The sequence below is a fragment of the Miscanthus floridulus genome, chromosome 5, assembly GCF_019320115.1.
Source record: "Miscanthus floridulus cultivar M001 chromosome 5, ASM1932011v1, whole genome shotgun sequence".
Taxonomy (NCBI): domain Eukaryota; kingdom Viridiplantae; phylum Streptophyta; class Magnoliopsida; order Poales; family Poaceae; genus Miscanthus; species Miscanthus floridulus.
This window is the reverse complement of record NC_089584.1, coordinates 127,286,901-127,358,684: the sequence shown is the minus strand read 5'-3', so window position 1 is coordinate 127,358,684 and position 71,784 is coordinate 127,286,901. Positions and strand designations below refer to the sequence as shown.

Here is a 71,784-nt window from a genome sequence, read left to right as displayed (position 1 = left end):
CAATCATGGAAACCACCGCGAGAAACATCGTGGAAAATCATTGGGGATTGAGGGGGTGGGCGTAGGGCGTTGGGGGGAGATCTAATTCACAGCGACGACAGGAGCTAAGAGGCGGGAGAAGATCGGGAAAGGGAGAGAATGAGGGCGTGTGGAGAGCAGTTACCTCGCCGAGTTCTTGGAGCGCGAGAAGTCCGACCAGCTGGGGGAGACGAATGCGGAAGGGAGGAGAGGGGAATCAAGGAGTGGTTGTGTACTTGTGTCGCGTGGTTAGCACACCACGAACGGTTCGGGCGTCGCGCGCGGCCGGCACACCGCCCTGCGTCTCTGCGCCACGCGACGTGACGGCGACGCGTCTATGCCGCCGTGACGCCGTCACACCTACCTCGAGTCCACGACTATTCCACGACAGCGTCTCGCAGCCGGGCCGGGCTGTCATCGTCAGCAAAACAGGCCACCTGGGCCTGCCTACCCAAGTACCCAGCACCAACTCGGATCCGGGCTTGCTTTTCGCGCGGCGTGGAGAAGCCGAGGGGAATAACCGGGAGCGAATCGTGCACCTTACGACAAACACCACACAATTCGACCATTATCCGCTATTTTTTATCTCCGACTACAACTAAAAAAAAATAAAGTGGGATATTTTTTTTTTACGATATTTGTTTTGTTTCATCCATCTGTCCACGCCTACGATTCCACAACATCTCCCGCATGCCATTCTCCTTGATTAAATATTACCTGTCATGTGATAGAGGAATCACGGCAAAATATGAAGTAAAAAATTATTGTGCTATTCATACACACATTACATGTTTGCATGCACCAGCATACATGGCAACGAGCAAAAGAAAGAGAATTAACATATAATTCAAATTGGCCAACCTCTTTTGGTGCGACTTTTTTTTTGGGGTCGCTCCCCCCTTCCGGCCGTGCGATACCCTGCGCGATAGAAAAAAGAAAGGGGTCATCCCTACAATCCTCGTCTGCTTTGAAGAAAACAAATCGATCACCTGAGGCCAAATATATAAAAGGAAACAATAATCATGCATGGAAGGAAACAATAATCATCAATGAAAACAATAATCATGTTTGGTAAAAGAATTGTTGGGGCAATACAAAGGGCACAATCCAAATTATTCCATGGATTAACTAAACTTCAGTTAAATTTTTAGCAGATGCAGAGATAGTAAAATGAGAGTTTCTGTCTAATATTTTAGGGCTCTCTGCTGTCACTTAGAAAAAAATTATGTTGTTTCATAGGACAAAAATATATTCTATGATAAAAAAACTATGCATGTGCATGTTCAATACTTAGGTGTACTACATGATAGAGTTAACATGTCAGTTACAACAATTCATATGGCATTGTCCATAATTTGGAGGGTATTAAATTTAGGCTGGGTGCATAGTATACCACCTAGCTTTATTCTTACAACTTTTACCTCTTTATGTGTTAGTCTTTGCCAATGGTATAATTTATTCGCAAAGCTCAAGCAAGATAATTAGCAAAGATCAATCAAGACGACTTAATGAGGTTGGTCCTTAATTTTAGTGTTTCCAGCATGCAGACTTGAAATTAAAAAAGTGGCTGCTCCTTGAGAACATCAGTTGTACTGAATAAAAGATGTGCATGTTATACATGATGAGACCAGTGAACCTTCTGCAATTTTCTAAACGAATATTTCCTATAGCAACACAGAATTCGATATATGCCACATTTAGTTATTACTATTAGTTCACGAATTGAGTTAATTCAAACAAAACCTTAACTGACGTACATTATATGTACGAATGCAGTCAGTTCTCTCCTTTTATATTCAACTAGGTAGCGTGCCCGTGCGTTGCTACGTGACAACTGATTTTTTATACTAAAAACACACGGATCGCACGATAAGATAACAATACTATTAAATTAAATACCGACGTTAAAATGACATTTAATTTAAAAAACAAAGTTCGTGAAATTAACACAGTCACGAAGAGCGCGGCGTCGCAGGCTCACAAACTCTACTGTATAGACTTTTTCATGATATGACTAAGATAATATTTTATATCGGTAGAAAGAATTCTCCGATATCTATTTCTTTCATTGTAATCTATTTATTTGGACAATGTTTGAGATGAGGGCATGGTTACAGTTTTTAGTAGCTTTACGATATTGTCCGAATAAACATATATGTTTGAGGTGAGGGCACGGTTACAAATATTATCCAGATAAATGGATTACAATAAAAGAAATAGATATCGGAGATTTCTTTCTGCTAATATAAACATTATCTTAGCCGCATCACGGAAAGGTCTATAAAGTAGAGTTTGTGAGCCTACGACGCCGCGCACTCTGTGACTGTGTTAAATTCATAAACTTTGTTTTTTGAATTAAATGTGTCGGTGCAGAAAGTGACCAACTAGTGAATATTTGTAGTTTTATCGTACGTTGTGATCGGAGGTGGCCTAGCACTCAATGACACATGATTTATACTAGTTCAGACAACATGCTCTACGTCCAGTTTGGGTCGGTCAGTGACTTTATTCCTGAGCCCAGGTGCTCGAAGTTTGCAGTGGGGTTACAAACGAGGAGAAAGAATGGGTGTACAGGAGGTCCGGTCGGCTCCGGTCGGAAGGGCCAAGAGCGACAGGAGCTACGCTATGAGCTAAGTGTTCAAACGTGTGCTTGGAGTCCAAACCTGGTGGTTCTGTGGTCGTGAGCTAGTGAACTTGATCGGTGCTTGTTCTCTTCAAGAAGGGCTCTCCCTTTGTTGGCTTTATAGGTGAGAGGGTGATGGTACGTATGCTACCGAGCCTTGTTGCCCACGCCTACCGAGCCTTGTTACCCACGCCGGTGGGTACAAGATAATAGTAGGCGCCGACAACACTGTTGATGTCACTGTTGGATGTCAGATACATACGAGAGGTCGTGCTGCCTTTTTCAGGGATGGTGGTCGTCGATACCTGTAAATACTGTTTGATGCCTAGAAGCATGTGAGGAGTCTCGCTATGTTCACCTGGTACGGTAAATCCTGGCGCTCATACCGCTATCGATGCCTAGAGGCACGTGGAAAGCCTTACTGTATGGGAGTTTTAGCGGCCCCTATAATACTGTAGAGGAAGATGTCGACGCCTACAATATTATTTGTGTTAGGGTGGCTGCAGAGTACTATTCCACGCAGGGTATGGTCCCTGGTACAGTGATTTTGACTTATGAGCCTTGCCTTGCTTTTCTCCGCACGTCTTCTGGTTCCTACTGAGCAGGCGTCCCCGGTCGGATGGCTCCAGTCGACTCTGAGTGCGCCGGTCCAAGAAGAGCAGTGAGCAGGGTTCCTACGATCCCCGGTCGGAGACGCGGGGTCAAAGTCAGAAGTAGTGTTTTGGGCCAGGCCTTCCGATTGGAGAGGTCATCTGGTGGTGGCTGGAGTCGAAGCGAATGCTCCGGTCGAAGAGGTAGGCCAAAGCAACCGACGAGAGGGCGCTGCTCCTCTTTGGCCAGACCTTTCGGTCAGTGACTGGGCCGCCCTTCTGGCCTGTCGTTTTAGACTCTTAGGACGGCCCATGAGTTACGTGTTGTTTGCTCGACCGAGCCTTGGCGTGGAAGCCAATCCCCGAGGGACCTCGGGTTTATGAACCTGACAGGAGCCCTCTGAGCCCCCGGGTGATTCGGGCAGAATCGTCCGGGGGATTTTTGTCTTGCTGGCGGATGCGCACGAGCGCACCCGCGGGTGTAGCCTCCGAGCCCCTGGGCGGTTCAGGCAGAACTATCTAGGGGTTTTCCTGTGTTATCAGTGGGGGAGTTTTTATTTTGAGACGGAGTTTTGTCGCCTAAGGCGTCGTTGTGCAGCCGAGGCAGTTTTTAGTTGTTTTTTGAGAGATTGGGTGAGAGGGAGCGTGTGGATCTTGACATCGGTGCGCGCCGTGGATCGAGCGAGGGAGTCAGTCAAGGGTTTTGGATGAGACAGAGCTTCTATGATCCTAGCATCGGTGCGCACCGTGGGATCAGGTGAGGCATTTAGTTTTGGACGAGACAGAGCTCACTGATCTTGGCATCGATGCGCGCTGTGGGTTCGAGCGAGGGAGTCAGTCTTGGATGAGACAGAGCTTACTGATGCTGGCGTTGATGCACGCCGTGGGATCGAGCGAGGGAGTCAGTCTTGGATGAGACAGAGCTCACTGATGCTGGTGTCGATGCGTGCCGTGGGATCGAGCGAGTCAGAGTCGTATTTTGGACGAGACAGAGCTCACTGATCCTAGCGTCGATGCGCGTTGTGGGATCGAGCGAGGGAGTCAGTCTTAGATGAGACAGAGCTCACTGATGGTGGCGTCGATGCGCGCCGTGAGATCAAGCGAGTCGAAGTCGTGTTTTGGACAAGATAGAGCTCACTGATCCTGGCGTCGATGCACGCCGTGGGACCGAGCGAGGGAGTCAGTCTTGGACGAGACAGAGCTCACTGATGCTGGCGTCGATGCATGCCATGGGATCGAGTGAGTCGAGTTGTGTTTTGGACGAGACAGAGCTCACTGATCCTGGCATTGATGCGCGCTGTGGGATCGAGAGAGGGAGTCATTCTTAGATGAGACAGAGCTCACTGATGCTGGCGTCGATGCGCGCCGTGGGATCGAGCGAGTCGGAGTCATGTTTTGAACGAGACAGAGCTCACTGATCCTAGCGTCGATGCGCGCCGTGAGATCGAGCGAGTCGGAGTCGTGGGGCGAGATCGGGGTCGTAGACCCGGATGTTTGGAGCGCAGTCGAAAGCGTAGCCGGATGGGGCAAGATCAGGGTCACAAACCTAGGTTTTTTGGAGCGCAGTCGGAACGGGTGAGTTCGGGGTCATAGTCCCAGACTTTTTGTCTTGAGCCCCCGAGCCCTGTTGGGCCTTAGTAGGGGTCAGTGTGAGTTGTGTGCGTTACCCCATCCTCGGTTCCTCACAACTAGAGGGGCTGAGTTTTGTCGCTTGTCCCGATCGCTCGGGCTCGAGTGACGTGCTCGGTGAGTTCGCTAACGGGTGTGATCGAGTGGAATCCGGATCCATCGTTCATGACGGGGTCGGCATAGCCCTCTTGTGACATTCCACTACTCCTTTACCTGCAACCCGGTAGATGCCTGGGTCATTTCGGAGACCGACCCGGGTGGCCTAACGGCCTCCCCTCGATGGAGATTCTATGGGTTTGGCGAGAGGTTCAGGATCGAACGAGAAGGTTGAGATGACCCGGTTTGCCTAACCGGGTGAGGGCCGCATGGGGCTCATCTACGTTTTTCTCCCCTGGCTCTGTTGGTTGCTCATGTCGAATGAGGCAACCGCCGCTTCGTGACGCAACACAGAACATTGTGATGTATTTCGCTGCACGTGCGATGCTTAGTTCCCGAGCCCCTGGGCGGTTCAGGGCTCGAATCGTTCGGGAGGTTCGGGCGTATGGAATGAATGCGCGTATGGATGCATGAAATGATTGTAAGAAAATAGAGGGGGTTGGTAGTGCTCACCTTGATGGCTTTGAGTGATGGGATTCAGAGAATTTCAGTCAGAAATGTCTAACCAGGACCTATGCTCGTCAATCGTGGGTGAGTCCTTGTATGAATAGTTTTTGTATTAATGAACATATGCTTACCTTGATGACCTGAGTGATGGGGTTCAGAGAGCTTCAGTCAGAAATGTCCGACCGGGACCCGTGCTCGTCATTCGTGATGGAGTCGGCATGGCCTACATGGGGCACCCCTTCGCTTCCTTACCTATCTCTTGGTGTCTATCCTAAGTGATTCGATCGACTTAGGGGGCCCGGTGATCTCCCCCGGTGGAGATCTTGTTTGGGTTTCTCGAGGCCTGGCCTAGGGAAGCGGGGTGCCGCCCGCGTGCGGTGGCGCTTTGGTTTTCATGCCCGGCGTGCGGTAGTGGTTGGTCGTGCAGTAGTGGTGGGCCCGGTCCAGACCATGTCCCGTTTGATCAAGAGCCATTCCGTCGGGCAGGGCACGTCTCATCGGTCAGGGTGCGTCTTATCTGCATTAAGTGGGAAAGAAAGAGAGAGAGTTCCTTGCTCTGCCATTTTGTCTTCTCTTGATCGGCGCGCCCTTCCCTAACTGTTGTTCCCTTTTCCTTAAGTAGGAGAGGGGAAAGGGTTTTCGACCCGTTCTTTTGCCTATTCCTCATCTGTCGCCGTCTTTCCTCTTCCTTCTTGTCGTGAGCATTCTTGAGAGTCACGGTGGTTTCTAGGAAAGAAAAGGGAGAGAGCGAGGGAGAAGAAGAACTCACCGATCCTTCTGCGATCCCAGAGTGAAATGTCAGACTAGAAGTCGTCCACCGTGAGGGAGTTGGTGTTGACGGCCTTTGTTGCGAAGGGATTTCTACCACCGAAGGAGGTGGCGCACTGGAGGGTTCCCGGGCGGGAGGAGTCCCCGCAACCTTGGCCCGACGAGTTGGTTTCCTTCCTCGCCTTCCATGAGCGCGGGCTAGGATACCCTGCGCACTGTTTCCTATGTGGCCTCCTCAACGAGTGGGGTCTGGAGCTGCAGCATCTTAATTCGATGGGGGTGCTACACATCACTGGTTTCGTCACCGTTTGTGAGGCTTTTCCTTGGGATGGAGCCGCACACGGATTTCTTCTAGCGGCTCTTCTCCTTGAGAGCCATGACGGTGGGGGACCCGGCCGAGGTCGCGCCGGTGGGGGTTTCACCCTGCAGAGAAAACTGGGCGTGGGAGACTCGTATCCTACGTACCTCCCCTGTGACTCTAACCGGGGGTGGCATGGGGAGTCGTTCTACATCAGGAATCCGGCGGCGGCGCCGTTCCCGGTGTTCACCGGTGGGAGGCCGAAGAAGCAGGATAGTTGGATGTGGGGTTGTGCCAAAAAGGAGAAGCATAAGGTGGGGGTCATCGAGGAGCTCTGGAAGCTCGTAAAGCATGGCCTTAATGGGGTGCGGGTGTTCCGCACCCTATACCATCGTCGGTTCGCACCGTTGGCGGAGAGGACACGGTCGATGTGGCTGTACAGCGGCCCGTCAGACTCGGACCGCGTGTCGCTGGAGGATCTACCGAACGATGAGGTCTAGAGTCGCCTTGGCCGGGTGCTGCAGTTGAAGCCCAGAGAGAAGGTCGAAGGGAGGCCCGCGCCTTTCAACTCCTCGATCGTGTCCACCCTAGTATGCTTCCTTCTTTTTAGCCCTCATGTCTTCCTCTGCTTTTCCTATGTGTATTTTTCTTTTTTGATTGGGAGTCACACGTTCCGCAGGGGCTTGGAAATTACAAGTCCTGGCCGCACCTTCCCAAGGGTCCGGAGGGCGTGGCCAAGCAGGCCGCTCAGAGAGGAGGAGGAGGACACTAGGAAGAAGAAGAAGGCCGAGGCGCCCACCGGAGGCACAAGAAGGAGAAGGAGGTTGCCTGACGCGTGAAGGCCGGGGAGAGGAAGAGCGATGTCGAGGCCGAGCTCGAGTCGGAGGAGCCCACGGATGTGGACGACATGGTTTTCTCCGAGGAGGAGGGAAGTCGGGAGGTCGTTGTGACCTCGATGGAGCGTCGCGACCCTGCGGCGACGTCCACCGGTGATGAGCAGGAGGCCACGTGGTGCACGGCGAGCGTAGACACTGTCGATGAACGGGCGGTAAAGCAGACGCGGTCGCCGCTCCCTTTGGTGGCATCGTTGGTCCCGTCGCCACCTGTGGCGGACGTGGCCGAGCAAGCCAGTCGGTCCGTGGAGCGGACTGGCACTTGTGCGTCACCGAGACCGATGACAGCGCATGACTCACAGCCAGCAGATGGCAGCGCGGTCGAGCAAGCCGGGCGGCCCGAGGAGCATACTAGCGCCCGCGCGTCGCGCGACTCGCGGCCGGAGGATGCCCCACCCCCTGCTTCGGTCAGGGAGTCCCGAGCTGAGGGCCAGGGTGACTCGCAGGTTAGGAAGGAGCCGGTTGGGACGACTCCGCCCTCGGCCGAAGTGAGGGGGACCGGGTCATAGCCCAGGAGCAGCCCGTGCCCTACGGGCCCGTCGACACCGAGTCTTGCCTTCAGAGTCATACCGCTCACCACCCAGTATGTTCTCTTTTGTTTCTTTCTAATCTTTTGTCCTTGAGTTTTTCTCTAGAGTGTGTTTTACCTGCGCCCTTTGTCAGTGGCCGAGGGATGACCGGTTTGAGCATCGCCCCAACTCCCATGCGGGAGGCATGGAGGCCCACCCTGCAGCGTGCTACGACGAGCGGCGAGGGGAGCAGGATGGCAGCGGTGAGCCCTTCCCTTTCGGGGACGGTTGCTGCCATAGTGACGACGGCGGCATCAACATTGGTGGTGATTCCGGTGCCGACGGCGGGGGCTACGTTGGAAGTAACCCTCGTGGCCCCTCCTCCCCGATCACAGCGGAAGAGGAGAGGGGGACCAAGCTCCCTGCCTCGCCGGGCGGAGGGCCACATGGCTCACCCGCGTGTTCAGAGCCGAAGGCGCTGGGGGAGAGCGTGGTCGGGTCGAAGTCTGAACGTCCGACGGTGGTCCATGCAACTGAGGTGGTGGATATCCCGTTCGATGACGAGGCGGATGATACGGCGGAGCCGCCGGTGTCGTCGTGGGAGCTGGAGGTGGTCCGGTCGGAGGCTGGGCCCTCCGGTGGCCTATTGGAGGGTGACCTGGAGTGGCCCTGCCCTGAGGACCCAGCGAAGGCACGGTTCGTCCTTCGGGATTCCTAGGAGTGTTAGCTTTGGGACATCCTCGGGGAGTAGGGGCACGCCGCGGTGTCTGAACTCGCTAATCTGTCTGTGAAGCTTAGAGATGCCCAGGAGCAGGTTAAGTTCACTCAGCAATTGATTGAGGTTGACCTGCAGCTAGCTGCGGAGGTGAGTTTCGTGGACTTGTCTTTGACCTCTGAATCTTTTATTGGTTACCTTAGCATGTTTGTTTTTCATAGAGACTGAAGGGGACGTCGTCCCGCAAGTCCCGCTTTCTTTGAAAGGAGCACGCCCGGATGGCCGAGCTCGAGCGTCAGCTAGCGTCCGCCCATCGCGAGTCCTAGGACCGGGCGGCTGAGGCGACCATGGCACGGGCGGAGGGGCAACGTGCAGCCGAGCGGGCGACTACCGCCGAGCAAGGGCTCAAGGAGGTGAAGGCCGGTCAGGCAGAGATCGAGGCGGGGTTGCGGACATCCTTGGCGAACACCGAAGCGGTGTTGCGAGAGTCCTTGGCGGCCCTTGAGCCGGAGTGGGCCGCTTTGGTGTCGGCGCAGAACGCCCTGGATTCGGCACGGAAGGCCCTGGAGGTGGAGCGGAAGGCCTGGTCGGAGGCGGACCAGGAGGTGCTTGCGCTCTGAGGCCGGGTGATGGGGACGGAGGACGTGAGTGCCCGACTGCGTGAGCAGGCGGCCCAGTAGGCAGGAGATCTCTCCATCCTTGAGAACTTCCGTGTCGGTACGTGCTTTTTCTGTTCTTCGTTGTTGGTTTTTCCCTTCAGCCTGTTTCTGAGCTTGTCACTCTTCTCTCAGAGCTGGGTGGAAAGGTGAAGACACTAGAGCGGGACCTGGAGACGATCAAGGCGACCCTCAGCCGGAATGCGGAGGAACTGGCCAAGTCCCGTGAAGAGCGACGTGCTCTCGAGGGGGATCTTGACCAGATCCACAACGTTGCCCAGCTGGTCATCTTGGACGTCTTTGGGTCGGCACCCAGTACTAGCGCGCCCACGGTCCAGCTGGCGGAGGTCCCGGATGCGGTTCCGGACCTTATCAGGAGCGGGCTGTTCTACGGGGCGTCGGGGGTGCTGACTTCGGTGGTGACGCACCATCCGAACCTAGACTTCGCTGCCATCTGCAGCGGGTATGTTGAAGGCTTGAGCATGGAGGACATCCAGTCGATCGGAGAGGGCTTGCTGCCGCACGCAAGGTCAGTGGCGGAGCAAGTCTCTGCCCAGTGGGTGATGGACGTCCGCCGTGAAGACATGGCCAGAAGCATGCGCGGAGAAGACGCTGCCCAGTCTGCAGACGGCGTGGAGCCTGGGGCGGAGGTGAACGTCGCTCCGGCTCCGACCGAGCCGAATGTCGTGCCGCCGGGGAGTGAGCAGCCCGCGCCCCCCATCGGTCGCTCCGACAGCAGATGCCGCCGGGCCGATCCAATAGCTTGCAAAATATAAGTAGCTTAGTGAAGGTAGAAGTTTAAGTTTGTGGGGGAGCCCCCGTGTAAATATTACTGTGTGGTTTAATGACTACCATCGGTTTTGTTTTTCTGTGATGGAATTGCTTCGTTCGGGGGAGCCTGTTCCCTTTCGTTCCTTAGTTTTCTCTTAGCATAATTTTGTTTTTTATTCTTTATTTCTCATACATGCCCGTTCCTTAGTCAGCCCTCAAGCTTAGGACTTGACTTCAAGTATTCAAATAATGAGTTTGTTGGCATTGTTGTTGTTGCCACAATAATGAAGGCCTCCATCAACGGATGACTTTGTGTTGGAGGGGTCAGGGAAGGGGAATCCGATGGTGCTAGACCTATGATCTTACTCTGCCTTAACAAGGTGGAGTCGTGCTGGCATGGGTGCCCCGCCATGGGTTCTTATCGCGGCTCATGGATGACGCATCGTGGGCTGGTTTATGGCGCAATAACGACGGTCATCAGCGACAGCGGATGACCCTGGCGCATCGCTGGTGTAGCGATAGCATATCTATATCTGGACAATGTTGAATTGTTGAAGTGCACCTGGGGGACTGGAAATGGTTATGACGATGGTGGGGACCCGGGAACACTACGGTGTTGGAAACCAAAGGAGACAGTGAACACACACTTGATGAATAGATAGAACTATAGAAGAATGTTTTATTTCACGAATGGATCTATCTAAATGTCTGCAGCCCCCCACACCCAAAAAAAATAGAAATTTTTGCTTACCATGTAGTCAAACAATCCTGAATTTGACTATACTTATGAAAGATAACATTAAAATAAGAACATATGTATCTTCAAATAAGTTTATTATGACAATAGATTTTGTAATTAATCTAATTATATTTATTATGCATAAAAAGTATTAGTATTTTTTATATATTTAGTTAAACTTTAAACTGTTTGACTTACCATGTAGCAGAATTTCCATTCTTTTTGGGACAAAGTAATAGAGGTAGTCCTTCCTCCCTCCGTCTAAAAATAAGAGTTATTATGGGATGTGTGTTGGTCAACTTTTTTTTAGTTTGACTAGGTTTATAGAAAATATTAGCAATATTTATATCTCTAATAAATAAGTTTATTATGAAAATAAATTCAACGATTCATCTAAGGATTAAGTCCACTTTTAACCTCTCAACTATTATGTTGGTCTAATTTTAATCCTCAACTATAAAACCGTCTAGTACCGATACCAACGGTCCAGAATTTGCACTGCTTGGTTGGTGTGTGCGTCCGTCGTGTCGCTTAATCTGCTCTCGCGGTGCTCCTTAACCGGGTGTTTAGCCAAATTTGGTGGATGCCGGAGAGCTCCGGAAAATACACTGCTAAGTCCGCCTACAATATCCAACTCAGTGGCAGGATCGCTTCTAATTTGACATTATGGTGCATTTGGAAGCAAAGAAACGCCACAGTTTTTACGAGTTCCATATGTTCGCAGATGCAAGTGGTTGCCGTGACCAGAGATGATTGCTCCTTGTGGGCTAGTGCTGAACAGTGGGTCCTGAGACCCCTAGCAGTTGCAAATAATTTAGTGAATAATTAGCTTTTGTATTCATTACCCCTGCAGCCGTCTGCTGCAAGAGGCGCGCTCCTCGTGCATTAAGTTGTGAACTATCTCTCTTATTAATATAAGAGTAAAATGTATTGGAGGTCCATTAACTTTCGTTGGGGTGTCATCTAGGTCGAACAACTTTAAAACTGTATTTTTGGGTCCATTAACTTTCGTTTCGTGTCATCTAGCTCCATCAACTTTAAAACTGGTCCATAAACTTTTAAAATGGTTCACTTCAGGTCCACGCATGCATGCATGCACGTCGGCTTCTGCCTCCTGTCTTTGCGCGCGTACAACAGTGAACCATTTTAAATAAATGTGCGCGGATCACGATCACGCGCGCGTGGCGCCGGCCGACGACGCCCACCACCACCCGGAGCTCTTCTCAGCGACATTCCCGTCTTCTTTCACGGGCAGTGCGCCGTCCAAACTGCCATTCGTGTCGTCGAAGCTCCTCTGGTTCTTGGCCGTGCCGTCGTCGCCGCCAACGGTCTCCTTCGACTCTGTCGGTGTCTCCTTGGTGCTGTTGTTAGCCTGGCCGCCGGCGTTGTTATCGTCAGTGGTGGATGCCTCCTCCTGGACAGTGTTGTCAGCCTGAACGCCGGTGCTCTTGTCGTCAGTGGACGCCTCCTCTTCGCTCTTGTCAACCTGGCCGCCGGTTTCGTTCGTGCTCTTGTCGGTGTTCTTCTCGTCTTGATCCCGTCCGCTTGTGGTGGTGGTGGTGTTGTTGCTGCCATCGATGGCCGTCTGCTCATTCATTCCAACCACGCCGACCAACTGCTGCAACAACAGCTTTAGGCCGATCGATGCATGCGTGCTTGCACACTTGCTCATCGGCGACCTCTCCTTCGTAATGCAGTAGAACCCAAAAAAGATTCGCTATGTACAGCTAGCTAAGGGATGTAGCAGCTATACATGAGAATGAGACCGCGACCGGGCGGCTCCTGGTCACGGCTCGGCTCGGGATTTGGCGGTCGTCACGGACGGGGTCGGTCTTGGTGTCGCCGGAGTCGGACTGCGCCACCGTCTTCGAGTTGGAGAGGGAGAAGACGAGCTCCTTCATGTCGGAGTTGGACGAGCGAAAATGCGCCAGGATCTTGCTGAACTTGGGCTTCTTTCTTGTGATGGCGATGGACACGTCGTTGGGGAAGAGGTCCCTCAGCACGAAGGCGTGGAACACCGTGGTCACCAGCAGCCCGGCGACGGTGACGGTGGAGATGCCCGCGAGCCTGATGGAGAGCGCCCGGGTCAGCACGTTGGTCACCTCCGTCGCGTACGTGATGGTCGCCACGGACGCGCCGGTGGTCATCGGGAACGTGTACGCCCACCACGCCAGCGAGAAGCGGAAACCCCGGAAGAAGTTGATGCGCACCGCCTGCGATGCGAGGGATATCATCATCATCATCATCGAACGCAAATGTGCTAGCTACGTGGTGGATGCGTCACGACGAACCGGAGTACGACGTACCAGTGACATGTAGAGGTGGGCGCCCAGCAGCGCCCACGAAGTTGCCGACGATGGACAGGTGGTTGGACGGGTTGGCCACCTTGGACAGCCGGCGCTGCCCGCCGGACATCCACTGCCCGTAGATCTTGAGCTCCAGGCAGAATATGGGCGCCATCACCGCGTACCACACGCCGTGGTGCATCTCCGCCACCAGCCGCGGCGCGCCCAGCACCAGGAACAGGCACGCGATCCACGGCGCGAAGAAGTTGGCGCGGACCGGGTGGTAGAACTCGCGCCGCACTCGCGTACCACAGCACGTGGTTCACCACGGGGCTCACGTGCAGGAACGCCGTCGGCGGCGCCGACGCCAGCGTCTTCCACAGGATGGCCTGGCTGCTCACGCCCAGGCACATACCGAACGCACTGATGGGGAACCGCAGCAGGAATGGCCACTTCTCGTCTTTCGGCAGCACCGGTACCTCCGTGGCCTGTAACACACGAAAGCTTGTGTTACTTGTTTATCAAAATGAACGGGAAAAAAAGCGCTTGCTGATTAGTGCTTACCCTGAGCACGCGTGTCGAGCTCGGGTCCTTCCAAGGCGTCGAAATAGCGGTCGGCGGCGGGGACCTGGTCGGTCTCCTCCTCGGAGATCTTCGAGTCCGGGGATATGCCGTCGACGGGCTCCTGCGAGCGGCCGCGCAGGTTGGACAGCTGGCGCTCGAGGCGGCCGGAGAAGGTCTTGAACGGGTCGAACCGCTTGTCGCGCGTGCTGCTGCCGTCGCCCCGCCGTGCCTCGTCGACGACGTTCTTGGACGACGGCGGGTGCAGGTTCAGGATGGGCTGCGAGTGGAACCGCGTCTGCTTGATCAGCCGCGGCGAGTGCACGGCCTCCGGCACCTGCTGCTCCTCCACCGCCACCGTTTGGTGGTGGGCGTCGTCGGCCGGCGCCACGCGCGCGTGATCGTGATCCGCGCACATTTATTTAAAATAGTTCACTGCTGTACGCGCGCAAAGACCGGAGGCCGAAGCCGACGTGCATGCATGCATGCGTGGACCTACAGTAAACTATTTTAAAAGTTCGTGGACCAACAATGCAGTTTCAAAGTTGATGGATCTAGATGACACGAAACGAAAGTTAATGGACCCAAAAATACAGTTTTAAAGTTGATGGACCTACATGACACCCGAACGAAAGTTAATGGACCTACAGTGCATTTTACTCTTAATATAATGCCGGGTAAGACCGTTGCAGGGGACGCGTTCCTCGCGCATTAAGTTGTGAACTCTCTCTTATTAATATAATGCCGGGTAACCGTATCTTTCAAAAAAAAAAAGAATGCCATTGGGAAAGAACAGAAAAATTTGCTCAAAATCAGAAATGCAGACTACCATGCTAGCACCCATACCAAAAAACCAACTAATAAGGTAAGGGTAGACTACCAAAGTGTAGGACAGATCTATTGGCAATTCACTAACAAATTGAATAAACTATGTGAACCAAGGCAAACTGATCTTGCCAATTTTGATCTGGCAACACAGCAACCTATGGGAACACTGAGTGCTTTGCCAAATCGAAATTGGCCAAATGAATGAATAGTGGATTGCCAAACCGAAGATCCGACAATTATTATGTATCCAAATAGTCTGCCTCTGCATGCTTACTAATAATATTAACTTATGGATGCATTGTGAATGGACCTTGACGTTTCAGATAATATTCGCTAAAGTAAGGAGAAAAGACTTTTTAATCACGTACACAAGAATGACCCTGACTTACAGCAGATAAGATGTAGTTACATGGCTGAGAGCATAAAAGGACTTCAATATTGTGAGGAGCATGTAAAGTGTATCCCTTTCCCGCAATCAAACTTAGACATGAGGAAACACGTACCTGCATTAGTGCAGAAACAAAAGGAACCATGTTGCCTTATCTGCATAACAAATTTTAGTTAACTAACATCAATATCTAGTTCACCTTGGTCAACCCAAAAGCACAACTTGTAGAAAAGTAAGGTAAGAACTGGTAACCTCAATTCGTTGCAAACTATGAATGGATTACCTTTAGCCCTAAAATTTTGACTGCAGGTCAATTTGTACAGAGGAACCTAGCTTCTTTTAAGTCTATACCTTGTACAACAAAAAGAAATTGACAACTTCAAGCAGCAGGCGAACACCACTGATGCAGCCCAACGAAAACCTTTTTCAAGATTCACATGTAGCCGTACAGGATAGGAACAAAAAAATTATCAGATGTGGGGTAACAATCATATTAATGTGCAGTAATTTGGATTCGATAAAAGTTTAGGCATACATAAAGTGATGTCGCCTAACTGTGGGCAGCATGGTAAGCTGTAAAATAGAAATAAGAAGAGAACCTGTTAATTTGAAGGAATCACAAATATGAATGTTTTTATGTTAAACACGTACAGCATTTAGCATTAGGTCATGTCTATGAACTGTACAATAGATGGAGAGGAACTTTTTATCTAGATTCATAGGTTAAACCAATATGCCTGTGCATAGTCATTGTTGGGACCATAGTGAAGCATTGAAACGGTCCAATTGGAATAGACTGCTTTCTCAAAAAGATGGAAGCTGATTGCTTGATGATCCAATTTTTCATTCACAGCAGCATCATGTAAGCAAGTGTTTTTATTGCAGATTTAGTTAATTCGGAGGAACAACAAAACGAGCTAATAATCTAAGCATGTAGAAAAAATCTCCAAGCAGGGTTTGTACCATGACATGCAGTAATGACAATAGCTTAATCTATATTGGCCTTGCCGTTGTAAAGGAACAACCAATCTTCAAATGAACTACAACCAATCCATCGGTAGTTGTGAGTTTTAAACATTTGGTACTAAACGATATGCATTATTGCTAGCTAAAAAGATATGCTGATTATATATGAATTCTAATAGTATTTGCAGGTAGGGAAAATATACCAGACCAAAGCGTGGCAAGCCAACAGGTAGTTCCTTCGACTTTATCCGCAATGCCAATCCTACAAAAAGATTTGTTACGAACTCACTCCAATACTATGAATCTTGACTCTCTGAGGAAAACTCTGTGCACTGTAAAACTGTACAAACGGCAAAGCTCTATTCTCAATATTGAACAGGTATGAAATCAAACCTGAACCCACCACAATAAATACAAATCACAGATGAAACCATGAACTAACCAATTTGAGACAATACGATAGGAATGAACCTGAAAATATGTGCTGAACATTTTTTACCTGTGCCGCCCAGGCACTTGATGAACCTGAAAATATGAACACGACGACATTGACCTTCATTAACATAACGAACTGCTGTGTACGAAAAGAACTATAGAAATAATGTTTGTGGTCCAATAATAAAAAGCTATGTTATGGAGACAATCATAGATAAGAGTCCCAACTTTTTTAAGCAAATGCAGTGGACTAAATAGCTGATCGATTGGAGTTGAATCTTGTTTTGTGTATAGGACCAGTAATTATTGAAATTGCCTGGGCTTGAAATTGCTTCTCATTCTCATAGTGTGAAATATACTTAGACTCAGATATTTTAGAATTGTAGATGGTACCATATATTCAAAGAACCACTACATATACATATACCTTGTTTGAGCAGAGTAGCTAAAATGTAAAGAAGAGCTTATAGTCTGAGCTAGATGAAGCGTACACTTAAAACAAAGGAAGGAAAATACATCTCTTCAAGGAGCCTAACTGAAATCTAAAAGAAATATGAGCCTAGCTAAAATCTGAAAGAAATATGTAGAAATAATAAAATTGTGTAACACATAACCAGAAATAACATTGTGAATAAGGAAAAGGAAACAAATAGCAACAGAAGGAGGAGGGATGTAAGAAAGATACCTACACATAAAGGATTCATATTGTGCCTACACGGCACATCACAATTTATCTATATGTGAGCTGCATTCACAATAATAAATAGGCACAATAAGTTAAATTGTTAAATAAACAAACAGACCTCTCAAATAGTGGAGGAATCACGAATCCACCCTAAATAAAATAGGTTGAAATGGTAATCGAATCAAATCCAACCTACATAAAACAGGTAATCAACCTAAACAAATCAGGTACCAAAAAATGGCTGCTAGGGATTCACCGAACAACACAGCACACCGCACCCATCCAATCGAAGATCCCATAGCCGAAAACAACATTTAGGGTGACGTGGATGTGTGTTTCTGCGAGGATCTGTACGGTAAAAAGAGACAATGTATCTTCACCTAGCTCGCGTCGCAGGCCTCCCATGTAGCAAGTGTCAAAATATTCGCAGAGTTAACTTCAGCCACATAGCACTGTGTAAATATTCGCACGCTTAGTCCGGAAGGATAGGTTACTTCACTTCAGCGAACATTTTGACAGATAGAATTAGAAGCCACATTGTGTACACGGAAAAATGGGGAAAGCTAGCAAACACGAAGGCCGATGGAGTGCTTTGTTTGTAGAGTAAACCATCTCATTTTCGAAGAGTGTGGATCACCTATTTTCAAACCTAAATAGTTACATACAATACAACAAAGAATAAGTCCTAGCTTTTTTGTTTAGAAATCAACCTTATAGAGACATATTGTTTTGTTTTCCTTGGTAGCATTTGAAATTGTAAAGGTTAATTATTAGCGTCAACTAAACTATGAACGTTAAAGAATTCCCTTAGCTCTTCTCTTACCCAAGACACATCGTGTAGCAAACTATAAACGTTAAATAATAATGTATCAACGTCAACTAATAATGTATCAGTCAAATAACTCCCTTATCTCTTCTCTTAGCAATGAGACTTCGTACAACAAATCACAAAGATATATATATGTAAAAATATGAAACCAAACTAAGGAACAATGAGAGCATGAATTATTCACTTCTTATATATTATATCAAGAGCATCATCTTTGAAGACCTAATTTGGTAACGAAAATTTAGCTGAATATCCCAAATCGACGTGGCCATGTATGGCTCATGGGGCACTTCCCAAATCGAAATTGTTGGTTAAAAATCACAAAAGACGACATCTACAGCCATATCACTGAACAAAGTCAGGGAAGGAGAAGGTGAGGAAGAAGGACAGAGAATTTAGGGTTTGGCCCATCCTTACCTAGGGTTTCGTCGAGCATAGAAGCACATCTGCCAAGGCAATAGGAGGCATCGAGGAGGCCGCACAGAGGATGGGGAAGAGGGAGGGGGTGTCGGGCCCCACCCTCGCCCTGCGCTCGCCACCGTCGCCCTGCGCCCGCCGCCGTCGCCGTCGTTGTCTCGCCCACCGCCGGCTCGCTAGGGAAGAGAGGTAAAGGAGGAGGAGGGCTGCTGCCGTGCGGCCATGACCGCCTGGCCGCATGCTCCCGTGGCCGCCCAGCCACGCGCTGCCGTGGCCCGTGTCCGCATCGAGGGAGAGGAAGAGATCGACGGGAGAGAAAGAGAGGATGGGAGAGAAAGAGAATTTGGGAGGAGAAGCAGAAGCCATGTCTATATATATTGATGTGGCTGGATTCGGATGTGAAGCCGAAGATGCAGTGGAGAAGCTAGAAAGAACGATGAGAAGCACGAGAAGCCGCTCCTGATGGAAGCTGATTCGAGCGATCTGGAGCGTCCGTTGTGAGATCCGACGGTGGGAGGAATTTCGGGCGACGTGGACGGTGGTTCTGCTCGAGGAGCATGTCCGACTTGGGAGGAGAAGCAGAAGCCATGTCTATATATATTGATGTGGCTGGATTCGGATGTGAAGCCGAAGATGCAGTGGAGAAGCTAGAAAGAAGGATGAGAAGCACGAGAAGCCGCTCCTGATGGAAGCTGATTCGAGCGATCTGGAGCGTCCGTTGTGAGATCCGACGGTGGGAGGAATTTCGGACGACGTGGACGGTGGTTCCGCTCGAGGAGCATGCCCGACTTGTCTAGGTAAATGTGTTGTTTGAGAGCACAATTAGTTTTGCCACTTGAGGGTTTGTTGCCTCGTCGTGTCCAATCCAGATCTGCGAAAACTGGGCGCAGTGGCATTAGGCATGTTAGTGTTACAGGTGGTGTTGACTCTGCTCATCGTGCCATCCCTAATCCAAAATCTTTTGCTTGACTGTTGATGTCAGGGTGTCTTAAGAATTTAATTTCTTTTCTTTGTCTTAGATTAACTGAGTTCTTCCTAGGGGACGAAGTGAAATGTTCCTGAAGAAACACGTTCTTCTTCAGGCCAGCGAAGGATGATAGAAACTTGTTTGGTGGATAATAGTTGGTTGTTAGTGAACACTGACATTTATATTCACCAGATTGTTTTCCCCAATCCCACAGTAGATTTTTGTTTGGGTGCAGTATATTCCAGCTTATCAGGTTTAATGAGGCCTGTAGTTTGAGTTGCTTTTTACATTTTAATTTATGATAACTGCTAATTAACTTGGAAGATGCCCGTGGCAGTGTTGCCTCTTAAAACACCATTACACGAGTTGAGTGATGCAATACTAGTTTAATGACCTTACAGAAATCGCTGGAGGAACTTAATTTTGTAGTCTCAGTTGTAAAGCTGATCTTAAATTTGATGTGATGGATCATACTGGCATCATTTAGATCATCACACATTCTTCATAATATGTGCATGACTATAATAGACTGCCATACCTAGTCAGCCAGTGTCTGAAGGCTTGTAGCCTCCTGAAAGGATCAAGATCCCTAAGAATAGGGTGAAATTAGGCTAACTCTAAACTTTCTTTCAATAATTAAGCCCTACACATAGCTCATTTCACCCCCGTTGCTTAGAAGTGTTTCTATTGTTCTACCTGCTACAAAAGTTTTACACCCTAGGTTCCAATCCTACTCTAGCATGGACAATTCTAATAATGTAAAGACATGAATTGAATTGCTCAAATGTAAATGCTCAAAGTAAAGAGAAGGAGAGGAACGCAACTATGTTTTTCCGATGTATCGAAGAGTCACCACTCCCCACTAGTCCTCGTTGGAGCACCCACGCAAGGGTGTAGCCCCTCCTTGATCCGCGCAAGGATCAAGTGCTCTCTACGGGCTGATTCTTTGACATTTCGTCGCAGTGAATTGCCCACAACCGCTCACACCATGACTTGGTCATCCACAAGCTCCGCCGGATGATCACCAAGTCTCCAATCACCACCGAGCCGTCTAGGTGATGGCGATCACCAATAATAACAAGCACAAACTCTCACTTGACCAAGACAAGCCTAATAAGAAAGATGGATGCACACTTGCTACTCCATATGCATTAATGGAGTCCTTAATCTTGGATTATCAAATCTCAATCACCCCACTAGACTCTGGCCCTGTTTGTTTCCGCTTATAAGCGGCTTATCGGTGGAAATAAGCGAGAATCCCGCCAAACACTTTGTTTATTTCCACCGATTCTCGCTTATGTGGTAAGCCGCTTTAGAGATTTGAACTATGAGAAGCGAAAAGCGAGAAGCGAGAAAATCTTCACTTAGATTATAATCCAAGCGTGTCTGGGAGAAGCGGAAACAAACAGGGCCTCTTGCTCTCCCTTGCACTCCAAAGGTGTTTATCAGTTGAACAAATGGGCAAGAGAGCTAAGTTGGACGAGTAGGAGAAGTATATATACTCCCCACTTTAAAACATAACCGTTATTGTCCAACTCAGCATTTTTTGGGGTGACCGGATGCATCGGTCGAAGTGACCGGACGCGTCTGGTCAGTAGCCAACAACTACGTGGCTTCAGTCTGACAGGGAAGGCTGTTGGAGTGACCTGACGCTGGCCAGTATCCGGTCAACATCTACCGGACGCGTCCGGTTAGAAATTTTGGTCCCCGGACCCTCCCTGATGTTGACCTGCCACTGCAAACTTGGCATCCGGTCGTTTACTGTTCAGCGTCCGGTCCTCCCTGACAGTGAGGCCCTACTGCTACAGATACGACTAGAGGCGCGTCCGGTTCCAATCACCTGTGCAGCGTCCGGTCGCTCCTCGGCTTCTGCTGCGCGCACTGATCACTGACCGGACGCAGCACCCTGTGAGTCCGGTCATCACTCAAACAGCGTCCAGGTCAACTATTTGACCCTACATTCACTTTCAATTCAAAATCCTTTGTGAATGAGGTTGACTCCAATTGATCTTTGGGCCATTCCTGAGCCTACCTAGTGCTAAGTTTGACAAGTGTGCACGGTGCACCACCTAACTCATTAGACTCACCTAGGTCAAGCTACTAGTCCATACCCCCCTTTAATAGTACGGGCCAAATGAAAAATAAAGTCATCAACTACTCTAAGTGTCTCTCCAACACCAAACGACACTTAGAACTAGTCCGTACTTAACCTTATCAGTCCATCCTTTGAAAACCTGAAACGATTTCCATCGATAGGGGCATGAAAACCATAATTGCCCAAACAATCATCATTACCATGACCTAACACAAGTTGTCTCTGCAAAACACACGTTAGTAATCACCGAAACCCAACTAGGGGTATAGATGCTTTCACCTCCCAAAAGATGTTTTGCCTAAACACATAGTATTGTAGATGACCATAGTAATTCAGCAAGCTGTAATTTGGTCAAGAATTTACTATAAGAGTCACGAACAGATGGTGATCTTCCTTGGTCTCAGTTGTGCAGTTAACCGTATATTTGATATGAAGGGTCGTCTTTGCAATATTTTGATTCATAGGACTATCTCCATTTTTTTGCAATATTTTGATTCATAGGACTATCTCCATTTTTCTATAGTAATTTAGCAAGAGATGTTGGCCTGAACCTACTGTAGATGGCTATCGTAATTTAGCAAGCTGTATTGTGGTCAGACCTACTGCAAAATCCTTAATTATGCTATGGGTTTTAGACTCTCTCTTGTGCTAGGAGTGTTCTCTTTGAACCACGTCCTATCATTAAAAATTAGTTGAATCACCTGGAAGCATCTGTCCTAACAATAAGCTGAATGGTGATATTATCAGAGTTTGAAGTCACTGCTAAAAAGATACAGTTGAGTTACCTGTTCCAGCTCTGATGCAGACCAAGGGATGAAGTATGATTTAATCAGATGGTCGCATGAAGGGTTAAATTGTCATGATTTAGATATATATTTATTACTGCAGTGTGTTTTCAATTGACAATTTTCTCTGGAACCGTGAATTAAGTATCTTGGGCAATCATATGTACAACTTATTTCTATTGTCATACAAACAGCTTAACTTCTTCTGATAACAATGACAAATCATTCATATCCATACATTATAATGCCTTCTGACTTGTCTATTAGCTGCTGGGCTTTTGTGCACTATCGCAGATGCAGTGCTTTGTCTTGATTTCCTGCTGTTTCCTAAAGCATGATTATTTTATATTTTAACTAACTGTGAAGTCTCACACATGTTCCTCTTTTACTAAAAAACTATGCAGAACATAAACTTAAATCCTCCAGATTCTAACCCTTCATGTCTTAGATAAGGTGGCTTGTACAATAACTTTAAACTGTGATTCGGATAAGGATATCTCTATTTATGATTCAGTTTGATGCCTTTACAGGACAACCTTCGAAAGAACGCCAAAACTTCGAGACTGCCTTAAAGATGTCAAGGAACACTTTAGACTACCTTTGTTCTCTGATTAAAGGGGACTGCAAGAGAAAGACACAAAGTTACAGAAATTTCAGGTTTGGGGACAAGGTGGTTCTAGGTGTGGAGGATCAAGTCGCCATTGCTCTGCTAAGACTTACCACTGGTGAGTCACTTCTGGGCATAGGAACACGCTTTGGGATGAACCACTCAGCCATCTCAAACATCACTTGGAAGTTCATTGAGTGTTTGGAGGAGCACGCTGCTAGTCATCTGAAGTGGCCTGACCCTCAGGAGATGGCAGCCATCAAAGCGAAATTTGAGAAGATCCAGGGTCTCCCGAACTGCTGTGGCGCTATAGACACGACACACGTCCTCATGTGCTCTTCATCTCAGCCCAACAGCAATGTCTGGCTATATGGTGAGAACAGGAACAGCATGGTCCTGCATGCCATTATCGACCCTGACATGCGGTTCAGAGATGTTGTCAGTGGCTGGCCTGGAAGCTTGGACGACTCGTGCATCCTGCGCACCTCAGGCTTCTACAGGCTCTGCCAGAAAGGCTCAAGGCTGACTGGGCAAATGGAGCTTCCTGGAGAATCAGCAGGGTCAATGGTCAGGGAATACATTGTTGGGGATCCCAGCTACCCTCTCCTTCCATGGCTGGTGACTCCATACCAAGAGCACGGTCTATCTGCAGAGAAAGTGGAATTCAACAAGTGTCACACCGCGACGAGAATGGTGGTGCAAGGTGCCCTGGCCAATCTGAAGGATCGGTGGCGGGTGCTCAAGGGAGAGCTGTGGAGGCCAGACAAGCATCGGCTGTCCAGGATCATTTATGCCTGCTGCTTGCTCACCAACATCATGATCGACCCTGAAGATGCCGTCAGGGATGGGATGCCGGCGTCCCACAACCACGATGACGGCTACAGGCAGCAGGTCAGCAATGTGGCAGACGACGGCGCCGTCACTCAGAGAGACCTGCTCTGCCAGTATGTCAGTCGGCTCGGCAGCCAATTACCCGGAATGATCACGACCATTCAATATTTTCGTCTGCCTTTTCCCTTCCCCCTGACATGAATCCAAGGACATCAACACCTTATACAATTGTTGTAACGTGAAATTTGTTTCCTTTAGATATGATAATTTTAGGCATTAGTAGACTGAAATAGTGAAATTTGCAGACAATATAAGCTTGTGGAATCTTGCTTTAATATCTCAGCGTAGACATGTACCAACCCAGGTACTCCGGCCTGAGGTTTCTGTCAATCTTGGATATTCTGGTTATTGTAACCGGCCGGCAAGATGCTGGACATCTTGTTTCCTCCTTTTATAGCAACAAGCAGTTGTGAAAGCAAACTTTTTTCTCGAATATGCAAAAGATTTACGTATTATTGTATTAAGAAGAAGAGTTTAAACATATAGACAACACGCTTCTATCGAAGTGCCAAATGAGGTCGACCTAAACAAGCCTTAGCTGGACCATGCTAGCAAAGACCTAAAAGCAAGCTCATGTTACTGAAAGAAATATCTGCTGCAGCCTGCAGGCCATGCCTGCTTACGTGCTGACGAAATTATTGCTGTTAACTAATCACATCACAGGCATCACAGATTGTGAATTTGCTGTTGCTCACCCGACACCGAAACTGTTTCAGACTGTCTGGTTTCTTCTTAGCTTTCAGTAGTCCACATCCTAGTCTGAAATAGAATGGGTTCATGGATACGTACTGAATAGTACAAGCGTGGAGCTGCCGAACTGGACTGGAAAGGTATTATGTGCGTATTACTATACTTGAACATTCGTATATGACGAAAAGTAAACGTGAATACATTTGAATATATCTTGTCCTGATTTGCTGGCTGTAATTACTGGAAAAGTAGGCTAGATGACTCGAGGATGGTGGTTCGCCTATCACCCTGTAAACTGAACATTTCAAGGATCGGGTATTGCAAACATAACGCACAAGAGAAAAACAAAACGCTTCTGCTGCAACGGGTTACGCTGTCCACCGTGCAAACATCTGACGATCATCGAAGGATAGTTTTTGCACTTATAGGTGTGATGATACTGGCTTTCAGAGTAGAGGGCACAAAAACATTGTTACTACTAGAAATCACCGTAGCTAGGTAGCACAAGTGCATGCTTGTTCTTCTCCATTAACAGTGGCGACGTGACTAATACTCTATGACGGAGAGCATCGTGCACATCCCGAACGACCATGAATATGAAAAGGAGTGAAGCTAAACTCTGACGAAACTGAGAGTGCTATGTCATCTCTGACGACAATTGTTAACTCCAGGGTTAATTGTGACAGGTGCATGCATTGCCTCATTTGATATGACTCAGCAGCAATGTAGTAGTAGAAACTCGCAGATCTCTCGCTACCTTTCCGCAATTAGCAATCATCGACTCATCGTCTACATGGTATACACATGGTGTTGACTGTCTTGTAACTCGCCGTCACTACAAAAACAGCTAGTGTGTAAAAGGCAAAGGAGATCGAGAAGTGAATTCCCGTAGCGATCGATCGAGCTGAGGCATTGTTGACCCGTGTGAAACGGTTTCTGTGAAGCAAAGGGCTGCGGGGGCTCCATTCCACATCGCTTCTTCCCGAGTCAAAATCATCGCGGGGCATGTGGTGCTGCTTTCCAACTGCGCTCTTGACTTCCATGCGCTAAGCTCCCTTGTTCTACTGAATCGCTTTGTGGGATCGGATCATCGGAACAGCAGGTCGCTGTCTCTGCCTGCAACATGTAATTATATTACTTTTTTTCCTTACTAGTAACTGCTAGCACCAGTACACAGCTCCATCTTGGATTTGGAATGTAAACGGGTAGAAAGAAGAAAATGTGAATTTTCAACGGTTATTCGGTTGCGTCGTGCATCGTGATGATTGTGAATGAATTAGCAAGAGAAGTCGTCGTGTACTCGTGTGTCTCTAGAGCAAGTATACGTACACTGCTCCGCCTGGACGACCTACTTTTCCTTGAAATTTCGCGTGGGTGAATGGTTGTTCCGTCAGCATGGCCCCGTGACCTGGCCAAATTAAACTACTCGTCGGCGGGGTCTATGCGTCGTCGTAGATTAATCGGACAAAGAGATCGAGCGCGAGAAAGAGCAGGAATAGTGGTGGTTGGTGCACGCCGGCTCTGCGCGCAGCATGAGTCTTGCGGGCGACGGGCGGGTTGTTCTGTTCTGTGCCACTGTGCGCGCGCGTACAAAGTTCAGCTTTTGGGCACCGGATTTCAACACATGCATATGATACTTAGGCCTTGTTTAGATGCCATCCAAATTCTAAGTTTTTTCACTCTCTCTCCATCACATCAATTTTTAGCCGCCTGCATGGAGTATTAAATGTAGGTAAAAAAAATAACTAATTACACAGTTTAGTTAGAAATCACGAGATGAATCTTTTGAGCCTAGTTGGTCCACGATTGGACAATATTTGTCAAATAAGACGAAAGTGGTACTATTTATCGGGTCAAAAAAAAAAATTTTGAACGAGGCCTCATGCTGCCGACCGACGACATGACACTGCCTGAATCATACTGACATACTTAATATATATAGTACGACGAGGACCTATAGAGGTCAACCTTTTTCAATTTTCCTTTGGTTTTGAGCCCCTTTCAAAACCAAACAACCACGAAAATATATATATGCACGTGTTTTTATATATCACATGTGTGTTAGAAAAAAGTTTGGTCAGGTGTGTGATGGGTAGGAGAAATGGGGAAAATGCAGACAGGTGATGAACCTTTCCGTCCCTTTTGTATTAGCTGGGTTCATCATTCTCAGTTTCTTCCAGTACAAAATTATTGGTCAAATCGTTGTTCATACGTACGTTTTACCTCCAAGACAGCAAGACCAGGACTGCAATTCTACCTAACGATGCCGGTACCAAATGCAAAGCGTCAGTACCTCATCAGTAGTACGTAGTAAGAGCATCTCCAAGAGTTTGTCAAATTTTACTTGGCAAATCTTGTGATTTGTCAACTTCCAAAATTATATGCCAAGTAAAAAAACAATCAATCTCCAAGAGTTTGGTATTTTTGACTTGGTAAAATAAAAAAACCCGTTAACAAAGCGAAGAGGCCCGCTAAGCGAACGAAGAACCCCGCTAAAAAACGAAGAGCCCCGGATGCCAAGCCGTATACGCGTGCGTATATTTGCGCGCGCGGATGGAAGATTTGCCAAGTTGCTATTGATGCCAAGTTATTTTGCCAAACTGTTGGAGGCTATTTTTTCTTATTTTGCCAAAATTATATAGATGCCAAATTAAGATAGCAAACTCTTTAATTCAGAATGCCACTGCAGGACCAAACTCGATCGCAGTTCGCAGCTAGCTCAGCTCTCAGGTTCATTTTTCCGCGTGCTATCTACGTGGCCGGATTAGCTGGCTCGCATACAATAGGCATCGACGACTGAAGTTAGGTGCATCACCTACTACTGCTGGTCGATCGTCGCGAAAAGCCCCCAAGGTACTAAGCACGTAACGAGGGTTTTTAAGGAGATTTTACGACAGCTTTTTGGAGGCACCTGGTGGCTGTGGTAAAGCTAGAGCACGACGGCTAACGCGTTGACATTTGACTCAGCTATACTAGCTTTTTTTTTAGTTGGTGCGAAAAAGATTACTTCACATTCGCGGAAGCAGCTAGCTGGTTCCTGCTGCAACTGCAAGGCTGCCTTTTTTTGTTTTCTTTTCTTTTTGACGAGTATAAGCAGCATAGTTTGTTCCGTTCAAAAAATATGGTCACGCACGTCGTTCATTTGTTCAAACAACTCCAACGATGGACCGCTTATAATTAATTAAAGCGTGATTGATCATGCATGGATTGGAACAGCATCATTCCCTGTCAAACCAAGTTAGTTGGCAGTATGACAATGAGTTACCGGCATCCCCTATTTTTTTACAATTTAACCCTTTTTAAAAAAAAAAATACGTTTGACCTCATGAGAGACTTAAACTCATCTTTAGACTTTAGAGATCGATGCCAGTACTCATAGCGTCGAGATAACACGTCTCGACACCATAGATCTTGACATCGAGCTGCCTGACCAATCCTAAATGATGTTTGACGTGGCTGACAGGCGCCGAGCTCGGCGCCACAGCCGACCTGGGCATGCAGGGGCACGACGGATGGGCGGCGCCACAGCCGACCTGGGCATGCAGGGGCACGACGGATGGGCGGCGCCACAGCCGACCTGGGCATGCAGGGGCACGACGGATGGGTGCGGAGACCCGCGGCCTTTTTCTAGGTGTAGAGCAGGAGTAGGTACGGACATGGCAGCTACAATCACACCCACTGGCCACAATGACTAAATCATTCAGTCATTCATGGTTGCAGTTGCAGTACTGTCCAGAGCCTGCTGCTTTGACTAAGGGCCTGTTTGGTTCCTTAGACCGAATTTTAGTCACTGTCTCATTGAATATTTAGACACATGCATAGAGTATTAAATATAGACTAAAAATAACTAATTACACAGGTTGCGACTAATTTATGAGACGAATTTTTTAAGCCTAATTAGTTCATGATTTGATAATGTGATGCTACAGTAAATATATGCTAATGATGGGTTAATTAGGATTAATAAATTCGTCTCATAAATTAGTCTCCATCTATGTAATTAGTTTTATAATTAACTTATGTTTAGTCCTCCTAATTAGTATCTGAATGTCTCACGGGACATGGGCTAAAATTTAATACGTGTATCAAACACACCTAAGACTTAACACGCCGCTTGCCGCAGCAGTCCATGCCCACTACGTCTGGCCCTGGCACGATCACACCACATTCAGTCATTCACACACACCACTACGTCTACACCTGACACACCGCGAGCTCCGGCACCCCATCCCCTCTCCTCCGTCCCTGGGCGGCGGCGGCCCTACAAGCTCGCCGGCGCCGGCATTGGCATTGGCATTGGCATTGCCCTCGCCACCCGCGCGACGCCGCGAGCGCTCGCTAGCTCCTGCAGAAAACGGAGGGGACTGAATGAAATAAACAACCGGCGGGAGTCGACGAGGTAGAGCAGACAGCAGAGTGAGCAGGGGCCGGAAGCAAAGTAGCGTAGCGTGGCGACGTAAAAAATGGTGGGCGAGGCGACTAGGCGAGGGTGGCGACCGCGAAGAGGAAGGCGAGGAGGGAGGGAGGGAGGGAGGGAGCGGCGTGTGCGCGCGCGGCAGCGTGACCCGGGCACGTGGAGCCGCTGTGAGAGAGGCGCGTTTATTATTGACCAGTGAGCACTGAGCAGGCAGCGGAAGTACTGTAGCATTCTCCCGTTCGTTCCTTCTCCCCGGCCTGGTTTAGTTCAAGAAGTTTTCCCAAAAAGTGTTACAGTAGTCATCACATTAAATCTTACGATACGTGCATGGAGCATTAAATATAGACGAAAAAAAAACTAATTGTACAGTTTGGTGGGAAATCGCGAGACAAACGTTTTGAGCCTAATTAGTCCATAATTAAATACTAATTACCAAATAAAAACGAAAGTACTACCGTAGTCAAATTCGTAAATTTCGCCCAACTAAACAAGACCGCAGCCTTCAGCTCATTCCGAGCACGAAACAAGTGCAACGCAGCAGTGCACGCTCACATCATTCATTAGTTAATATTATTTATCATCATATGGACTGTGGACTGCATAGTAGTACAATAATGGTAGTACGATCACAAGAGTCCAATCAATAGTAGTGTAATGCCAGAAGTAGATCACTAGCACTCCCGGGGTTAGTACTAAATTGAACATCGGAATATCGATAATAGCAGGTGAAACAAATGTTGCTCTACTTAAGGAAAGGGGAGAGGCGAAGAGGAAACCAGAAAAGAAATGATCGTTTCAGCAGGGGCACAAGATGCAAAATCATTGCATGGTTGCAGTTGCAGTACTGTCCAGAGCCTGCTTTAGTCCATGCACACTATGGTCTGTGGGTGTGAACTGTGGAGTGCCATGTTCATGTCTACTCCTGCTCCACACCCAGAAAAAGGCCGTGGGTCTTCCGCACCCATCTCATCGCACGGGTGCGTGTGCCGAGATACCGGCCATGTTAACGTCATCCAAAATATCCTGTTATACATGGTTAGACTTTAGGACGTCGAGAGCTGTAGCGCCGAGACGTGTTACCTTGACGCCATGAGTACTGGCATCGATCTCTAGAGTTAAAAGATGAGTTTAAATCTCTCAGAAAGATAAATGTAATTTTTTTTTAAAAAAAGTCAAATTGTAAAAAATTAAGCCGGCATCCCAGGCTAGGAAAGGAACAGCAGTAATCACGTGCGTTGCCGGTGCTGCTCTCGTGTTCTCGCACCCAAAAAAACACTAAAATGTGGATGAAAAATTTACCAAAAACATGGGTTGATTGACGATGAAATGATGTAAAAGTTAATGATTAAACAAAACTTTACGAAATGAGAAAGGAGAGCGAGGGAAAATTGGCATGTACTTAAATTGGAGCAGTTCAAGGAAGGCGGAGCTTTATAAATTATTATTATAAAACTTCTAGTAGGTCGTTCGCCCTCCTTTCTTTAATGCGAGACTACTAGGTCAGATAATCCACTGGTCCTGACAGGAATCAGTGCGCAGAATTGCATTTTTAACTTATTTTTAGTTGGAATAATATTTTTCTCTCCCAACCAATCAGCTAGAATAGTGTTTCGGTTTGTTTTTTCAGCTGACCAGTGGCGACGATTATTCCGTGCGGGCCAGTCGATCGACCCAATAAGGCCTCCTTTGGATTGGAGGGTAGAAAAAGGATATGAAAAGAAAAATTATAGGAATGAAGTGCACCACTTCTCCAATCCTATGGAATTAGAAACATAGGAATATGGACTTAGAAGCCCTTTGGCAACAACTCAGGAAAACCAAAGGAATTGTACAGCGTGCTGCTCTCAATTTGAATTAAACTGGCCCATTCTCAATTTGGCGGCTTGGCCCATTCATGACGCACAGCCGAAGGCCTCAGGAGATAGGGCAAGCAGACTAGCAGTAGCAGAGCAGTGACGGCGCACTCCCAGCCTCCAATCACGCTCGCACGGCGGCTCCGCCCCGCGCGCCCGCGCCGCTCGCCCGCTTGGCCGGCCGCCCTCCGGTCCTCCATAGCTGCACGCCGGCGACGCGCGCGATCCGCTGGGTCCATTCCTTCCTCCGCCGACCGCCCCGCCGTTGGCCCGCTGCCGCTCCGCCGACCGCCCCCGCTGTTGGCCCGCGCCGGGACCGCGAATCGATCGAAGTCCAGACGGCGGCCGTGCCCTGCGCGCCTGGGCCCGGTGGCCTCCTACTGCAGAGAGGGAAGTGATGCGCCTATATGCACACGCGCCTGTACAAACCACATCTTGTTCATCTCCAAGCACACAGTTCATCTCCAAACACAACGAGCTCACCTCCAAACTCTTCAAGAGCTCTGACCAGATACTTCATACGGTGAGTCATGAATCTCATAATTTTGTTTTTGTTCTGTACACGTCAATCTTGCTAGTGACATTTATTTGTTATTTCACATCTCGAATACCAGGTGGTAGCCATCTGTTTATAGTGAATCTGCAACATATTTGAGTACCCTAATTGGTTTTCCACTGTGTTAGTCATGGATCCAAACTATCGACGCCGATCACAAAATGAAGATGAATTCATGTTATTTGTTCTCCCTACCATAGAAGATTCATCAAAGCCATCATCTAGTCGAGCCAGCGGGAGACAAGCGAGGGCGTGAGGCGCGCGAGCTGTCCTTTTCGCGCCAGGAAAGTTTTCAAGAGCTTCGATCTCATTTTTGGTTTTCTGTAAAACGAGGCCACAGGAATGGAATCCTAAGGATTTATTCATTTGTTTCTCCAGTGAACCAAAGGGCTCCGTAGGAATAAAACCATAGGAATCTCAATCCTCCAAAATTCCTTTGCCATTCCTTCAAACAAAAGGGGGCCTAAATGTTAAATGGAATTGAACGTACTGTTTGTACCCCGATGGAGGAGTCACCAAGACACCAACCGGCCGGCCATCGTCGATGGAGAATTGTAGATGGAGGTGTCAAAGGCGTGCCCGCTCGAGAGCATCCGTCGTCGCGGCAGAAGTAAAACCTGGCGAACGAACGAACGGACGGCATCCAATCCAAGTCGCGGGCGGGACGCAACCCACCACGTACAAGCGAGTCGTGCCTAAAGATGGCAACGGGCCCCGATACCCGATACCCGACGGGTATTTGATCTATTAGGGGACGGGATGGGATCATATCTTTACCCGCGGGCATCTAAATGGACAAGAATCCATCCCCGACGGGTATAGCGGGTACGGGAACGTTCCCTGTTTACCCGTCCCCGTTACCCGTTGGGGAACCCGACTATTTGAGCTGTCGTGCGAGTATTAGGCTCAAAGAAGCTCAACATAGGTATTTTGGTCCAAATCTGAACAATCATATATATATAGTTTGTGTGTTCTAGGAACCCTAGTTCAATTTTTCCTCACCATCTCCGCCAGCAGCACAAGCACGCCTGCCTCACGAGCGCTCGTGCCCCTCGCTTTCCTCAGTTCGGTCCCTCTGCCACCTTTGCTCGTCCTTCTCGCAACCTCGCTCTTTCTCCTCAGCATCTCCGAGACTTCGACACTTATACCCGGGTGAAGAAGAAACGTCTCTGATTGTAAAGCTGCGACCCCAAATGTCCTTATTTATCGGGTATGCAGTACCCGTCGGGTATCTGTTACCCGACTGATGCCCGACGGGTACGGGGATGGACAAAAATCTATACCCGAGACAGTTAACGGGGACGGGAACGGAATGAATTCTCCATAGCGGGGAAGAAAACGTTCCGGCGATACACGACGGATACATCCCGTTGCCATCCTTAGTCGTGCCCCATTCATCCTGCGTAGTACGTGCAGGGCAGGCGGTCTGAAACGGACCCCGACCGGGCTGGAACCTGCTCTTCACGCCGCCTGTGCGCACAGCTGATGGCCATATACGAGCCCCTGCGTCCCCCATGCCTTACACACAACTGCCGCACGTTACCCGGTCGCTTCCGCGTGGTTTTGGGGGTAACCAGCTAGCTATCCAGCCGATGGCCAAGAGGGAAAGGGCGGCGTGGGAGTTGGAGGCGGGCACAGCGGACACGGCCCGCCGCCCGCCTGCTGGTGCTCCTCGCGCAGGCGCAGCAGCAGCACGCCCACCACCACGGGGTCGGGGTGACGCCGTTCCCCGCGGGGCGCGCCGCGCACGGGCGCGTGTTCGAGTGCAAGACGTGCAGCCGGCAGTTCCCCACGTTCCAGGCGCTCGGGGGTCACCGCGCCAGCCACAAGCGCCGAGGGTGATCCAGCGGCCAGTCGTCGTCGATCACGTGGGGCTCTGTCTCGGGCGCCAGCCGCTGCAGCTGCAGCTGCCGACGACGCCGCCGCCGCAGCAGCCGGCCAAACCGAGGGTGCACGAGTGCCCCGTCTGCGGGCTTGAGTTCGCCATCGGCCAGGCGCTCGGCAGCCACATGCGCCGGCACCGCGCCGAGGCCGAGGCCGACGCCGCCGAGGCGCCCAGCAAGAAGACGAATACACCAAAATAAACGCAAGAAGATGAATAAACTAATGAACATGAATTCGTGCAGTTTAAAGTGCAAATAGCATGTGTTCATACAAGTTAGGGTTGATTTGGATTAACCCGTTCTCCATGAAGATTGAAGGGGAACTGATCTAATTTTTCACCTAAATCACCCCAATTAATCAAAACTTAGCGTAGCCACTAAACCGAGAGCTTTTCGCCTTTTGGACCCTTAGCTCTCCACGATCTAGGATCTACATGCTATTTTTCTTTTCCAGATCCCTAGCTGAAACAAAGAAAACCTTAATTCCTTTATAAATTCAACTTCAAACTCCAATAAATATTAGGGGCTGTTTGAATCCTTTTGTTTGGAGGAATTGAAATCTACTTAATAAATTAGGTTATTTGGCTTGAAATTTGACATTCCACCACTTTTTAAAGTTCACATATAAAACTATCTCAAATTCATAGGATGGGAGATAAAAATTGATTCTATAGATTATCATTCTATATTTGTACTTTGTAAATCATAACACGCTCTTCAACCCACTTCTCTAGGGTAGAAATGCAACATATAAGTATCTCTCTCGTATAAACAACAATAATATACAAATATAATCAATATACAACCATATTAGCTTAATTAGTATGTGTCTAAATCATGATTATTAAAATGTATTCAATTCCAAGTATCAAACGGGGCCTTAACGATTTTTTCACTTTACTCTTGATTTATAATATCAGGATTTTCAATTTCCCGCAATTATTAAAAATGAACTTGAAATTTTACATCAACATGGAGAAAATGAGTAAATATGTTCCTCTTAGAAAGTTTCAGTTAGATTCGGTGCCAAAATCAAAGTTGTGTTGCAATCACTTGATGTGTTGCCCAGATGAAAATCCTCATTTATGTTTAATGAAGCAAAGAGCAAAAAACAAAAGCAAGAAAACCATCATGTATACTACAGCATTGGGAAAGGGACTGTTATAAATTGAAAAAAAATGTGCTAGCCATTCCATCAGTTGCTGCAATCATTCGACTACGAGCAATACGCAATGCACAACTATCGATCTTTTTTCTAATAAACAAGAACGAGTGAGGGTGCTTAACTACCAATTGCGATGTCATCTTCAACAATCATGTGGTGCGGTCAAAGGTTTTAGATTGTCAATGATCCAAACAATTGGCATACTCTAGTTAAAATAACCGGTCTTATAACATGTGCTGTCGAATTATTTTAAATATCACCTGTGGCATTCATATCAACCATTCGACAAAGATTGATCTGCCTCAAAAAGTGTTTCTGCAATATCACAACATTTTAAGATCTGTAGATCAATAAAAAACACTGATAAAGGAAAAGTAGGAAATACAGGGTTCTAGATGAGAAAAGTGTAAGAGAGAAAGAGAGGACTTAAACAGGCACAGAAACAAATTCAAGGTCCCTGATGCAAAACATCATATCGCTGGGTCGTCGAAAAAAAATAATGCATAAAAAACTTTTAGGATAAAAATATTAGAAACTTTTGGAGATGGCATTTATTATTCTTTCTAATTTTTTTTGGGAGTTGCAAAACTCCATGTTTTAGGGACAAAAATAATGGGTACTCTTAGAGATGCTCTTAGGCAAAAAAAACGACGCCAAAAAAATTTGATCCGAAATAAAAACATATATGGCAAAAAAAAAACACCGCACCAAATTTGATCCGAAAGAAAAACACAAATACGGCAAAAAAGTTATGGCAAAAAAACATTTTTGAAAAAGAAGCATATGCGGTAAAACAACATTTAAAAAATAAACTCTTACACATCGAAAATCATATACGGCAAAAAAATCGTTTTCGAAACAAACTCTTCCACGTTCAAAATCATATAAAGAACTGATTACATGCTAATGAAACAAATCAGGCACATATTCAAACAGAGGACGCACATATTCGTAGACAGGTAATCTTCGCTCACCCTGACGAAACATATCAATGAACTCTCTCTATGCAAAAATAAATCAATCTCCTAAAAAATCAAATAAAACAGTTCTAACAAGATATAAGAAGTTTAACTAAAGTAAATATATGCAAATAACAATTCACTCAAATTCGACTTAGATAGATGTGGTGAACTGAAAGGTCCTAATGGCTAGAGGGGGGTGAATAGCCTATTAAAATTTTAACAACAACACTTAGCACACCGGTTAGATAAATATGAGGTGAATCGAGTGTTGCGCTAGCCTACTAAAAATACAAGCCACCTACCATAATTCTAGTCACTATCCACGCAATGGCTATGTGACTACACTATGTTAGTATGCTCTCAAATGCTAACTAAAGAGTCACACTAACCAAACTAACAAGCTCTCACGACTAGCTACACTAAAGAGCTTGACAACTAATTTGCGGTAATATAAAGAGAGAGAGTAAGATAGTTATACCACCGAGTCAAGGAATGAACCAATCAATCACAAGAATATCGATGCGGGACCCATGGGGTTTCCCACGGAGAAGAGAGAAGAAGACCCAGTCCAACTAGAATTCCCTACATGTAATCCTACTAGGACTAGTTACACGTAATCCTACTAGGATCTCTACTTTGTAACCGACTAGGACTTCCGCCTCTCATGGACTATATAAAGGAGGGCAGGGGTCCCTAGATCGGCACCTACACATAACCGACAGAACTCACAACCACAACATACCTCGCAACACAATAAATAGCGTAGGGTGCAATATACTATCCACACCAGACTGGACGTAGGGCGTCGTGACTTTTCGGCGTGCCGAACCAGTATAAATCATTGCCTCTCTGCGTTTACCATCGAGTTCCTGCAAACGCCGATACCCCTCCGAATAAATCACCGTCCCGGGTACCCCGTGACGGGTCGCCGGTGGTAAAACATCGACAAAGAATGAATACAAATGAAAACCAATCACCTCAGAATCAAATGATGACACAATGATTTTTTACTGAGGTTTACTTGCTTGCCGGCAAGCTAGTCATCGTTGTGGTGATTCACTCACTTGGAGGTTCACGCGCTAATTGGTATCACACGTCAAACCATCAAAAGGGTGCCGCACAACCAACACAAGATGAGGATCACACAAGCCACGAGCAATTTACTAGAGTACCTTTTGGCTCTCCACCGGAAAAAGGTCAAGAACCCCTCACAATCACCACGATCGGAGCCGGAGACAATCACCAACCTTCGCTCGACGATCCTCGCTGCTCCAAGACATTTAGATGATGGCAACCACCAAGAGTAACAAGAGAATCCTACAGTGAAACACGAACACTATGTGCCTCTAGATGTAAACACTCAAGCAATGCACTTGAATTTACTCTCAATATCACAAAGATGATGAATCAATGATGGAGATGAGTGGAAGGGCTTTGGCTAAGCTCATAAGGTTGCTATGTCAATGCAAATGGCCAAGAGAATGAGCTAGAGCCAGCAATAGGGCTTAAATAGAGACCCCCAAGAAATAGAGCCGTTGACTCCTCAGTCCACTAAAAATCAAGGCGACCGGACGCGCCGGTCAGATCGACCAGACGCACCCTGTCAGCGTCCGGTCAACGGATGGCTGCCATGTCATCCTCTCTTCAAATGCTGAGCGCCCGATTTCAATGGTTAAGTGATGACCGGACGCAGCACAGTGCCAAGACCGAACGCACCTCTGCCGAGTCCGGTCGTTTCTAGAGAGGTTCTATTCACGACCGGACACGTCAGTTTGATCACAACCGGACGCATGATCCCAACGTCCGGTCACTTCCAGTAAGGTTCCAGAGGTGAAAATTCGTGATCGGACGCGTCCGGTCATCCTTGACCGGACTCACCCAGCGTCCGGTCAACACACAGACCAAACCCTCGAGCACCACATCATTAGCACCGGACACGCCAGAGTAGCGTCCGGTCGGTTTTATCAGCCAGCGTCCTGTGCAACTCAGAGAGAGTCCAGAGAGCTCTCTGAGCGACCGAACGCGTCCGGTCAGTCTCTGCTGACTGACCGACGCCAAGGTTTAGCCACTGGATGCGTCCGGTCCCACGAGGACAGCGTCCGGTGCACTCTATGAAACCTTGTCTTTTCTGTATAGGGCGTCGGTGAAGGTTTTGAATCCTTGCTCCTAAGTGCTAAACACAATGTGTATCATCTTTGTACATATGTGTTAGCATATTTTCACAAACATTTTCAAGGACGTTAGCACTCCACTAGATCTTAAATGCATATGCAATGAGTTAGAGCATCTAGTGGTACTTTGATAACTGTATTTCGATACGAGTTTTACCCCTCTTAATAGTACGGCTATCGAACCTAAATGTGATCACACTCGCTAAGTGTCTTGATCACCGAAACGAAATAGCTCCTATCACTTATACCTTTGTCTTGAGCCTTTTGTTTTTCTCTTTCTTCTTTTCAAGTCCAAGCACTTGATCATCACCATAGCATCACCATCATCATGTCATGATCTTCATTTGCTTCACCACTTGAAATGTGCTACCTATCTTATGATCACTTTGATAGACTAGGTTAGCACTTAGGGTTTCATCAATTCACCAAAACTAAACTAGAGGTTTCATGAACACAGGTGTTGCACTATAAAATGGAATTAATTGATTTCAAGTGATCATGTAAAGATCACTATTCATCCTTCACTCGACACGCGTTTGTGTTCTACCCGGTTCTGATACAAAGACCAAATCTATGTGTCCGCGTTCGATACGAAGTCTTTAAAGCTCACGCTACCCGATTCCAATACAAAGACAAAATCTACGTGTCCGTATCCAGTACAAAGTCCTCATAGCTCACACCTTCACGTCCAAATATTAAGGTTCACTTAAAAAAATTTGGACACCGTGCAACACACGGGTATTTATCTAGTGACTTATTATTTATGTAACAGGCTTTGGGAAGCGACTAAAGAAATATGATGCTAATGTTGAATACAATGTTGAGACAAGTGACAATGTAAAACAAGGTCTCATTGGAGGTAGAGTGTTTATTGTACTTCCCCCATAGTTTTGGCTCGACCTAGTCTCCAAAGTTATACTTTAACCTATATAATCCTCTTATACTATACAGTGTTTCTAGGAACAAAATCATAACCATAAGATAGTGCTTTGTAATACAAATCGAATACACTTTTATGTAACAAAGTTTACATCTTTGCAGGATAGTTGTTAGTTGAAATTACATGATTTGAATCTTAAATGCATGTGTGCCTTATAAAACCAAATGGTGGGAGTACCTCACATCAATTTAATGACCAAAGAGAGCTCGTATATAAGAGTTGGATTTTAAATCATGTCCTGAAATTTTAAATACAGCGGCATATGTGCCAAATATGTTATGATGCCAGGGCAATCCATCTGGTCTTTGCGGATGTCTTTCTCATTGATTATTCGATGTTCAGATGGTCTTGAACACCACACATGCACATACAGATACCAAGAAAGGACCATATAAACCTCTAGACAGTGTATGCTGCATTGCATGAGGTGAACTAGATTACCTGATTTATCTCTATACCTTTGAATTCTCACCATATTTGACTAGTACGGGATGAGATACTATCCTTGTCTACATGATTGGTTAATGCAATACACTGCTAAAAAATTATGAACAAGCCATTTGATTACTACATCTGAAAAATGGCTACGTGGTCTCTACACAAATGCCTGACTCTATTAATCATTTACAAAGGCGGGCATGGTCTAAAGCTCTGTGATAGATTTTTTTATTTGTGATCACGTAGAGGCTAAAATATTCAATATCTTTACATATGAATCCTGGGTCCAAAAGCTGGCCGGCGAGCGTGCCACGTCGCCTGCTTTTCCCGGCCGTTCGATCGGGCGCGCGGACGGCCCAGATCGGGCGAGCTGCGGTTATTTTGCAAAAAACCCCTTATATTTTTCGGAAATCAACCCGCGATCCGCTCCTCGCGAACCTTCTTCGGCATTGCGACGCCCGCTCCCTCGTGAACTCTGCCGCTCCCTACCCCTCCCAGCGCCGCCCTCTGTGTCGCGGCCTCGCAGCCACGCCGCCGTCTGCGCTGCTCCCCGACCCTGCTAGCGCCGCCGTCGCTCCGTCCGTCGCCGCTGCGCCGGCCATCCCCATCGCCGGCTCCCTCTCCTTCCCTACCTCCCGTCCCCTACAGGATTACTACACCGCGACCTCCGCCTCCATCGCGGATGCCGCTGGCTGCTGATGCCCGCGGCCCCTACCGCGGCCGGCTGCTTAGGACGCTCCCTCCTCTGCTCCCCGCACCGCTCCTCCCCCTCACGGTGCCTAGCCCCCGCTGCCGTCGCCGCTAATTCGCCGCTCCGTCCGATTCGCCGCTCGATGTGTTCATCCTCCTCCACGGCTCACCTATGTTTTGCCGCTCCTCTCACCCACCTCACGTACCTCCTCACTTTTCTGCCCATTCTAAACCCGCCGCTTAAGGATTAGGAGAGGTCGCCATCTACCTTGCAACACAGGCAAGAACCTGTCATTCGTTCCCTTTCCTCATGGCTCCAGATATTAATTTTTATTCTCTTTCAATTTCCTTCAGTTTCTTATTTCTAAAAGCTACGTATCCCAGATTCACGTTTGGCTGCTGTTTTGCCCCCTCCTACTGTAGAGCTTCCGATCTTCTGGAACGTCCATGAGACCATGACTGGTGGCTTCCTCAAACTTACAAACTATGTTAGTGTGAACTACTGCAGGTAAGCCATGTTTATTTCTCAGACAGACATTGAACCTTGACATTTTTTTTCCATTCTATAGGATTGTTTCCAGAGGCCTATTAAATGCCCTTGCAATCACTCCTTAGTATTTGCTAGTCAAAAGCATTGTACCTCCAACATTTTGTTTGCTTCCATTTCATGGGATTATTTCCACAGCTTGCCCCTGCGCATGACAGTTTACTGGGTGTAGAGCTACTGGACTTTGGTGATGGCTTTCCCACAGCCTTCGATTTCGTTCTACACATTCCGGCCGCCGAAGTCAACCATTGAAACTTGACTGTTTTTTCAGGCACATACTTGCTCGACCCCTGCACTTTCATATTTTTTGCCCTGTCAAATATTTGTCCATGCCGTGTCTTCTCATCTTTTTTTTGGTACAGTTTCCAGCACCTGAACCATTTGGTATTTCTACAGAAGTTGGCAAGTGTAGGGAAGACATGATTCTTAGTAATGATGGTCAGGTAACGTACTGTCAGTTTGCTGCTACATCTAATCATTTGGTTTCGTATCACACACATTGATAAAATAAATTTCTAATATATATACTTTGTTGTGTTTGAGTTGCATGGATAATTGCTTAAAGATCTCCTCTGCAAATTGGTGCATCGGCACACCAGTTACCATCCTTTCCTCATTAATATCTTATATGTTTTTTGCAGGGCCAAAAAAAATGGTTCGTATGTTTCTGTTGGGTATTTGGGTACGACAAAATGTTGTCCTTAACTAATCCGAGGTATCCTAAACTGCCTTATCTTAGCTATCAGAATTTAGCATTAATCATATTGGTGAGTTTTTTCTTATTTGCATGCCATGATGATTCGACCTTATGTACTTTATGGGTATATGCATGTATCTAAAAGAAAAAGGTCTTATCAACTACATAACGTATACATTCTTCTACATGACCATTGTGTGATTATATTATCAAGGTTCTCTAGTTGCTCCCTGCAAAATCATATCTTTGACATAATTAGTCTGCCATCCTGAATTCCTACAAATAATATAGTCATAGTTTCCATCTGTTTCATTGCTGAAACTCACCTTTTCAATGAGTCTACCTTCTATTGTCAATCAACTTGCTAAGATAAGTTGGCTGCCAATCTTTGTTTCACTGATTGATTGCTGATGGTGCTTCCTTTGGGTTAATAAGATGGTTGCGCCATGTCAATTTGATAAGTGCTTATAGCAGCAATTCTTGTGTTACCGCCTGCATGTTCTCCTAGATTGCTAAAAAATGGTTCCATAACTTAGTCCTATGTGTGCTCATTTCTACACCCCCGAAATACAAACGTAACTGACCATTGTGTGATTATATTATCAAGGTTTTCTGGTTGCTCCCTGCAAAATCATATCTTTGACATAATTAGTCTACCATCCTGAATTCCTACAAATAATATAGTCATAGTTTCCCTCTGTTAAATTGCTGAAAGTCTCCTTTTCAATGAGTCTACCTTCTATTATGAATCGACTTGGTAAGATAAGTTGGTTGCCAATCTTTGTTTCACTGATTGATTGCTGATGGTGCTTCCTTGGGGTTAATAAGATGGTTGCACCACGTCAGTTTGATAAGTTCTTATAGCAGCAATTCTTATGTTACCGCCTGCATGTTCTCCTAGATTGCTAAAAAATGGTTCCATATCTTAGTCCTATGTGTGCTCATTTTTACAGCCCCGAAATACAAACGTAACTTATGATTCCCCTTTCTGGCTCCTACTCAGCACCTCTGTTATGGTTCCCCTAGATTGTTATGGTTCCATTTCCATCGTATTTGCTTCGCATATAGTGCAGCCACCTCTGTTCAAGATGCTTCGGATGCTATCTTGCCTTATTATTATGATAGCCTGATTTTTGGTTAACGCTGTCATATTCGTCGACATGAACAGAACTGGTGACTCCTGGTGAGTCCAAATTAGATTACTACCAAGATCAGTTGCATCTCAAATATCAGCCAGTGACATTTCCTTCTCAAAATATCAGCCAGTGAGTACCATTTTATCTGTATGTACCATTTTGTACCTCATTTTCTGTATGTACCATTTTATTTGATATAAAGTAAAATACACCGGAGGTCCATTAACTTTCGGTGAAATGTCATCTAGGTCCATTAACTTTAAAAGTGCATGTTTGGGTCCATTAACTTTCGTTTTGTGTCATCTAGGTCCATCAACTTTGACTCATGCATTTTTGGTCCATGAACTTTTAAAATGGTTCATTGCAGGTCCACGCATGCATGCACGCACGTTGACTTTTTGCGTCGGTGGAGGCATGCCTGCACTCGCCGCCGTCGCTCGTCTGCCGGGCATGCATGTGTGTTTCGTGCTCGAATCATCATCATCAGGGCAGGTATGTGCATGCATGACGATGCTGGGCGGCGGCGGCTGGTTGCTTGGTCCCTCAGGGCCAGCCGTAGAGCTCGTACCTCTTGCGAAATCCAAGACGCTGAGGATACTGGAGGCGAAGAGGAGCGGGAAAGGAATGCTGTCGCTGCGACAGGTGACTGGCGGCTGGTTGGCTCAAGAGTCGGACGATCTGACCCTGGAAGACATCACCTTCACAAAAATGTCAGAGAGGACTCCTGGGTGCAGTGAGCTTTCGGACGCGAAATTCGCGTGCCTCTGCGTCACACGTCAAGAGCAACGCTATTGTGATCGCCTAGGTCAGTAGTGCACGCATGCATACCTTTTAGGTTATGTGGGGAGCGCGATATAGCTAGCTGTACAGTCTATTGATTCTGTGCCTGATGATGGCTGGTCTCTGCAGAACAATTGCATGCTGGGCATGGGCAGTGGCCAACCGAACCGGCGGGAGAGCCTGAGGATTGCTTTCAAGAAGGCAGGGGAGGATGCCATGGGAGCTGCTTTGGCCAGCGATGCCTTCTTCCCGTTTGGTAAGGGAAAAAGAAACCAAAAAGTGCTGGCTTAAAAATTGGAATTGAAGCATTTATCGAGTACTAGTTGATTTCGATCAATTTTTATCTTGTTCCTGAACCGTACGTAGAAGCAAGCAATCACATGGTTCTGGATGCAACAAAGAACACTAAAAACAGCGTTTGTTATTTACTCCTATTAGCTAATTAATGTGTTGTTGAACCGGAATGATGATGCAGCTTGGAACGATGCGGTGGAGGAGGCGTGCCAGAGCGGCATCGCTGATCGCGGAGCCCGGCGGCAGCATCCGGGACCAGGACGCCGTGGACTGCTGCAACAAGTACGGGGTGGCCCTCGTCTTCACCGGCGTCCGGCACTTCAGACACTGAAGGTCACTGAAGAAGCCGCCGCCGCGTCGTCGACACTACTTACTGCACAAACTCAGCAAGTCGGCAGTGGCACGCGTCCGGCACTACTGATGACTACTGAGTGATGATGCGCCGCTGTGTTTTACCCTGACCTAACGCGCATGCAGCCCGTGCGGGCAGCCACGTGCACATGCACGGCCGCCGGAGCTCGCCACGCGGTGCCGATGAAGGCGTGCGGGTAGATGGAGCAGTAGCGGGACCGCCACCCCTTGATGTGCATCCGGTACCCCGTCACCACGTCCTCCGTCACCGTGCCGTACACCCACCCGATGTCGCTGCCCCACCCGGTCTTCTTCTCGTACGCCGCCGTGCACACCGCCACGGCCTCGGTGATGGTCGCCTCGTCGGACACGATGGCGGCGGCCTCGTCTGCGTCCACGAACGGCGACGAGTGGGACGCTCTCGGGATGGTGTCCACGAACGCGTCCGACTTGCCGTACGACTTCTTCGGTAAGGGCAGGAAGCCGTGCTTGCCTTTCGCCACGGCGGCCTTGGTGGTGAGCTCCAGCCCACGTTGATCCTCGGCGGGTCGAAGCCGTAGAGCGTGATGCGGCGGAACATGCACCCGGTGCCGACGTAGATGGGGCCCTGCATGCCGTCCAGCGCCCGGAGCGTGCCGTCGAAGAAGATGCGGTTGTGGTTGGCGTACAGGTCCGTGGGGTCCACGCCCTCGAACCGCTGTGGGAACTGCACGAACGCCACCGTGTCGCTGTCGCGGCCGAGCATGAAGCAGATGCCCGTGCGCAGCGCCTGCGAGTTGTTGATGTAGTGGTCGCAGTCCAGGTTGAGGATGAAGGGCGAGTTGGAGATCATGGCGGAGCAGCGTTCAGCTCGTTCATGGCGCCGGCCTTCTTCTCGTGGTTGAACCCGGGCCGCTTCTCATGGGAGACGTACACCAGCATGGGCTTCTCACGACCTTCTTCTCAATGTGTAATTACAGTAGTAATTAGTTACTCCTCTCCTACAGTACTTGGGTGAAGGTGAAAGCGAAACTGGCGGCGAGTGCAGGCATGGCTCCACCGACGCAAAAAGTCAACGTGCGTGTATGCATGCGTGGACCTGCAGTGAACCATTTTAAAAGTTCATGGATCAAAAATGCATGAGTCAAAGTTGATGGACCTAGATGACACAAAACGAAAGTTAATGGACCCAAACATGCAGTTTCAAAGTTGATGGACCTAAATGACATTTCACCGAAAGTTAATGGACCTCCGGTGTATTTTACTCTTTGATATAATTACCCATGAACTCACTGCAATACATGTTCAAGTATTTATGTGCTTATTGTTTGCTAATTGACATTTATCTCATGCCTTACCCTCTTATCCTACAGTGCCTTTAATTTGCCTGATGTCTTACATACAATGTATCCCAGATTTGCTAAGCATGAGGAACAATTCAAGAAGTATTTTTAGTTTTGGAACAACCACATTGTATTTTATGATGAGAACATTGTACAATGTGACCAATTCTCGAAGGTGCCACTATTTACTTATTTAGGCATACTAACATGTGTAATGTATTCGACTGTTTTTATTAGTAAACTTATATGTGTCACATCTAACATTACTGTATGTTGGGCAAGTGGTATGCTACAAAAATCAAGCTGATAGCCCTCTTCATGCATTTTTGTTGTGCAGATTTTCAGTTTCAATGCATTTCGTGTGCTACAACCAAGGTCTCAATGTCATGAAAAACATAAAGCTCACTATCCTTGATGTATATAAAAGTGGCCTTCAGTAACAGATGTTTTCTGCTTTCCTATGATTCAAAACTGCTCCTTTGTTAGTACTATATTTTCCATGCTCCCTATGATTCAGAGCTTGCTAGCCCGCGCGGGGTTCCGGCTAGTGATGCACATTCCTGTCAATAGAATATGTTATTAACCTCTTCAGAGAAAAAAAATCAATCATACCTATCGACTAGACATCATGTTATATACTTAGGGTGTGCTTGGTTGAGTTGTGGCTGTGGGAAAAAGCTGTTGTGGGCTGTGAGCTGTGGGAAAGCTGTTGTGGGCTGTGAGCTGTAGAAAAGCTAAAAGCTGTTTGGTTAAACAAGTATAAAATATACCTTTTATCTTTATCTCTCTTGAAACAACTATGGAAAAGCTTTTTATTCCACCAATTTCGAAAAGCAGAAAGCCAAAAGTCAAAAGCAGGGTCAAATCAGCTTTCAAAATTGTACTACGGAAAAGCAGCTGCTTCTGAAAAAGCCACCTGAAAAAGCAGCCCCTTTGGTTGGGCTTTTAGCTTTTGGGGCCAAAAGTCAAAGCCAAAAGCTCAACCAAACGGACCCTTAGCATAGTAGTTTGGAACTTCCAACACTGCCAGACTACATTACATAAACAATGTTTCCTACAATTACACTGTATATAGCACCGTGCATTTATTTGACCATTGGAGTATTAGGTAACTCACAAAGTTTTCCTAAAAAGATTAATTAGACTGACTACAAATCACTTTTTTTTTCTTCAGGCTATTGGTTTCCATAACATTCCTGATATTCTATGCTTAGCCCGATCAAGTTTTGGTACCTTATTAAATAGGTTAATTTACCATATGCGTAATGCCGTCGTTACTTGGAAGTACTACTTGGTGGATTCTGAAACTTTGAAAGGCTGGCAGTCTGCATTGATTTCTTCAGAAGATTCTCATGATGACCACGAAGCAACATCACTTCAAATGTACAATTTATAGCAGAGTAAAACTATTTTATATACATAATATGTTAACAAATATATCTATATCTGACAGTCATATACGAACTGTATATTCATCACAAGGTTCAACCTAAATAACCAATGCACAGTCCGCTTGCATGTTCCATCAGAATGTCGCCAAACACTGGTCCAAATTCTATATAAGGCGCGGCAAAGCCGTGCTGTTTTCTAGTAAGATTCCTAAATGTTGATTCAGGCCCTGTTCGCTTGTCTTAAATTTAGCTTGTTCGGCTTGTTTTTTCAGCCGGAACAGTGTTTTTCTCTCACAACAATTCAGCCGGAACAGTGTTCTTCAGCCAATTTCAGCCAAAATTCAGACCAGCGAACGGGGCCAAAATGATAGCATTAGGTGTCATTGGGGAGGGTTGTCGGAGTCAGGTGAGGTGACATCATACGGCGTGGTCGGTGTGGGTCCCGTCAGGCAGAGCCCAGGAGTTAGGTGGGGCACCATTAGAAGTCAAGGGTGAGGTGGTTGCGTCAGACGATGGGACACTGGAGTCAAAGGTGGAGCAAAACTTTAGTTGTATGCGTAGGGGCGTAGGGCTATTTAGTTTCCTCACATGCCTCGCAGGAGAAATAAGGAAGAAAAAAAAGAAAACCCGAAATCAAAAGAACTCGTAGGTCCAAAGTTATATTTCGACGTGTAAATTGAGTCTTAAAAGAAGTGAGATATGCAAAAATGTTAAATATCGAAATTTCTTGTAAAGAAGAAACTTGTTCATCACTAACAAAACCAAAGGCAATAGACAATCAATCGCAGCTTTGACATGCGGACCGTATGATAACTTTTGATAAGTTCATCTACCTGCAAATCCACACAACACCAAGCAAACTTTAGCGGTTTTCCTATCGTATATTTGGACACATGCATGGAGTATTAAATATAGACTAATTACGAAACTAAATACATAGATTGAGACTAATTTACGAGATGAATTTTGTAAGCCTAATTAGTCCATGATTTGACAATGTGGTGCTACAGTACATGTGATAATGATGGATTAATTAGGCTTAATAAATTTGTCTCGTGAATTACTGACGGATTCTGTAATTTATTTTTTTATTAGTATTCGAACACCCCATGTGACCTTCGATAAGACATCTCTTAAACTTTAGTCCAACATACGAACACCCCTAAATCTAGCCAACGGAACAAATAGTCCACTAACAGTAACAGCTCGCATGGTCCCCGCGAGCCAGCCGGCGGCGCAGCCATCGCGCTCGCAGCCGGCCACCTCGACTTTCCACAGATCCCAGCGACACGCAGGCGAAAAACAGGCAGAGAGAAAGAGAGAGTCACGAAGCCATTGCGGCAATCGAAGACGCATCGGGCGGAAGCGCCAAATTTTTACTTGCCGATGAAGCGGGGTGGATTTGTTCGAAGGGAATCGTGGGAACGGGGAACCGAACAATCCATTCACAGGCACAGCGGGGTGGATCTATTCGGAGGGAATCGTGGGAACGGTTGGGTTGTGTATGGGCCTATGGGGGTTGGGCTTTTGTATGGGGTTTGCGCCGCCGCGGTTTCCTGATGGATCGTGTATGCTCCTGGTCATGGGCTAGGGAGCCACTTTGATCGATGATATGGGTCTGGGTTGGTCCATTTGCAAGTTGCAGACTTGCAGTGTTGCTCGAGCGTCGAGCTGCCATATCGTGACGGTGTATTTGTGGTAATAAAACCAAAAAAAAGAGAGAATGAATTACCTAACCTTGGTGCATGTCGACTTCACACCAACTCACATCGTCAACGCTCATCAACACCACCATGACGCGGCTGCAATGCAAGCTTATGTTTTTCTCTACAATTAATAACCTAACCTTTTTGAAAAAGGTATATTTATATGGTTATTCGTTTTTATTTACTCTCTGCTCTAAAATATAAGGAATTCAGTTTTGTCATAAGTCTAAACATAGTTTATAACTTTGACCAAGTTTATAGAAAGAAAAAAATAAGTAGTACTTCAAATTAGCTTAATTAGATACATCATGGAATATATTTTATAATATACATGTTTGATGTGGTAAAGGTTAATACTATTTTCTATAAATTTGGTTAAAGTTACTATATTTTGATTTAGCATAAAACTGGATTCTTTATACTCACTCTGTCCACAAAAGAATGCAGCTATGATATCCTTGCCCATTAAAATAGCTTAGATTTGACCAAGTTTACAATGAATATTATTTACATTTATTGTATGCCTCAAATTAGTTTATTATGAAAGTATATTTCATATGAATCTAATGATATTTTTTGTATCATAACTGTTAATGTTTTTTCGTATAAATTTGTTCAAACTTGAAAGTGTTTGGTTTCTCGAAATACGATAATTGTATTTTTTTTTTTACGGATGAAGAGAATATTTTAGGACTGAGGGAGTAGTGACGTTGCTTGATACTCAGTAGTCATGGGCTCGCGGTCGCCGGATAACGATCAGACGGGCGGTGTTAGGGACAGATCATTCTGTAATCTGTGTGACCTGCTGCGTGCTACGCTGGTACCTGGTAGACGAATAAAGCTGGTACATACATGCAACGCAAGACTCTTCCACTTGATCACAGCTAACCAACTGCTTTCCAGCCCATGCTTCGTCAAGCCACTCCAATTCTATTTCTACATCTAGAGAAAGGCACACGAAGGCATGGAATATCCTTTTGAATACTCCAAAGCGAAGCAAAGCATGGAACAGGAAAAGTGGAGGAGTTTCCATGTGCTCAAGAATATGCTAAGGAAGATACCTCATTTTGGCCTGTGAAAAGGCAGTCCACCACCTAAGCTTCCACTCGCCGGAAGAAGCCTCAAGCTCTCTATATATGCATCCTCATCCAAAAATCTTCCATGGAGGACCTCTCACCAGGGCGTCCCTCTCTAGTTTCTACCCCCAACATTGGCCCGACGCAGCTGCCATGTAGCACATGCAGCGTTCCCCCTCGGCTTCACCGGCGACGGCGGAAACTACAACGGGTGCTGACGGTGGTGCTGGTGCCCTGTTGATAGGGCAGGGCAGATGGCGTTCGGCCATGTAGGGCAACTATACATCTTTGGCAGGTCTTCATCTTCCGTGGGAATATGGTAATGGAGTGCGTGTATACCAGGGCGGCTCTGATGATTCACAGTGGGAGATGCAATATCATGTATCCATTATCTTATCTTTATTACAACAGCAATAATTAATGAGAATTATTAGTGAAGTGTACCTTGGGCCCTTGGGGTGCAGCCGTGCAGGCCATTGTACATGTCTGTAGCGACAAGTCACGTTCTGTTGCCTTTCAGATCTTCCCAGCCTCTTTATGAAGTCTCATTTAATTAATTGGGTATATTTGTGTATATGCTCCACGCATATTTAATGGAGTATATGTTGTACTCGATATTCTCTGATCATAGGACACGCACAATCATTATTGACAACAAACGGCAACATAACAGGCAGCTATATATATGATCTTCCATGGAACACAGTGGGTTCTCTCAAAAATAGCTACGAACATGTGATGAGTATGTGACACCCATTACTCTTCAATGAACCACGTTCCGACGTTCCCTCCTCGCGTGATGATATTGACAAAGCCATATACGACCTGCAGCGGCGAATCCACCACCCGGTGGGCGGTGGCGCTTGGAACAGAAGGGGACGCGCGACGGCGCGAGCGAGGCTTGGAGAAGACCAGAACGCGCAGATGCCGGCGACCTGGACGGTTCCCGGGGACGGCGGCGCCTGGATTGGACACGAACGTACGGGCGGTGCAGGCGGGGGCGAGGCTCCGCTCGCGTGCTTGCCGATTCCCCGGGCAGAGCGGGGCGAGGCGGCTGCCGGTTTAGGCCCGCGGCGCTTGGTGGCCGGGCGGGCAGCGCCCCAAGCCCCCAGGCGGCCAGGGCCCCAACCGTAAACGCAAGGAGGTACGACTACGACGGGTGCAAGGCGGCGGATCGGGAGAACTCGGCAGTCGGCACTGGGCGTGGGGTAGGATGAGAAAAAAAAAATTCGTGGGGGACCATCCACAACCTTGAGCGGGCTATGTACTTGATAGATGGGCCATGATATCATTTTAAGCGTATCGATGATAAATTGGATACCTCATGGATAGGCCCTACTCATGGACCACACGTCAGTCATACATCCACATCGTGTTTTTGTGCGGACGGTCTTCACCGAACTGTGGGGGAAAAGAGATGGTCACAGAATTTATCTCAATGGCAAACACAGGGTAAATAACGTCAAACTAGACAGGGAGACATATTTATGCTATGGTGGGGTTAGGAATGAAAACCGACGAAGAAATTTGCAATCTAACTGACACGGTTTCTGCTTTTTTGCTTGATCGTATTATATTTTCTCAGAGAAAACAGAGTCAAATGGAACTTATTAGGATAAAAAACACAAACAGAAAAAAATACCAATGTTTTTCAACCATATTGTCAGATCCTTTTTTAGTTAAAAAAATCCCAATTTACTCGTTATAAGAAACTTGTTGGCCAGACCGCTTGGTCTATGTTAGTGCCAGGACCTGAGTCGTTGCTTACATTAGACCTATTGAGAGTCTGATTGATTGCTCACATTAGACCTTATGCAGCATAACTTAGGCCAATGTAAACTCAGGTAGTGTCTTAGTGTCGACGAAATACGTCGAGTCTATCGATGGGTATACCCACAGTAATAGATAAATCGGTAGATGTGCGCGTAATGGAACCGGATGGTGACACAGAACGCAAGAGACAGCGATTAGGTAGGTTCAGGCTGTCAGCTTGACGTAATACCCTACGTCATGTGTCTTTGTGGATTGTATTATGAGAGATTGAATGTCTTAGGCTAAACTTAGGATCCGTATGAGGATGTCGACTAGGGGACCCCTGCCCCTCCTTATATACTCTGGAGGGGTATGGTTATAAGGAAAGTATCCTATTTGGTATCACAATATCTTTTTGTAGCCTTGCGGTGCATGCCGACCAGTGTCGTGCGCTGCACGCCTTGATTTTATGGGCTGGGCCACCTCTGATGGTGTGGCTCATATCTTGTCATGTGGATACCGGTAGTCATACCCCCCACAGTTAGTCTCCGAGCAATTTGTATCCGCTGAGTAACACCGTCTTAAGCTTATCCGAGTTGTCCAACTTGTTGCCGGTCACTAGAAGCAGGCGTCCGACCAGTTTAACTGGGCGCCGAGCAGTTGAGACAGGCGTCCGACTAGTTTAACTGGGCACCGAGCAGTTGAGACAGGCGTCCGACCAGCTTAACTGGGCGCCGAGCAGTTGAGGACAGGCGTCCAACCAGTTTAACTAGGCACCGAGCAGTTGAGACAGACGTCCGACCAGTTTAACTGGGCGTCGAGCTCGGACTCGCTCAAAGTTGAGGTTTGCCTGAAGTATGTAAGGGGATCAAGATAAAATTTGAAAATTCTTCTTCTTAGGAGAAGTGTACCCACTTGCCTTAGGTGAAAAAGTGACTTTTAGAGCTAAGCGTAGATCTTGCCGTCCATGACTTAGTCATACAGAAAAACATTGGGTCCTAGAGACAAACACATTCACTCAAAGTGAAGTGTGCCCACTTAGTCACCGAGCCTGACAGAAGGTGAAGTATTTACGTGGTGCCAGGGTCCAAAATAGTAGACCTTAGGTACCAAACCAATCCCGAGCTTAACTGGAAACCAGTCCCTAGCTTAGCTGAGAAAAATCAGTACAATCATCGTTAAATGACGTGTACCCACGTAGTCCCCGAGATTGCTGGAAGATTAAGAAGAAATCTTGTAGCAAGATCAAAGAAGTTTAACGAAAGCTTGCCAACGTCATCTACCATATACTTATCAAGACCCTAAGCGTGTTGCCCAAAATCAGCGCCCTGATCCGAACAACATGGAGCAACTTGATAGCACACCGAAGAGATGTAGCAAAATCCGACCACTAAGGGAGTCCCCAGCTTAGCTGGCGACTCTTGCACGAAGAATCCGAACGCCGAGGAGTCCCCAGCTGAGCTGGCGACACTTGCACGAAGAATCCAAAAGCTGATGAGTCCCTAGCTTAGCTGGCGAGACTCTAGCATAGCCGACGATAAAGCGACGAATAGTTCATCCAGTTGGTTGGCGAAGAATCGAGCACCGAGCAGCCCAACCAACTGGTCGGCGACGAAGTGAGCGCCAAATAGAAGTGAGCGCCGAACAGTCTGACCAACTGGTCGGCGACGAAGTCTATGAACCTAGCGGTCCGACCAGTTGATCGGCAAAGAGAGCAGCGACAGAGCTTGCCGGAGACGTCGACCTGTTCGGCGAGGGACGAGACAATGTCCAGTAGATTAAAAAAAACTTATGTTTGAATGCTGTGTAAAAGTGCTTTCAATTTTTGGTGAACACTTAGTGTTGTGGTGGGTTTTGTGTTTATATTTAATATAAACCATCCAGGAGTTTGTGTGTAACTAAGCCTCCCGCCTTAGATAGCTCGTTAACCGTAACGTGGAGCGTGGAGCGTGGAGCCCGTGTGCGTGTAGGAAGAACAAAAGCGTCGTCAAGGAGCCCTATCGGCCACCCATAACGCTGAGAGCAGACGCTCGTGCACGTGTAGGTTGAAGCCAGAGACAGGACCGCATCTGAAAACATCCGAGCGTCAATATGACTGTTCAGGGATTTGCCTTAGGCATAGTTTACATGTCATCTTTAAGATGTTATATATGAAATTAAATAGAGTATCTTAAAGATACTAAACATGTAGAATGATCGAAGAAATAATAATTGGAGAAGCAATGAGAAGAAAATTGTATTAAATACGTATATAGGAATGGTACTTATCTTTAGTCAGAACGGCTGGTTGGTGGCGTATGACGTTATCTGGTCGGCGTCGACGAAATTGCCCGGCCCTCGAGTTTTCCGGCTTGTCGTCATGGTGGCGGTCGTAATCATCGTTATGTCGTTCTTCGCGGTGGTCATCATTGTGACGTGGCAGGGCTCGCTTGATGGCTTGGACAGCTCATTTAGCGGATCGCTTGGTGGCTCGGGCGGCTCACTTAGCGGCTTGCTTCGCACCGGATTCCGATCCCGCGTTGAAAGCGGGTGAGGAGGATGTAGATCACTGTAATCGTTTTTGGCTGGCTTACTTGCTTCATCTCCACGTCATGGTGATGTAGACTAAGCAAAATTTGCTTGCTTGTATGTCCGACTGACGTTCGTGGACGGCTCCTTCCTTATTTGCTCGTTGGTTGAGGATTGGGACGTGGCCTTGCTGCCGGCAACAGCTTCAATCGTGCTAGGGCGTTGTTGCGAAGGCTGACGGTGAAGGGCGCAGTTGATCGCCTCCTGCATTGTAGTCGCGTAGAGATGTAGAGATATCGAAAAACATATATTTTATATAAATAAAATATTTAATTAGGATCAAAAGCATGGCTTAGCTTGTTTAGATCAATGAGATTGGAGTCACATCCCGAAGCCAGCGGCGGATCCAAAGGGGGGGGCTGGGGGGGGGGCGAGGGGGGGGGGGCTCCAGCCCCACTAATGACTTGATTTCAAGCCTAATCACTGTAGCAAAAGTTTGATTTCACCATTAAATCTTCATGCAAATCAACATCTCCATTGTTTTAGCCCCCCTTGTCCCGCATCGTGCATCCGCCACTGCCCGAAGCGTAGATCAGCAAATAAGGAAACCCTCCCAAACACGCATGCGTAATGTATATATGCATATACATTCAGATCGACATGCAAGGATAATCACGTTGATCATCTGCCTGGATACGTTGCTGCACGCATGACCCCGTGTCGTCACCAATCCACACGAACGATTGCGTTTTATCTAGCGCGCGTGGCGGCGGGGCCTTGCGCTGACGTCGTCGGGAAGTTTGCGGCGGCCCTGGCAGCTCGGTCGCTAGCCTTCCCTTTCACGCTGCATTCGACGTGAAGCCAGGCTCCCGGATTGAATCACGAACGCTACTACACCACGTTGAGGGCTCCGCCTCGTCTCGGCGGCTTGTTGATCGGCGAAGTTGATGAAGAAATCCCCATACGAAATCGAAGGTCGATCCCACCGAGAACGTCAAGTTGATCTTGAGGCAAGGCATCTGGTTCGCCATGGGATCAGCGGGCACACCCTCTACCTTGGCGCGCCACTATCGACGAAATACGTCTAACAGTCTACCGAGAGGTATGCCTACGGTAGTAGATAAATCGGTGGAGGTACGCGTGAGGAAACCGGATGATGACACAGAACGCAAGAGGCAACGATTAGACATGTTTAGACCCGTTAGCTTGACGTAATACCCTTACGTCATATGTCTTTATGGATTGTATTATGAGAGATTTGGATGCCTTAGGCTAAGTCTAGGAATCCGTATGAGGATGTCGACTAGGGGATCCCTTGCCCCTCCTTATATACTCTGGAGGGGTAGGTTTACAAGGAAAGTATTGCTATTTGGTATTACAATATCTTCTCGTAGTCTTGCGGTGCACGTCGACCAGTGCCGTGCGCCGCACGGCTTGATCTTAGTGGGCTGGGCCACCTCTGATGGTGCGGACCATGGCTTGTCTTGTGGGTACCTGGAGGTCATACCCCCACACTTAGTGTTTGGCTATTCTGCACACGCAAAACCGTGTTTGATTATTTACATTTTGTTGCATGTAGTTACCTCCAAGTTCTAGTTGAGATCTCATGTTTCTAATACTTCACTATGGTTGTACTGGGTATAGTTGCCACTCAACTTTCTAACAGGCGCCACCTGACCTCCTAATGTTGTTCCAACTCCTCTTGTAGTCATCAATGTCTCTTCCCATACTCCAACTAGTGGGGATCCCGATGGATTGGCAGGGGAGTGGGGTGATCCCTTTAGTGAGAGTTTCATCGTGTGGCTATGATATGTTGCATCTTTAGGCCAGGTTTAGGGGGAGTTTCATCGTGTGGCTATGATATGTTGCATCTTTAGGCCAGGTTTAGGGGGGGGGGCAACAAAGCCTTGTTTGGTCTTAGGCCATTATTTGAGGATGATGATGCCTCAAGCACTACTCCCTCCATTGAAGGCAACATTGTGAAGCCCCCTCCATACACCCTCCCACTTATGGGGATCCTCATGGTGGAAACCTTGCTTTGACTGAGCAACGGTAACGGTTTTCGTGCATCGTTTCCTTGTTAGTATTTCTTCGATGTTGTCCTATGGTAGTTTTGGGCTTTGTAGTATGTTGGGGAAGTTGGAGCTATATGCTATCATATGGTAGTTTTGGGATTTGCGGTGTATATGGGAAGTTGGAGCTATAAGCTATTGCATTGCCATGGGTACATTTGTGCTTGCTAATTATGATAGGTGCATGGCCTAGCTCATTCTCCTTAGCGGAGTTTTGGCTTTAGTGGTGGTTCCTGGTGGGTTATCATAGTTCTTTTACAATAGTTGTGCAGCGAGTTGTTGCTTCAGCACTGGCATAGGTAGGTCGCTAGTACGGGCCATGCCACCTCCCTGTGCCCCAAACGTGTGAGAAAATTTTCACCATATCACAACCGTAGAAACTTATAGCTACATGTTGTATGAATGTTAGAGTTTTAAAGATTTGATGTGTTTATACCCAATGATGATTTTTTAATATACATACAATTACTGGTCTTAGCTACATTCAAATAGTCCAAAGTAGCTATCATTCATTGCTTGGACCCCCCTTCCCCGCGCCCCTATGTAGTAGTACGTAAACCCTTACTCAATCATTGTGCTTTGGTGAAGTCATTGTCACACGAGTCTAGTTGTTAGTTGTTTCGGTCGTTATACCAAAGTTGTCAAAGGGAAGGGTGGTGCACTCCTCTGTTTATAATGTTTTTTAGAGCATCTCCATCTGTTTTTTTTAAACCCACTCTCTAAATTCTTGTTTGGAGAGCCATTCTAAATTTCTAATAACATTGCTCTTTGTATGTCTTAACACTTCAACAACTTCTCTATATCTTATTTGGTAATTTGGAGGGCTAGCTTTGCTCTCTATCTTTGACGAACGAGAAACCAGGAAAAATATGAGAATATATTTGGAAATATAGTTGAAGAGGTTGTTGGGAAGGATTTTTTCACAAAGATCTCTATATCTATCAATATGGGAGGATATAAAGGAATTCTTGGAGTTGCTTTTAGACCCAGTTTATCTTGAGAAAATCTAGGCAGCACATAACCTTTTTGTTTGTTCCCTTCTATCTAATAAACATTGCTGCAAGGTTTTTACCGTTCATTCGGAGATAAAACAAACTTCCTTTGTCCTCACAGTTTTTTTCTTTCTTTTGTGTTTGGTTTGCTTTCTCGACTTTGGCAGCAAAATTTTGGCGATGCACACGAGCGGATGGACACCAATAATTTGTACAAGCGTGGGCTTATGATGATGGCCCGGTCGATCGAGCCATGTGAGCAGCCCATGTGAGGCTAGACACGATGGCCAGGGTTTTGGAATCTACTAACATGCACGGGTTCCCTCTTTAGTTATAGTCGCTGCCCATCTTATTTATTTCTGGCTGCATGAGCGTCCAGCTCGATCAGGTTGCAGCACCAAGAAAATAAGTACGATTAAAAAGAGAGAGAGAGATTCCATTGTGATAAGACTAGGGAGTTGTTTGGTTTCTTTATTTCGCTCCTAAAATTCATGTCATATCGAATATTTAGATAAATAATAAGGAAGTATTAAATGTAGATTAATTACAAAATCAATTACATAGATGAGGCTAATTTGCGAGATGATTTTTAAGCCTAATTAATCCGTTCATTAGTATATGTTACTGTAGCACCTATGCTGTCAAATCATGGACTAATTAGGCTTAAAAGATTCGTCTCAGCAAATTAGTCGCAAGTTGTGCAATTAGCTTCGTAATTAATCTATATTTAATACTTCATGCATGTATCCAAACATTCGATGTGACAGAAATTTTAGGAGCTCTCGTAGAAACCAAACAGGCCCTAATGTTTGGTTGGCTGAGAACAATTCCCAGCCAGAGGCTTTCTTTAGTAAGGGCCTGTTTGATTCGCCTAGTAGCTAACTAGCTACTAAATTTAGTAGCTTTTAGTCAATTTAGTAACTTTTTAACCAAATGCTATGGCTAAAAGTTACTAAAATGGCTTTAGTCTTCTCTAGTAACTCTGGAGTTACTAAAAATAACTAAACTGTTTAGTAGTTACTAAAGTTTAGTAGCTCAAACAAAACACCCCTAATTAACGTAACATCGGAACAGTTCTCACACGGAACAACCTGGAACGGCGCTAACCGAATGGAGCCTAAGAGTACACTGAGTGCAAACCTGGGGAAATGTTTCGTGGATATTATGCATACTGAATTAATCACACAAGCAATGACGATTTGCTAGTACTGAAACAAACTATTGATTCGCAAATGTTTTCAGAAAACTTCCAATAATTAAGAGACCGTTAGACAGGAGGAGATCGATACCGTACCCGCATCTTTTCTTACTCGGTGACCACAACTCTGTGATTGATTTCGTTGGCGCGCGGATTCCTTCTTTCGGTTTGCACGTGGGTCTCAGTTACAACACCAGAACAGATCACATCATCAGTGGAACCACTAATAACCCACTAAAATTGGCGAGGTCGGTCCTAAGATTCCGGTACATACGGTTCACGAATACCATTTGTTTACCTAGCAGGAAGCTTCATGGAAACATCGTCTGCGAACAAAAAATGCGTAGGAATTCATAGACACTACACTCACCAGGCAAGTCAGCAGACAGTGCGTGCCAAGTTGATCGTAGTTTGCAGGCCAAGTTGATCCCCAGTACTAGGCAGGGCTGCAGGAATCACACGCTGATGTAGATCCTGATGAGGCGCCAGATGAGCACCAATTCAGCAGGACGAGATTTCCTCTGGCGATCAGGACGTGCCCCGATCGATCTATCCCCTGACGAAACGAGGCAGGGCCATGCAGACGCACGTCTGCACATGCAGTTTTTTCACAAGTCAGCGCCCTTGGGAAGCAGAAACTTTCAGACTGTCGGATCCGAATATGCATAGCATAGGCCGGTGTGGAGGTACAAGTACTAGTTTCGTACTACTACGAGATGCTGGACTGTTCGTGGGGGAAAAAAAACTTGTCCCTTGGCCGCCATGCGGTGGGCAGGCTATATATAGCCGCCATTTCTTCTTCCTCTGCTCACAACACAAGCAGGTAGTTCAAGCGCTCCTCTGCTCTCCCTAGTGAAACCAACCGCGCGAGGCCGAGCCCGTGCAGTGCGTGTTGCCAGCCAGGCTGCAAAGATGTCGCAGAGGCCAGGCAGGCACCAGAGGCGGGCGTCGCAGAGCGTGTTCGTGCTGCCGGAGAACTTCGCCCTGGAGGACGTGCCGGCGGCCGTGGCCGAGGGCGGCGGCGTCGAGCAGCGGAAGCCCGCGGCCGCGGACAGCTCCGAGCTGCAGGCGGCGAGGCAGGCGGGGCGCCACCGCCGGGCCATGTCCATGGCCGTCGCCTCCCGGGACCTGGAGATGATCTCGGAGGACATTGGGAGCTACAAGTACGGTGCGTAGAGACCGCACGAGGTGCTGTGTTGTGTGTGCTTGCCTGCTTGGCTGGTACGTGCTCGGTATTCCTCCGGACAGGCGGTGATTCTCGGGCCGTTCGGTGCAGAAGCAAGTTGGCTGTACTACGACCGGGTCCGGTGTCCATCATCCTGTGCTGTCGTTGTTTTCGTGATGTATCGATGCTGCTGCTTCTCTCGAATGCGTATTCGCTTCGCTTTCTACAAGTAAAGGCGATCCACATGCGTTGAAGTGGATCAGTAATGAAATTAAACTAAATTTCATTTCATTCAACATTAATACATGTAGATTGAGGATAGATACACATGCATCTAAATAAGACCTTAATAGCTCTTTTGTCCGGCCCAAATTAGCCCATAAAATTATACATTTAGCTCTACACGACGCAGCTCAAAATTCTCGTACACTATTTTCAGCCCCCTTTGAAGTGTTTGTGGATCAGCCACTGGCCACAACCCATCGCCGTGTTCAGCTGGGGCGGGCTGGCTGGCTGGGCTGGCCAGCCCCCTCACATGGACACTGTTTCAATGAATCAGTCAGCAGTACTTCTCTTTCACATAAACGAATCAGCAACAATACGAACCAGCCAACCGAACAGGAACAGACTGCATGTCCAGTATTCCGATACCATCTTATCTGTCCAGTCTAGGTGTACTATACAAGACACAAGCAAACAAGAAACATCCAGTCAGGTGCGGCACAAGCATACAAGACACAAGCAAACCTGCCAGGTGCGGCACTTCAAAATGTGCATTCTACATTTCTGCTGAAGCTATCCGTAGCGGTAGCTGCGTCTGCAGGGGCGCGGGCGCGGGCGCGCGGCCTCTGAATCTGAGACTCTGCTGCCGGAAGTTTCGAATAGCCCGCAGTGCCATAGACTCGTGCGGTTGTGCCGGCACCCCGCCGGCAATACCCACAGGGCCTCAGCCCATGTGCAAGTGCGTAGCGTACAGTACTGTGGTGGGTAAAGATTCAGATTCTCGTGCAATCAGTTTTACATTTTTTTTTTGAGAACCAATCTGTATAGCTGTCGAGCTCGGTGTCAAATGTCTCATGGTGTATGAGGACTCCGCGCTGGTTATTAATCAACTCAACAAAGATTGGTCCTGTTCCAGTGAGAAGATGGACGCATACTACACTGAAATCAGGAAGCTCGAAGGGAAATTCTACGGTATCGAGTACCACCACGTGGTATGAGATTCAAAACCAACCAGCCGACTAGCTCTCAAAGATAGGATCTTCTCGTGCCGCGGTTCCATCGGGGGTTTTCGTGGAAGACCTCCTGGCACCATCCATTAAAGAAGAAAAGGAAGTTAAAGAAGTTCCCCCTGTCCGAGCAGTTGGTACTTGTGGTACCTTCGCCGGTCGCCGATTGGAGGGAGCAGTTCATCAAATACCTCACCAGCACCGAAGTACCCGCCGACAAGATTGAAACTGAACGTCTAATTCGTCGAGGTAAGCATTATGTGCTGGTAGATGGTAACCTGATGAGGAAGAGTGCCAAGGAAGGGATACTACAGAAATGCATCATCCAAGACGACGGTGTGAAGCTACTTTCTGAAATTCACTCTCGGTTCCTGTGGCAATCCACGCGGCTTCGAGAACCCTGGTCGGCAAAGCTTTCCAAGCAGGTTTTTACTGGCCCACGGCCATCTCCGATGCATAAGACCTCGTTCGACGATGTGAGGGGTGTCAGTTTTTTGCCAAGCAAATACATATACCAGCACAAGAACTATAGACCATCCTAGCTTCCTGGCCATTTGCATGCTGGGGACTAGGACATGATTGGGCCTTTCAAGCCAGCGCCAGGAGGTTTTCGGTATGTATATGTCGCCATTGATAAGTTCTCCAAGTGGATCGAGTACAAACCACTCGTTTCAACTACTGCAAAGAAAGCAGTCGACCTCTTTGAAGATATCATACACAGGTTCGGTCTCCCAAACAGCATTATCCTTGACCTCGAAACCACGTTTACCAGCCATCATTTTTGGGACTTCTGTGAAGACCTGGTGCATCTCCGTTAAATACGTTTCCGTTGCTCATCCTAGAGCTAATGGCCTAGGTTGAGCGGGCTAATGGTATGATCCTTGACGCCATAAAAAAGAGGCTATATCAGAAAGAAGAAAAGCATCTAGGCAGATGGCTCAAAGAGCTACCGGCTACGGTCTGGGGATTGCGCACTCAAGCTAGTCACAGTACCGGCGTGTCTCCATATTTTTTGGTCTACGGCTCAGAGGCCATACTACCAGCAGATGTTGCCTTCCGAGCATCTAGGGTGGAAAATTATGTTGAAGAGCAAGCCGTGGCTATTTGGACAGAGGACATTGACCGGACCGAGGAAGAACGCCTGATCACCTGTGTCCGCACAGCCAAGTATCTAGAAGATCTAGCGAAGGTACTATAACCGCAACATAAAAGGTCGTTCATTCACCATCGGTGACCTCGTTCTCCGCAGAAAACAAAAGACCGAAGGGTTGCACAAGCTTTCTTGCCCTTGGGAAGGGCCCTACGTCAGTCAAAGAGGTCACCCGACCAGGATCTTATCGCCTATGTGACTTAGATGGGATTGATGTTCCAAACTCATAGCACATCGAGCACCTTATACGTTTCTACCCTTAAACGCTCTAGATATGTACTCTTCATTTTATAATGAGTAAAGTTTTGGTCTCCATAATTTGTCTCCATTTTTTCCCTTTAACTTTCGATCTCCGCTGTACGGTCGCCGAGCATTACGATATTCCATAACAATCTCCAAAAATCGTCGAACGGTTTTTTCTCCAAAATGTTTTCTCCAAAAACACCGAATGATTTCTCCAAATCGCCGACCATGATTTCACCGAATAAAGTTCTATAAATCTACAAAATCTCCGAACGGTTCTCTCCAAAAAAAATACCGAACATTTTCTCCAAAACGCCGACACATTTTCAGCCAAAATACGCCGAATAATTTTTCTCCAAACACATCTCCAAATCACCAACGTGTCTCTGCAACATGTTTTTCTCCAAACCGCTGAATAATTCGCTGTAAACCTTTAAAGATATTTCGCCGATCAGCGAGCAGCCTACTTTCTTTTCTGTTCTCTTTGGAGAAGACCCAGCCTCTGATCTCTCCCTACTCGTGCCACGGGCTCCACGCTCTACGTTATGGGTGGTCGGCTGTAGTTTCCTTGGTCACGCCTGTTTTTCCTTCACGTGCACGGGCTCTGCGATCGACGTTATAGATTATGGGCTATCCGAGGACGAGAGCTCAGAGAAGAATTTATTGCTCGGTCGCCAATTTATGCCATCTACAGTCATTTCGATAACTGTCGAGTAGCATACGTTTCGCTCTTTTCTCTATGGAGAAGACCCAGTTTCTGATCTCTCCCTACACGTGCTACAGGCTCCGCGCTCTGCGTTATGGGTGGTCGGCTACGGTTCCTTGGTCACGCCTGTTCCCCCTACACGTGCTTGGGCTCCGCGCTCGACGTCATGGACTATGGGCTAGCTGAGGCCATGGGGGTTAGTAGCAAACTAACTGCTCGGACTCTACTTATACTCCGTATAAATATATTATGGACGTAATTACGAAGATTTTTTCACCAAAATACAATATGACTGCATACACATGCACTTTATAATAGTTATCATCTGTAAAAGTATTTTCCATGCTTTCGCGCATTCTAACAATATTGTCCAAAAATTACAGATGATATCTACCAAGGAGATCATTGTGCTTCACCACTACCGTCAGTCTCTCCGAACAGGTCTATATCGCCGGCCAATTTTTTCGCCACGTCTTCCACCTCATCCTCCAGCCAGCTGGGTCTCTGCTTCGCTCAGCCCCTTGGCGTACCCGCCCCCTATCGCCTCAAGGTTAGTGGCTAGATAGTGGGACCGAACAACAGCAAGGGTGTGGGTAGCGGCTGTAACAACGGCGTCGCGGTTGAAACTCTTGAAGCTTTCCCACGTCGTCTTGCTTCTTTCGATGACGATGTTTGGGCGTGGCGTCCTGTCGTCAGGCTGAGGAGCAGTTTCTGGTTCAACACAGGCGAGCACTGGGTTAATTTTGGCAACTACGGCGTCAAATTTGTTCCTCTAGGACCGGGCTTCTTGCTCCAACACATTGAACTGTACCTTGACCTCTTGACGATAGTCTGCATGCATTTTGAAGTTCCATCAGGCAAGACAATCGCTACAGCAGAAAACCCAACCAGGAGTTGCTTACCGTTCAGCTCCTCGGTCAGTTTGTTCGCCCGCCCTGTCTCCTTCGCTTTCTCCTCTCAGAGTTGCTTGAGGACCTGGCACAGTTGGCCGAGCACCACGTCTTGTTCTACAAGTACGTCATTCATAACCAAAAGTAATCATATCTATCTATGCGAGGCATTTTTGTGGATTGTACACACCTTTCTTCTCCTCAAAGACTTTCTGCAGCTTTTCCAACTCCTCGGAAGCATCTTTAAGTTGTGTAGAAGCAGTGGTCAGCTGCTCAGACTTGCTCCGCAGTTGTTCTTTTGCAGTTGCCAGATGCTTAGCCAGGGCCACCTTTTGGTATTCTAGGTCCCGCGCGTTGGAGTCAGCAAGGTCTTGCTCGCGCTGGGCCCTTTGGATGTTTTTCTCCGAATGGTTCATCGCCTCCTTGAGTTTTTTGTTCTCCTCGGTGAGGGGCTCCATCCTCTTAATCAGCTGATAATGGTGCTCAGCAGTTCGAGTTATTCCCTGTAAATGCGCAATGACAATGACAAGAGGACACCTCCAATGTTAACAAAGAATATTCGGGGTTTAGTATTAACCTTGATTTGTTTTACTACTTCGCCGAGGGCGGCTTTTAGCCTCTTCATTTCTCTAGGGGTGTCCTCTTCCTCAACCACCACCACTTCGTCACCGTGCTTGCGAAGGATTCGACGGACTGGGTTCGAGGCTCATCACGAATGATCTCCTCCACCTCGTCCTCCTCTTCCGCAGCAGTAGGGGTCACCACCGAGGGGATCTGTGGCCGGACAGTGGGTCCAAGCATGACTTGTGAACCCTTAGGGAGTATCGTTCACTCCTCAGGCACCCCTGGTCTCGCCGACCCAGTTTCTGTTGCTTCGCTGGCAACTCCAAGTTTCAGCTCCCAAGGGTACGACGCTACCCATCGCTGCTTCAGGCATTATCACCGAGTTGGCCTCTGCTGATGCCGGATTCCTCGCCGTCTCCAGCTCCACCCATAACGGTTGTTGTTTCCACCGGCTGCCGAGCACTAGCTGACCCTAACACAAGGGCGACAGGCGTTACCTCCTGTCTCAGGGTCAGCTCAAGGCTACTCGTCAGTTTGGGCAGTTGATTTCGGGTCCTCCATATGCCTTGCGCTGCATCAGAACATTTGGTCGATCGCCCAAACAGCTATGATCAACTAGCAATAAAACACCAATGTGAGGATACTTACCGTTTGGTCTGCCAATGTGCTTTTTTGAATCGGCGAGGCTTGTTCGAGCCCCCAGGTGTGGCCGTGGGGTCGACCCCCACACTCTCAGGTGGAGGTCTATCCTCCTCTGCAGTCGGCCTCCGCTCCGCCTGTTGTTCTAGTGTTTGCTCTACCTGTACCACTAGGGTTTAACTCCGCCTAATGCTTGGGGACTCCCGTTGCCTACTCCGCAGGAATTTTTGTTGCCTGCGGCTCAGGGACTTCATCGCTTCCCCTTGGTTGCTCCTCCACGCGTGTGATGTGTGAAGTTGTTTCCACGCTCGGGGGAGGGGAACTATATTTTCATCGTCATCAGACCACTCCATCACCACGGCTCTCCACGGACGAGTGGTCTGGTCGCCATCTAGTGATATGCCGCCTAGCTTGCGGGGAGCGACCGTCGCTGTTTTCCTCTTTTTCTAGGCCGGCTCATCTGCTGCTGCTCGTTTCCCCCGAGATTTCTCTGATAACAGGGGGGCGCTGTGTGATCAACGTCTGAATCTCTAGATTCTGATGAGATACCGATGGACCTTTCTTCAGGGTGATTTGTTGGTCGGACGTCCACCGCTACTGGCCATTCGGCTCTCAGCACATCAGAAAAATATACTGCTCTATCCTACGAATAGATCTTTGCATAAGTAATTCAGTTTCCTACTCGGCAAATCGACAGTTTAACAATGCAGGTTAAGATGATTACCTGAGGAGGCGGGTTTGTACAGTTGAAAGCTTTTGTTTCTTTCAGCCAGCTAAATGAGGCGCTGTAGGTGAATAGTTCTATGGCATGGCCTATTACTTCTTTCTTTGACAGCCACTCAGGTTTCTCCAGGGTTCTGTCATCGTTGCCCTTGTAGTCAAAAGCAGGGTAGGCCCTCACCTTGTAAGGCTAGACACGACGCACTATGAAGCTTGCTGCCACAAGTTCACCTCTCAACTCCACACTTTGAATCAAGTCAAGGAGCTCTTTCACTTGCTCCATGTCGATACTTCTTGGTCTCTCCGACCAGCTTCTTTGGTTCTCTAGGATATGGTGGACGTCGCAGCGGACGGCCGGGAGGTTTTGTTTCATGTAAAACCACTTGGAATTCCATCCTTTTCAGGGAAGTGTTCAGTGGTACGCTGATATAATCGCTGGCCATTTCATTCCGGAGCTGTAGATATACCCCGCCGACCACCTTGGAGCCACCGCCGCCTTTCTTCTTTAACCAAAATAAGTGTCTAAACAGGTTAAGTGTGGGAGAATCCCAAGAAACGCTTCACAGAAGTGAATAAAGATTGAAATGTGCAGTATGGTGTTCGGATGGAGATTGCATAGACTAATCGACCAAAATACCAACAGACCTCACAGGAAAGGATGAATAGGAAACCCCAATCCATGCCAGAAATAATCTTCAGAGACTACAACTTCATCGGTGTTAGGCATTAGAAAGGGCTCACCACTGGCTGGCCGCCATCCGGCGATGAAGCGGTCAGGAAGCACGCCCGCCGTCACCATCCTTTCGAGCTCCGCTTCTCCAGTGCGCGACGGCGTCCACTCTTCGTCATGACTGCCTCCGCTTCCTACCTTCTTTGGGCTTGTTTTCTTCGGGTTCACGGCTCTCCTCTTTCGGTGCCATCACTCAGATCTAGATGAGGGATGGCGTCGGCAAAGTATGTGGCTGCGAACCTAGAGATGTGGTGGCTGAGGCGGAAGATGAAATGACGAAGTGGAAAAGGTGTGAGAATGGGCAGCTGGTGGTACTATTATAAAGCACTTTCCCCTACTTTTATGACTCAGTGGTTTTTGGAAAACCATTCCCGCGATCTGCGCCGCTCTAAATTCTCCAGTGCTGGCTTCATGGGACGTTACCAAGATTTTCACGCAACCTCAACCCACATCGCTCGTTTGTTGCTGCCTTCAGTTGCTCCTTGCCATAATATCGCCGACTTCTCCGCCATTTATTGAGGCTCAGTAACTGACACTGTACAGGCTTTACTATGGTTTTTCTCCTAGGATTTGATTTTTCCGATAACTCCGCCTGCAGCATGGGGACTTTATTTGTTATTCTATTTCTGACCCTGGCACCACGTGACTACGTCACCTACTGTTAGGCTTGGGGACTAAGTGAGCACACTTCACCTTGCGGTGAATGTGTTTCATCTTGTTTTGGAGCTACGCCCGGGACTGGCTGACTGCTTAGCTGGTCGTCTATTATTTCTTCTACTTTGGACCCTGGCACCACATGACTACGCCATCTATTGTCAGGCTCGGGGACTAAGTGGGCACACTTCACCTTGCGGTGAATGTGCTTGATTTTTCTGGAAGACTCCGTTACTCTAGAAACCGAAGAAGATTATCTCTGTTCCTCGTGGTCGGACTCTAAGTGGGCACACTTGATCCACTAAGAGGAAATTTTCAATCCTAGACTTGAGCTCCTTACACCCTTATGGCAATCCAAGCTTGGGGCATGCTGCTCGGCAATGGTCCATGCTGCTTGGCTATAATGCACGCTGCTCGCCAACTGCTCACAGCTGCTTGGTGACTCATCACAGTGGTCGGACTATGAGTTGGACTGCTCGGCTTTGGTTTGCACCTGCTCGGACAAGCTCAAGACGGCGTTGCACAACGGGTACAAGGCGCTCGGGGACTAACTGTGGAGGGTACAACCCCAGATACCCATGGTAGACCACATGGGCTGCACCCCTAGGGGTGGCCCAGCCCACAAGAAGAAGCATTGCGAGGCACGACTCTGCTCGGCGTCTTTCGTAAGACATCGAGAAGATATTTTGAAGATACTACGAGATCTGTTAGGATATATATGATCCCAAGATTCCTGTAATCAGTTATTACTTTTCGGTTATCTCTCAGATCTAACCGACTTGTAACCCTGCCTCTTGGACTATATAAGGCTAGCAGGGACCCCCTCTAAAATTATGGCATATCATACGATAGCTAATACAAACCAACAGACCATAGGAGTAGGGTATTATATCATACTGACGGTCCGAACCTGTCTAACTCACTGTGTCTTTGTTGCTTTCTTGTTCTTGATCTCGCGCTCCTCTACCGATCAATCTACCTTCATAGGATACCCCTCGGAGGACTGCCGATGATATTCTGTCGACAGCGCTGCTATTTCGTGCCCTCGCACCACCTGGCTGCTGGCTAGCTGGAGCCGCTCGCCTTCGCACCGTGTCCGCCAGCCGGACCTCCTCTGCTCCGTGCGCTCTGCTCCAAGGAAGGAAGGTGAGATGGATGAGAATCCAAGAAGAAACTTTATACGGGGTCTTTACTGTGAAATACGCGAACTCACTTAAATAGTGTTGTGTCCTGCGGGTTAATTTTGAGAAAATGTAGGGTCCTTTTTGCATAAATCGCTAGTTCGGTTTGGAGCAGGCCACGCGTGGGCCGGCTTGCTGGACTGCTTGCGTCCACATGTTGGGCCGACCGATCGCCGCTGGCCGCGCCCCGCTTGGGCCTTTAGCCAGTCTGCTCTCGTGGGCCGTTGCCGCTCCCGCGCCTAGGCCGGCCTATGGCCGCCGCGGCTGGGCCGCTCGCGCTGCGCACCCGCCCCTGCCTAGGCTGTTTGCTCGCTGGACCAGGCCGAGCTTGGCCGCTTCGGGCCCAAGGAACCTTTTACCTTTTTCGGTGTTGTTAATTTCACCGAGTGTCTAAATACTTGGAAATTGATAATAAAATGTAGAAAAATCATAAAAATGTCAAACTAGTTTTGTTGAGTTCCTAAAATCATGATCTACCTATTAGTATATTTTGTTCATATAGTTTGATAATATTCTTGGAAGCTATATAATTAAATTAGGGTACTTAATATGGTAAAAAGATAACTTGTAGGAATTTCGAGAATAAATTGGTAATATTATTGAAGCTAAAATTTATACAGTAGGCTCCTAGCAATATTAGGTACTCGTGGTAATTTTTGTAGCTCCAGAATAATCAGTTTGCTACATAGCTAATGATGCCCTGTCCGAATAAAGATTAAATGGATAGAATGGGATAAAGAAACAACTTGGGTTTGTATAACTAAAACAATTGTTGGGAAGTAACGCCTTATTCGACAACATGGATACGAAGCCTAAGTACGGTCGTCGTTAGAACTAGCCCATTAACTTGAAAGGCGTAGATCGTATTTCTCCGAGTCCCGATTGCAGTTGATTAATTACTTATTGCATTGCATCGCATTGCATATCATATAGGTACGATGATGGATCAATGGATCAATTGAAGGATGATTGGGAATCCGAAGATGGTGTAATGGTATTCTCTCTAGGAGATGATGCAATGGGTTTTCTATCCAGTTGATGGTGGATGATCTGACGACGCAGATACTAACGCTTTAATATATAACTTACCCAGGCAAGCCCCGGTGCATAATCCCTACTTTTCTGCAGTTTAAATTATATTTGTGTATTAAGTTTTAAGGAGTTGAATGAAACACACTTGCATATATATATCTTTATCATATTAGTCTTACTAGTATGACAGGATCGTGTAGATTGCTATACTACAAGACTCCGGTAGAAGTCGAGTGATTGTCTGTCACTCACGAGATATAGGAAATATGTTACTATATCATTATCACTTGGAAAATATAAATGGTGGAAAGGAAAAATGGTGACCGGGCAGGGATATGGTTTGGGTATTGGTGGGTGTACGAGGTTGTGTCGCCGTAGACGCGGGGCATAGCTTGGTTACACTGCTTTCTCTGTCTATGTCGGTTAAGGACCGATCGTTGCATAAGGCATCGTGGGCAAGGAATAGATTTATTATCCTGAGCACATACTTGTATATGGGCGCTTGGAAGACTTGTTGCTCTCTTGTCGTGGGTTCTGGCTCTTTCTAGACCTACTATTAGGGTTTCTTTTTGGTGGAGGAGGTCCTTGCACCGCACTGAGTCCAGGACTCACTGGTGGGGGCTTGGAGTCCTAGTTTGGATGAGGACCTAGAACCCAAGGATAGGATGGTGATGGGTTGGTCCTGCTCGTGCCTTGGGTACAAGCGGGGCGCATGTTTTTGGGGTACCCAGCTGGGGGTATTACTTCGTGAATTGCCGAGAAATCCGGTACGGCTTGTTTCATGTCTAGCACCGTAGTAAGAACTGAAAGATGAAAGATGCAAGGAAAAGGAAATCCGATCGCTTACCACTTGCTTGAAAGTAGCACATGTGCTTACTTAGAATGGTTAGTTAATGAACCAATGCGATTATTAATAAAAATCGAATATAAGAACGCACGCTTAGTAATGCTTCCTGCAAATGCAATAAACTCACAAGCCAGATAGTCTTGCATATCCTTGGAGTCTTTTCTTTTCTCCTATGGGGTAAGTCTTGTTGAGTACAATTGAGTACTCAGGGTTTTATTCCCCCTGTTGCAGGTGGCAGGTGGATGCTAGAGCTGACCCTTGTGTATAGATACCTCCTGGTGGGCTCAGCGAGGATTCATTTATGATGTGATCGTAGTTGTTATTTATAATTGTCGCCAAATATTTTTACAAATGAAAGTTATATAATCTGTTGTCATAGTTTACATATCGATGCTTCATCATGCCATGAATAGATAATTATTTTCACTGTAATTCTGATCACATGTTTATATTCCGTTGTTAAATTAAATTGTTCATAACTCTGATAATATGAGTATATTCCGCTGTTATAGTAATAAATATTATACTCTGATGTTGTATTAAAAGTGATGCAAGAAATGGTTAAGAATGATGTAAGCTTTGTTCTCTCATTTGTGATCCTGGTGGCAAAAATGTGGATTTTTGGGTTTTCCCCTGGGGTGTGCCCGACAGAACCGAGTAATTTGGTGTTCTCCCTGGAGTGCTTAGCATCTAATAGAAAACGAGCACTTCCGGGAGACATTAGATTAGGCGGTTCTGCTACAATGCATTTCGTCCGCTGCCTCATATGTCATGAACCTCTGTTCATATGTGAAGGTGTGAATTTTGGAACTGTATTATCAACTATAGTGGAAAATGACAAGTCAGCAGAGCCCACAGATTGGCTACACAGAAATGATAATTATGTGCCAGGGCATAGAGGACCACGTACGGTTCTTTTTGAACCATTACCTACTTCCGACAAAGCTGGTTAGCACATCAACTACATCCTAAATTTTTTTCTTAACTTAAAAAAACAAAATCCATCTTCATATATGGTACCGTGCTTTATATTATATTATATTATATATCTATATGCAAAAGTTCATTTTCATTAGCTGTGTCACAACCATGTAAGTGGCGATAGCAAAGGGGATGACATCGACCCTAAACTATTCGAACCAACACATAATGGAGAACGAAGGTGGCATGGACGGCCGCCATGGATTGCACAACGAAAACTTATTCGATGATGATGGAATCATTCACCCACATGCGCAAGGTACTAGGACAGCATCTATACGTCATCTACAAAATTCTAGAGTGATTATATACGTCTTTACATGAACCATATATTTATATATATTATATAGTAAAGTAATATGATTACTATAATCAGCCTGTTCGCTTATTGGTTTCAGCTAGGCCTTATCAGTCAGCCAACAATATTTTTCACTCATAACAAACCAGCACCAGCCGGGCTTATCAGCCCAGAAACCAACTAACGAACAGGCTGAATGTCTCTCACATAGGTCATGATTATGAGTCATATCACGTGCCTATCGATGGTTGAAAGGATCTAACAATGCCTAGAGGGGGGGTGAATAGGCGTATCTAAAATTTACTGCAAATGCTAAGTTCAAATCTGTCAGCCACTGTCGGAAGTCCCGACGTTTGGGTCGGAACTCCCGACGTTGTCAGAAGTTCCGGTGCAAACGTCAGCAGTTCCAACGCCTACGTGAACTACAAAAGCAATGCCAAATTTAACTTTGCGGATAAATAAACTTACAACCTCACTTCCTAGTGGTTTGGTAAAGATGTTGGGTCACTCCCTTGACGCCGTAAAGCCTCCTCACCGTAGATCGAGTCCAAACCCTAAAATAGAGATTTTGGAGACAAAGAGACAAACACATACAAGTAATCTCAAGCAATCACAACAACAACAAGCACGCGGGACACAAGGATTTATCCCGAGGTTCGGCAACCCCACAAAGGAGCTCCTACGTCCTCGTTGTTGAGGTGACCACTAAGGTCGGAGTCTTTTCACCTCCTTGCCTCTCTCAAAGCGACCACAAAGGTCACTTGAGCTTTCACTAAGAAATCGAAGGGTGATACAAATTTCCCAAGGCTCTTCCACAAGATGGAAGCTCTTGGGCAACGCCTAGCCGGCTAGGGGCAAAGCCCCAAGAGTAATAGACGCAAACACAACCGGCTTGACGAAGAAATCAAGTGCTCAAGCTTTCCAAAGTGATGCTCTCACTTAATCCACTCTCCTTTTACTCAAAAACTAAGGGAATCGAAGATTGGAGCAAAGGGGGAAGGAGAGGGGTGCTTTGGTTGCTTGGGAGCTATTCAGCACGAAGTGAGTCAACTGTGAAAATGAGTCCATAATGGTTAGAAGTGAAGAGAGGAGTATTTATACTCTAAGTGAAAATCCAACCGTTCAGATCTACGTCGGGAGTCCCGACGCAGATCCCGGGACTTCCGACGTTAGCATAAATACTGTTCCCAAAGGGTCAGAAGTCCACGGGTGAAAGTCAGTGTCGGAACTCCCGGCAAACGTCGGGACTTCCGACGGTCGGAACTCCCGACGATCGTCGGGACTTCCGACGTACATAGTTAATCAAACAGCCAGCACTGCTGAGGCCGGGACTCCCGGCTTGGGACAGGTCAGTGTCGAAACTCCCGGCGAACGTCGGGACTTCCGACGGTCGGAACTCCCGGTGAACGTCGGGACTTCCGACGTGCACAGACAGCGAGCAGTCAGAAGCACAGGTGCCGGGACCCCTAGCTTAGGTCGGGACTTCCGACTGTCGGGAGTTCCGACTTACGTCGGGACTTCCGACACCGAAAGTCACAGAAAATTATTCTATGTGCTCGTGAAGTGCTAGAGTGACACACTTTTGATTTTATTTAAATGCTTGAGCACTCTATCTTC

At 47.2% G+C, this 71,784-nt stretch overlaps 4 protein-coding genes, 1 long non-coding RNA gene and 2 pseudogenes across 6 annotated transcripts in view; 4 read left to right on the top strand and 3 right to left on the bottom strand.

The window, feature by feature from the left end:
* The window catches only part of LOC136450712 (uncharacterized), a 3,848-nt gene extending 3,529 nt beyond the window's left edge, over window positions 1-319 (bottom strand). Inside the window, exon 1 of the mRNA XM_066451294.1 lies at window positions 164-319. The gene's annotated coding sequence lies outside the window, so the exon portion shown is untranslated. The remainder of the gene's footprint in view (window positions 1-163) is intronic.
* Window positions 320-11,983: 11,664 nt separating this feature from the next.
* On the bottom strand, window positions 11,984-12,484 carry LOC136455318 (uncharacterized). The gene has a single exon (XM_066455400.1). The coding sequence runs from the start codon at window positions 12,482-12,484 to the stop codon at window positions 11,984-11,986; it is 501 nt and encodes a 166-aa protein (XP_066311497.1).
* Window positions 12,485-12,539: 55 nt separating this feature from the next.
* Window positions 12,540-14,076, bottom strand: LOC136455317 (S-type anion channel SLAH2-like; annotated as a pseudogene).
* Window positions 14,077-22,558: 8,482 nt separating this feature from the next.
* Window positions 22,559-23,692, top strand: LOC136455316 (protein ALP1-like). The gene has a single exon (XM_066455399.1). It carries the CDS (start codon window positions 22,559-22,561, stop codon window positions 23,690-23,692), a length of 1,134 nt encoding a protein of 377 aa, XP_066311496.1.
* Window positions 23,693-32,656: 8,964 nt separating this feature from the next.
* Window positions 32,657-33,151, top strand: LOC136455315 (zinc finger protein ZAT12-like; annotated as a pseudogene).
* Window positions 33,152-39,034: 5,883 nt separating this feature from the next.
* LOC136450711 (uncharacterized) lies at window positions 39,035-44,704 on the top strand. Of its 2 annotated transcripts, none has more exons than XR_010758402.1 (9): window positions 39,035-39,596; window positions 39,701-39,824; window positions 40,002-40,134; window positions 40,226-40,306; window positions 40,505-40,578; window positions 41,729-41,825; window positions 42,064-42,501; window positions 42,606-42,732; window positions 42,952-44,704. It is a non-coding gene; the product is annotated as an uncharacterized lncRNA (long non-coding RNA). The 2 variants fall into 2 exon arrangements; XR_010758403.1 differs by having other exon boundaries at window positions 39,037-39,596; window positions 39,740-39,824.
* Window positions 44,705-57,967: 13,263 nt separating this feature from the next.
* LOC136453515 (uncharacterized) lies at window positions 57,968-58,476 on the top strand. Its single transcript, XM_066454075.1, has one exon. It carries the CDS (start codon window positions 58,051-58,053, stop codon window positions 58,312-58,314), a length of 264 nt encoding a protein of 87 aa, XP_066310172.1. The 5' UTR covers window positions 57,968-58,050; the 3' UTR covers window positions 58,315-58,476.
* Window positions 58,477-71,784: the final 13,308 nt, after the last annotated feature.

What these genes read in the sequence shown, in the direction of transcription:
- LOC136455318 (XM_066455400.1), bottom strand. Translation starts at nt 12,484, where the DNA reads ATGAGCAAGTGTGCAAGCACGCATGCATCGATCGGCCTAAAGCTGTTG.
- LOC136455316 (XM_066455399.1), top strand. Translation starts at nt 22,559, where the DNA reads ATGATTCAGTTTGATGCCTTTACAGGACAACCTTCGAAAGAACGCCAA.
- LOC136453515 (XM_066454075.1), top strand. Translation starts at nt 58,051, where the DNA reads ATGTCGCAGAGGCCAGGCAGGCACCAGAGGCGGGCGTCGCAGAGCGTG.